This window comes from Drosophila eugracilis, unplaced genomic scaffold, assembly GCF_018153835.1.
Source record: "Drosophila eugracilis isolate 14026-0451.02 unplaced genomic scaffold, ASM1815383v1 contig_2154, whole genome shotgun sequence".
NCBI classification, from domain to species: domain Eukaryota; kingdom Metazoa; phylum Arthropoda; class Insecta; order Diptera; family Drosophilidae; genus Drosophila; species Drosophila eugracilis.
In genome coordinates this window covers 10,114,351-10,175,745 of record NW_024573038.1, presented here as the reverse complement: position 1 = coordinate 10,175,745, position 61,395 = coordinate 10,114,351, and the positions used below count along the sequence as shown (strand labels likewise).

The 61,395-nt window shown below is 39.1% G+C and overlaps 1 protein-coding gene across 1 annotated transcript; it reads right to left on the bottom strand.

Annotated features, from left to right (window-relative positions):
• Positions 1–26,940: 26,940 nt before the first annotated feature.
• Positions 26,941–58,425, bottom strand: LOC108114688 (prolactin-releasing peptide receptor). The gene is made up of 3 exons (XM_017225781.2): positions 58,090–58,425; positions 43,392–45,405; positions 26,941–29,156 (listed from the first exon to the last, which is right to left on the bottom strand). Exon 2 carries the CDS (start codon positions 45,192–45,194, stop codon positions 43,398–43,400), a length of 1,797 nt encoding a protein of 598 aa, XP_017081270.1. The 5' UTR covers positions 45,195–45,405; positions 58,090–58,425; the 3' UTR covers positions 26,941–29,156; positions 43,392–43,397.
• Between the last annotated feature and the right edge of the window lie 2,970 nt (positions 58,426–61,395).

Genomic DNA, 61,395 nt, shown 5'->3' with positions numbered 1-61,395 from the left:
TAATGTGTAGGTTAGGTCTAGTGTTAACAAAATCTTTAAAATGATTTAGTTTTGACCATAGGTTGCCCATAATTTACGGTGTTAGGTCTATAAAAAGAGCACTTAAAGTTCCACCATATGTTTTACTCACCCGTTTATTTATTTAATTTCATGGCTTTTCAAAGTTCAATTTCTGCTAGCTCAATTGGTCTGGATGGGTTTCCTCTACGGAACTCTAGGCGAAAAAACCTCAACCACATTAACGATTTAATGAACCCCCACGAAGCAGTTTGCCACTTGATTGCCTGCGGCTTGGCTCAAGTCCTGGCTGATTGGATTCAGCTGGTGTTTTATCTACGCCACCGACTTGCAGCCTTAACGCCCGCCCAATGGGTCACGCCCTTGGACCAGGTTCAGGATCCTACGGCTCATTGTTGCATCGACAAAGAAAACCCAATTTACATAGAATAACTGGGGGATTATCGGAGCAACACCCCCGAAACCCCTTCCGTCCAGCCGCAAAAGTGCGCCAGCAGCGTTTTTAATATGCAAAGCGGACAGCATCCGGATGCCACATCGTCCTCCGTCTACCTTCACTTCTCCGGATAAACAGTGCGGCGCAAACTTACAGCAGGAAGAACAACATTTTTATGCACAACACTTTGCCTTTTCACTTGGTGGCCTGCGCCTGCATTATGCAGAGAAAAAGTTCGTTTTTTATAGACTTTAAGATCGCAGATATTCTTTATTTTAATAGAATTTTAAAAGGATCGAAACTGCATTAGTGTTTAAGTAAAGAAGACGATGTGGGGGAGTTTTAAATTATGTATTGCTCTTATAATATGAAGTTTAACATTTTTTTCTGTGTAAATTGTGGTGCATCCTACAACTCCAGTAACTTTTCTGCCCTAGATTTTTTGTTGACTTGGTTAGCTCTTGGCCCGTCGGCGAGCCTTTGCATTTGGTCATAAATGTCGAGCGAGGCGATAAAGTTCAACCATATTTAAGGTGAACGATCAACTTGGAACGACCAGAAAAATAGAGTTAACGAGCTCTTGGAGTCATTGAATAAATGCATACAAATCTTTTAAGTACACAAAAAATAAGAAAATGCAGATAAGTTTATTTTTAGCTTATTTATGAGTAACAAGAAAACTTTTTCTTTAAAGTGAATTTTTTATGAACTTCACGCAATGTGAAAAACTGCTAACATTTTGTGATAATGGCCCAGCTAGTTGAATTGTAAAAATCTTTATTTCCAACTACTACTTCAATTTGTAAAAGGAAACGGATAAATATCGATTCCAACCAACTGTTATCCATGTGTGTTTTTCCCACTTTTCCCTTTTAAGCTGTCATAAATCGCTGGAAAATCCATAAACTTTCAGTTACACCGTTTCTAAGCTGCAGGTGAACTACGACATCTGCGAATGCGACAAATGCATTTGGAATGCAACTCAATTTCCTTTTTGGCCCACTCGCGTCCTTGCTGGTCCTCGAATGTTGTCGATTTTATTATCACCGGATTGTTGGCCTTAATTTACCAAAAACGTTTCGCCAAGCAATTTGCTCTATTTCTGTTCGACATTTCACTTAGCTGGGCTTAATTTTCAATTGACACCGGTGGATTATTATACCCGTTACTCGTAGAGTAAAAGGGTATACTAGATTCGTTGAAAAGTATGTAACAGATAGAAGGAAGCTTTTGCGACCCTATAAAGTATATATATTCTTGATCAGGATCAATAGCGAAGTCGATTGAGCCATGTCCGTCTGTCCGTCCGTCCGTCCGTCCGTATGAACGCTGAGATCTCAGGAACTATAGCAGATTCAACGTTGAGATTAAGCATGAAGATTCTTGAGGTCCCGGGACAGCGCAAGTTTATTACAGCATCCTGCCACGCCCACTCTAACGCCCACAAATCGCAAAAAACTAAAATTGCTGAAATCTCAGGAACTATTGCAGTTAGAAAGTTGAAATTCAAAAAGTATAATCTTTAGATGGCAGCGCGTCTTATAGTGGTACTACTATCCGGCCACACCCACCCATACGCCCACAAGGCTCAAAAGACGGTTTTCGGATTTTCTAGAAAAGCTGATATCTCGGTAACTATAAGAGATAGAAAGTTCGGATCAAGCATGTCTGTTTCTATAATGCTCCCAATGCGAATTGTTTTTTTCCAATCACGCCACGCCCACTCGAACGCCAACAAAACCCGAAAAACCAAAAAACCGAAAATCTCGAAAACTATAAAAGCTACACAATTTTGCTTAAGAACACGTATTTAGGAGATGCCTCTGCAACTTGCCACGAAGTTGCATCCGGCCACGCCCACTCTAACGCCCACAAACCGCGGAAAACTGTGGAGTCTATAATATTATTATGAATGCCTTCGTTTGACCTTGTGTAACTTATTTCTGTTAATATCTATCGATTTATCAAAGATTTTTCAAATCGGAACATTATTTCGCTGTTTATAAAGAAATTAAGGTTATAAGGCCTCACATGGGAAGTGACGTCACTATAAGCATACTCAACATACTTCCTCTGACAATAGGTGGCGCATTGTGAATTTCCACTAGCAAAATAATATTTTAAAATTTTGTAAAACAGTAACGGGTATCGTATAGTCGCGGCACCCGACTATAGCGTTTCCTCTTGTTTTGGCTTGCTGCAGTTCCCTAGCAAATCGATTTTTTTCTCTAGCTCAGGTTGAAAAGGAATCGAAGCTGCCGATTTTCCACCTGTCGGACCATTAGCAAATATGCTAAATTCTGTTTACACAGAGCTTGGGGGTAGGTTGCAGCACAGGATTACTCGCTGAGAAGGTAAATTAAATCAAATGGGATAAGATGCAAATAACAAAATGTTAAAGTATAAACTTTAAAGATATATTCAAAGCTCAAAATATCACAAAAAAAACCTTTAGTAGATTAATTTAAGTCTTAATTTTAGATTACTCTTCCCAACATCAAATGCTAGAAACCGCAAACTAAATCCACAAAAACAACTTAATAGCCGAGCTGTTTCTTGAAAACACAAGGACCAGATAAAATCGCTTAAAAACTGTGTAAGTAACAAAAAAAACTTTTGCCCACAACTGCTGAAGGATTCACTTTCACCCAAGGAATGGAAAACCACGTGTCAGGTTTTAGTCAAATTGCGAACTGTTTGTTTTTTTGGGAGGGCAGGTGAAAAGTAATTGAACTTGTTGCCAAACTTTGGCCATCAAACAAGCAGACAGCTGTTGTCGGCCGTCCTGTCTTCCGATCCGATCCCTCGGTGTCATCACACGCTTCGTTTGCGCTTTGATGTATGCTATGATTTGTTTTATTGCCCACCATCACTACCACCCATCTATTTTCCCTGACCTCGACTATTTGGGGAATTTTTGAACCAAAACTTTTTCAGAGAAAGTTTCTGTTGAGCTCCCAGTCCACTTGCATTATCTTTGCCGGCGGTTTGTCTGGTCTGTTTGTTCAGTTTGCCGCAAATTATTTGAATTTACCTCCCCTGATGATCCACTTGAATTCCCGCCGATTAATCTTCGGGGGCATCTGAGTTTGGGTCCTGTCCTTGCTTTGTTTGTTTTCAGTTTGAAAGTTGATATTCTGGCACTTACAAGCTTTTATAGTTCGGTTTGATAATGTGTCGGGATTTTCTACTCCAGCCGGTGCTGTTTGCTTTAGTTTTTGATTTGAGTTTTTCGCCCTGCGGTCAAATCAATGGGTTGAGTAAACATTACAGTACAGAATTTGCAACAGAAATCAGATTATCAAACGGAAGCTACTTTGAAGTAGATAAATCCTTAAATTATTATGAATTGCAAACTACAGTTACAGGATTTCCATGATTTTTATAAGATTTTCTTAGCTTAAAATTGTTGTTTTTTAGTAAATCCACAGTAAATCGACATTTAATTCCTCTAATGGCTATCCTACAGTAAAATCTGTGCAATAGTTTTGCCATCATATACCATCTGTGCTTTGGCTTTCACATCACGTCTTTCTGACCAGGTGATTAGGGCTATCAGCGCCTGGGGACAGGATGACTGAGTTCAGTTTGTAGTAACCACAACCCATCCTTCCTAAACCCACTCTGTTTGCGGAGTGTTCATGTTTATTAGAAGATTGTGAGAGGGCGTTGGGTGCTGGGTGGTGTATTGTTATCGAAGTTCGCCCCGAAATCAATGGAAGCCCCGCGTCCTGACCAGAAACATGGGCATGGCGTTGGTAGGCAACCGTGTAAATGCAATTTCCGTTCGGTGCAACCGGAATTTCGTGTGAGCCCCGTTCCGCCCACCTGGTATGCCTTTCCAGGTGGCGGATTGATGTACTGACTGACTGACTGAATGACTGGCTGGCTGACAGCCCCAATGTTTATAAAGTGAGCTCAACTAAAGTCCCGCTGATATGGTTGATGTATTTCCTACTTACTGACCCAGCAGCAGGTCTCGATTTCACACAGCACACAATAGTAAAAGCGAAATACCAGTTTCCGAAAATAATCTTTATTTATGTTTTTCATCTTTAAAATAGTAAATGTATAAAAAGTCTAAACTTTTCAACTTTTTAGCTTCGTATAATATTTTTATTACAACTAAATTTTCTTTTTATAATCTAACTATATTACATTTTAAATAACTTTCCTTAATAACTGCATCATAATCGCTCAATAAAACTTGTAAGTGATTTCAGTGATGTCTTCTCGTTTTTATACGGAAATCTCTGATGGTGCCCTTAACTTCTGGCAAGTGCAGCATTATTGCAGCACTCAGCCACTCCCCCACCGCCCATATGCCCCTCTCTAGAGTCGACTACTTCTGCACGCCTGCCCCTCCCCTTCACCCCGCCGCCACTGGCCATTTCACTTTATTGCTTTCTGTATATTGATGCTTCATATGGCTGCATGCCCTTGCGATCTCATTTTATGCGAATTTATTTTTATGGACCGTTGGCTTCTGAATCTTTTCTGTTGTGTGCTGAATATGTTTTATAATAATTTTATGAGCATTTATGCCATGCCAACGTTTTATTTGCTTTAACAAGAAATTGAATTGCAGTTTCCGAATGCAGTTGAATGGATTTACAAGGTGCGAATTCTTGAAATATTAAAATGCGAAATATGGCACTTATTACTGAACTACGTTTGGATTACTTGAATAATTTGATTTACTTTTTCGATTATAATTTCCAGATAATTACAATTTACATACTGATTAGAAAGTGATGCCTTAATCAAGTACAAATCCATATGCATATTTATCTAAGGTGAGTAAACAAATTGCATGCCCGCATACAGAATGCAAATTTCTCTGGCTTTCTCTTTCACCTTTAATCCTTTCATTTCTCTGAAATCGAATTTTCCATTTTACTTTGCATTTGAAGGTTTCATGAAAATAAAATTGTGCAATCATTGCATTTGTTAAAGGATTATAGCCTTTGAGCCTTAGGGCAAACTTTAAACATCGCCACAAAAGTCTTCCCCTTATGCCTTTACAATTTTGCTTTCTAGAAATAATTCAGAAAATTCCTTTTTTGCCGCCTCACATGGCAATAAGCAATTATAAAAATATGAAAGCTTCAGCCACTTGTACAGAAGTAATTTGTCTTGCAATTAACTGCCGGAGGAAGGAAGCATTTTGGGGTGGCAAAGTCGGCTTCCTCTTCAACTCTGAGTTAGGGAGGTAGAGGTTATACACCTGGAAAATGAGGGTCCTGGAGCTGAAATAGAGAAGGACATGTGTTAAGCTCACGCACGTATTAAATTCGTATAAAAATATAACATTCTTGTAAGCAAAAGATTGTTTTTATTCTGCTAAAATGATTATAAAAGTAAATTAGAAAATCTCTCACATATCCCAAAGAAATCACTTCGACTTCTAATTAAATATTTCCTTAAAGAAAACATTGTGCTGAGCTATGCTTTCTTCCTCTTTTCATTTATTTGAAAATTGGAATTCCTTGTTGATTTGAGTGGGATACTCTATCTTTAATCTCGCACCCTAATCAAATAAAAGCTGCTGTTCCCCATGACTGAATCGACAAATTCGAACTTATATTAATGACTTGGCAGTGCATCTCTGAAGTCCTACATGGTCTTACCTTTTATTGTTCGCCTTGCGGGTGCTTGAGCTTGAAATGTCGACGCGACATCGCTTGACACTCGAGCTATAACCCGAGGGGGGTGGTGGTTAAGAGAGCTGAGGGGGAGGTGAATGAAAGCAAACATCAGCAAACAATGCAGTATTCCAGTGGCGGCAGCAACAATACAAACCAGCTAAGAAAAAGCAGTGGAACTAAACAGGAACACTGAAGAGAAATTTCAAGTTAAAGAGAATATACATAAATATTAAAATATATAAAAAAAGATAAATAAGATTAAAATCATAGGTTAAGATTTGCAAAAAGTCACTTCTAGGTCTATTTTTCGCGTCTCTTTTATTTACTTCTCAACCAAGAATGAATACAATCGAAAAATCGTTCCCAACCAACGATCTTTTCCTAGATCGGCTTATCGGTTATCGGAATAATATCGATACTTAAGGTGACCGTTTAGGCAGCCTACTACAAATAGAAGATAGTTTTAAATAAAAGCCTAGTTTTATTGACTCCCAAAGTATTTCCTGTGTATAATCAAAGCTTTCAGATTGAATGAGCAGTTAAGGAAAGCACTTACTATAAAAAGCGCGAAGCGAGTCGTACAAGTAGTCATCTTCACTTGGTCATGTCACCTAACTGGCGTCAGCCCGTCCTCAACTAAAATTTCGCAGCACTGCTCCGGTTGTCTTGACAATGGCACATACATTGAAAGTTAAAGAGGAGGACAAGGAGGAGCATGAGGAGAAGGTGGTGTAGGACCTGGGCTAATGCTTCCGCTTCCTGGACGCCAATGGCAGCCAAATCGGAGGAGACCAGCAATGGCAATCGCCTGGTGTCCTTTTATTGCCCACTTCCTGCAGTTTGCCAGTCGCATCCGATTGTTGGGCTCCATTGCAATCATATTACAGGCCACATTTAATTTAATTTCTTGCGGAAATATAAAAGAAATCAAAATCAAACGAAACATGGCAAGTGACCAAGGCATAGCCAAGGGACTCCCATCCTTTGGTCAAGTTTTTGGCTCCACTTTGGGTTTTCAATAGGGTGGAAATCATTATCTATGCCAACATTGCAGCGAATCCTTAAACTCACTCATCAATGGAGTTGTGGCTCCAGATTTTGAGTGAGTTGCAAAGCGCATGCGTTTGATTTGACTCCATTTTTGGGCACTCATATCCTTGGGAATTCGTTGAGATTTTTCTTTATCTGGCGAACCTGTTGCATGTTCTTTTTGTCTTTTCGAATAACTGAAAAATGGTTGTGGTTTAAGTCTTAAAATGCAGACAGCATAAGCTTCTCTGTGAGTTCTTAATATTTGTTATATTTATCTTCAATTCTTTGTAAAACGAACATGGCCTCTAATTGTTCTGTCTTGGCATTGACTGTGGCTGGACATTTGCAAAGGATTTTGTTTGATCAGCTCTCTAGCCAAGGGCCATAAACTGGACCAAGTCGGAATTTTCCTCTGTCCGCCCACGCGGATTTATTTTTCCTTTTTTCCTGGCTTTTCCAGGGAAATAGCTTTGCTCAAGTGGCAAGCTGCCTCCGGGGGGCCTTTGCAACTTGTTGCTTTGATCAGCACTCGGCTTAAAGTCGAGTTTACCACGTTTCAATTTATTTTGCACTTCTGTGGAACTAACTTTTCTCTGTGGTCACTGTCTTTGTGGATAATTTGGCTTTAATTCAATAACTCATTGCTGCAGCTGTAAAAGGAACTATTTTATGAAAGCAATCTTAGTGCAGATGCGTCAAGTTCAGGCTAAGAAAAAATATATTTAAGTGTTTGCAACATTTGAATATGCTTTAATTTAACATGAATTTTTATACCCGTTACTCGTAGAGTAAAAGGGTATAGAAAAGTATGTAACAGATAGAAGGAAGCTTTTGCGACCCTATAAAGTATATATATTCTTGATCAGGATCGATAGCGAAGTCGATTGAGCCATGTCCGTCTGTCCGTCCGTCCGTCCGTCCGTCCGTCCGTATGAACGCTGAGATCTCAGGAACTATAGCAGATACAAAGTTGAGATTAAGCATGAAGATTCTCTCCTCTTGTTATTTATATAAATGTAGAAATGGCTTTGTTTTTGGCATAAATATAATTGTTTGTAAACCAAATTCCTTTTAAATATTATGATGGCTGTGGAATTTTGGTTTTCTTAGTAAATAATTATTAATTAGATATTTTTTGAGTTTTTGTTTTATTACTTATGAATTCTATAAAAACCTTTATTAAATTATTGTGAATTCAATCAGTACACACGAATCCTCAGAACAATGTTAAGTAATATCTTTTAAAATAGCCAAAAAAAAAGAAATACATTGGAAAAATATGAAAATTTTCATCCGGTTTAAGTGCGTCAGATTGCAGCTTTATATTCGATCCAAAATAGTTTTTATGAATCATAAAAAATACAAAAATATTTATCCAAATTGTGACCCGCTTTTATAGCCTTTGGCATTGCCTTGATCCAATTTTTATTCAAATTTGTTTGCATTAATTGTTTTTACGGATCTGCACGCGCATCAGCTTAAAAGGGACCCACAGCAAACACAATAGTCCGCCGGACTATTATTTCCCCATACATAATAACTGCTGGCATCGAGTGCTTTTTGTAATGAAGTGGAAAACTGTTGGGACAATGTGGAAATTCACGCAGTGCAAAGGCACAGCACGAACAAAAGCGAACCGTTTAATTTGCATTGCATTACCATGTGGAGGACCCTCCAGTTGGTCCTCATCCTGCAGAAAGGTCTCGTTCATCGATAGGTGCAATTATATTTGTGGGCAGCCGGCACGTGCACGCTGGCGGCAATTATCGCGGACTTTGGCTGATTAAAATGGGATTGCCGTGGATGAGAGCGGCTGACCGGGATCCTGTGATTCCATTTCCATTCGAGTACCAATCTGGTGGCATCTTATGTCAGCTTCGCCGTAGTTGCATAATAATGGCAAAAACGTAATTAATTTCCCACAGTCCCAAACATGATTAATTCTTGATTATTTCATTCTGCAAAAAGTGCCCGGAGCATTGGTTGTTTCCATGGTATTTGGTAATTGTATACGAAAATCTTATAAATAAATAAATAGTGGGAAAACAGAAAATCTCTGACATTTCGGATGTTAACTTTAAAATACAGTTTACCAATTAAAGAAATGTTTTTTTAATCTGAAGACAGACGATCTAAATTATATCACCTAAAACTTAAATTGAGGAACTTTAATTCGCAGCTGTTAATCCTTTAAAGGGAATTAAACTTTCGGCTTGGGTTTTTTTAACAGCTTGGCAGCTTAATTAAGCCAACTTGGCAGCCGAGGTGCATGGCGACCTGCAGTCCAGGGGTTTTCTTTTCCTTTATACCCTTTTTCCTTTGGCCTTTCCACTTCGCTTTCCTGTTTGGGGCGCTGCTCAACTTTTGTCGGACGCCTGTCAAAGTCAGGGGGAATTGAAACAAGGAAGGACCCAGATGGCCGTCAGGAAAAAAGGTGGCAAGGACCGGCAGCAGAAGTTTCTTCACTTTCCTCTCCGGCAGGCTCGTCTTTGTTTTCATTGCCAGACTGAGGGCACTCAGCGACTCCTTGTGTTACGGCGTCAGTGGTGACAACCAAAGGGGAGAAAAAAGTAGCTAAATTGGGTTTCGCAAAAAATGGTAAATAAGTAGTAAAAATGGGGAAATTCTAGTAAAATATTTACAACAACATTTTTATAGCTAAAATAATACAGAAAATAGCTAAGTGTGCATCACTATTGTGGATAGCTATTGTTGCTGTTGATGTTGTTTGTCACGTGCGGGTTGCAAATACACACTCACACAGAGATCCAGAACAGAGCACACACACCTCAGATAATGGTGCTGTCAAGAGCGCATTGAACAACATCAATCATACGCACCGTTGTACGACTCATACGTCGCGTCTTCCCTTCTTGCGAGTGACGTGACTTCAGGCGGGCCTTTCACTTCAATCTCTTTACTGTGGGCATGGTAGCTGGATCTGGATCCATGGATCCGTGGATCCATATACTAGTTGGGTTTGCTTTGGGGCGTGGATTCTGGCCATTTGCCTGTTGCCACTTTGTTTTTTTTATGCTTTGATTAATGGCATCCGAAGTGACCTTGATTTCAGAGAAAGCCACACCCGACCCACGCACCATATAGTAGTACAATTAATTACTTATTCTCCGGATGAACATATGACAAAGTTACTGGAGTTCTTTCTGCTCTAAGAAACTCTGTGTTTATGCGAAGGCAATATTGAGAAATCATTTCATGAATTCTCCTGTAAGCTGTAATTTAAATATTATAAACATATATTTTCTTGATCGCGTTTAAGAATATTGATTTATTACGTAATTTTATGTATTAAAAAAAAAACAAATTTTGTCTTAACTTCATGCCATAAACATAGTATTAGTATGCTTGCCTTTAATTAATGTAATACTTGAGCCTGAATAATGGATGCCAGCAATGGGCCCTTTTAGTATCTCTACTCGGACACCTCGACGTGTTTGTCCATCAGGTATTGCTCGCTTTCATCAAGTTAATAAGTCCCTGTAAGCTGATAGCCATCATCATCAGGCGTGTGTGGGCCGGGCCTTTGGTCACCATCATTCCGGGCAAATTGCGTCGACGTTTCTAATAATAACTGTGCGCACTTTCTAATTGCTTGCTGAAACGTCAGGACAGACAGACGGCTAAGGACATTGCCAACAAAGCAAATAGCCACATTATCGCAATTCGGACACGTCAACACGGCCAGTGGGATGTGACAAAGGCCACAAGCAAACAAATTATGTTGCTAATTATCAACAAGAGCACGAACACTGGAGTGAAAGTCAAAATGTTAAATGTCATCTGTTGTGATTTTTAACGAACAATTAGGAAAAAGTGAAAAAAACATTTAAGGTTTTATATAATTTAATTCATTTATTCAGAACTTTAGTTGTTATGCATTACTGCCTTGCATTACCATTCCAATTTCCCGCCACGCACTTAATATTATTCCATTGGTCTCTCCTCGAGATTCCAATCTGATCTGGTCCGGCCATTGTAATTAGAAATCCGTAGCATTTGCAGCCAGGGAGGACGAGCGTCCTGATTTAAGGGTTGATGTGCCAGGACGAGGAACGCGTGTTTAATATCCTGTCATTTGATTACTCAATGCGAGTCATAGGAGGAGTGAGGAGAGAAGAGTCAAGTAGGGCCTACGGCTCACCACTTCCGGATGTCTTGTTAGGCCGCCTCGCATCGCTTCGCATCCCGCCTACTAATTGAGTAATTTATGCGTGTTTGTCGTTACGCATCCGCCACCGTAGCCAAGTGGGGACCCTTTGCATTGCTGTCTTAGAGCCCCAAAGACAGCGACCCTGTTCTCCCGTACTCGTTCCTCTTACCAAATCCATTTAAGCCCGCCGGCGCGTTATCTATGCCGAATGCCGACGACATTTTCACCAGTCATCTGGATATTGTATACACACAGCATAAATAGCCGTGAAATCCGTAAAGTTTGGGAAAAATATGTGTGCTTAAAGTATAGCATAGCATCTAAACAGCATTAGCATTTTAGAAGCCTTTAGGTAAATTGGAATTTCCCATTTTGAAGTCTAGAAATAAAATTTGTTAGTTAGGAAGACTTTTTCCTCAGTGTAAGCACCTTGTTTGCTCGGCCTCAGCCACTTTCTCTGAGGATGGCACGCCGTTTGTGTGTCGCAGCAAATTCATAAAACGTGACAAGAAATGCAAAATGATTCCGCAGCGTCTACCTTGATTGAAAAAGGCAAAAGCGACGGGCTCGAGTGGCAAAGCTAAAGTTGGAGGCCTGCTAAATTAATTTGACATTTCTTGTGGCGGGTATCCGGTGACGGTATACCCTCCGGCCCAGATTCCAGGCCGTGATTTATGCGAAAAGAGTTCAGACCTAAAAGGCCAGAATGATTCCCGGCCAAGGATATTTCACACTCTTCGAGCTGATTAGCCCGAGGACTTTAAGCCAGTTGGGGATTTCCTGATTTGTCGTTTGCCAAAAAATATTTAAAGTAAATTTAAAGCGAAATGCCAACGGCTGATAATTTTATTTACACAGTAAATATAGTTATTAAAAAAAAAACTTTCTGACATATTTATTATTTATTGTTTGGATTGCCAACTCACAGTTTAATGCACATTCATAACTGCCCACTTGATTGTCTGCCCATTAAATTAATTAAATGTTTCCCTTTTTACCGATATATATATAGATTTTATCTTTTCCCATTACGTTTTTTCAGGGGCTCACATTAATTTATTGCATTTGTTTTGAGTGAGATATTTATATAAATATTTAAAAAACTTTGAGTGAGCCGTGGAAGTTTTTGTAAAGCCTTAATAGGAATAAATTACAAGCCAAACATAAATTATTATTGACAATCAATTGACAGATAATTGATCATTATGTCAAAGACAAAATACAAAACAATTCAAGAGGTTTCCATCATTATCTGGACATAGTTTTTTGGACATACTTGAAAACCAGAAAAAGAAAAAATCTCAAAACAAACACCATGGCAAGTTAAGCTTGAGAAATGCTTGTGGTCTTCTGCAGTCAAGTATCTTATAAAGTATCTGACTGAAAAACGGAAACGACGATGAATTGGCGGGGGTGTATCAAAAATCCTGTTGTTTTTGCTTCTTCGTCCTTAGGAACAACAGCTAAGTCGCCAGTTCTCAGCCATTAAGTTTTTTTTCAAAAGCAAGTTCTATTGTTCAATTGCTGCCTTTTTTCTTTTACTTTTTCTCTGCACCAGTTCTTTGGCTATAAAACTTGAATTCAGTATTTTAAGTGAGGAGAAGAGATGGTTTTCTCCTCAATAAATTGCCCATGTATTTGCGATGTTCTATGCAAAACTTTCAGCATCCTGTCGGTAATGTCCTGTCCAGCATTTGGCTTATTATTTTGCTGCCTCAGCTTTTTGTTTCTGCCACTTTTGTATAGGTTTGTTCGGGTCTTCCTTTTGCTTTACTATTTTTCTTCAATTTTGCAAAATGCTTTTTAGAGTTTTTATGCATTTTAAGCGTTTTTAGATGAACAAATAAAAAGTTGTCTGAAAGTGATTTCTAACTTATAATTTACTTAATTTATGTTTTTTTTTAGCGATCAAAACTATTCAATTAGTTACTTCTTCATGCCTCGTTATTTTCTTAACTTTTTCATGACTCTCTGATTTTTTTGTTACATTTTCGCGGGATGGCATGCTAATGACTCTTTGCTTTTTTTGGGATTTTTATTGGCAGCCAAGGACGTAATTTATTTAATGCAACTTTTTTTCCCGAATGGCCTTGGCAACTTCGTAATTAAAGCATTTTTAATTCAAGGCATTTGTAAGGCAAAGTTGCTGGTCGGAAAAAGAGCTGCAGGCTCATGACAAATCGTCAACATAAAAGGGCAAAAGAAAAAAGGTTTTTATATTATTTTTCACCCCTCTGTTGTTGTGTTATTCATAAGGAAGTAAGTCTCTTTGGGCATTTCTTTGACAAATTGGCTTAGACAGGTGATGTCCCTCCCTTTTAGTGGAATTTTGATATTTGCCTAATGAGTTCATTCTGTGTGAGTTCCAGCTTCTTAATTAAGTGGCTAGGTTGCATGGGTTAATAACTCATATTTATTATTAGATGTCATTACACTGTTTTGATACTTAATGAGCTCAGGTTTCATTCTATTTTTAAACCTATACCGAAATATTGCTTTTCATTAAAGATTATTATAGATTTTACCATTAGAACTATCATTTCTCTACTCATAACTTGTTTACAGTCCCATAATGAAAAATAAACCCCAATCAGCATCAGCAAATCATACAGGTTAAATACCTATCCCTTTGAATGCCTATTTCGCGCCCTGATTTTGATTATGAAATTTGTTTGAATAGGAATTGGATTGCCTACTCGTTTCGCTATGAAAATCTGCCGTTTCCACCGCTGAAAAGCAATTTTCAGTATCTAAAATCAAATTGCAATCAATCATTCGAAATGCAAAACACACACACACACGCAGACACACACCTACAGGTGCTTAATCAACAGACGGTGTTGGTGTATATGTCGAGTGAAAAAATTATTTGGTCATTTCCTCGAGAGTAGAGGGTGAAGTGTTACAGGAAAAGAGAGGGGGAAATGTGTTTTTGCACTCAACGTCCGACAGGTGGAGACGTCGGTGATGGTTGTATAATGAAGAAGCGAACTTTCTTAGCGATACCGAAGTACAATGGTGTGATTATATAGAAGAATGGGTCTTGTAAGTTAATCAACTGACATTATTTATAGTTTAAAAAATGAATTTTATTAATTGTTTGTTCTTAATTGCTAGAACAAGTATATAATCCTTTTTAATCAACAAGTTAACTTAACATTTTAAAGTTAAATAATTAAACAACTTCCGTTGGTCCACCAACATACGGTATCCTGTGTGAAATACCTTTTGTGGCTCACATTCCACTGCCTCTTTTCCATTCAAAGAACGTTGAAAATCTTTACCCAGTGCCATAAATAATTGGAAACACCTTGACAATGGCAGGACGGAAATGAAATTCGATTTCTTGACGACATTTCAGTTGCTTTTTTTTCAGAGTGGGCAGTGGCTGTACCCTAGGACTTTGTGTGCGTTGAACAAAGACGTTTTCAATTGAAGTTATTTTGGCTGGCAAATATTTCATTTCATACTTTGAAAACATTTTGGGCTTGTTAAAATGTTATCAGCACTTTGGCGGCCAGGGCAAAGCCAAAGCCATTTCCATCCAAAAACAGCACTTAGAGGGCAAATATTTGTTTGCAATTTAAATACGCCTTAAGCGACTTGTCAAGAAGCAGTCCAGATCTCAGGTCTCAGCTTCCAGCTCCCTACTCCTGGCCCTTTTTGACTCATTTGCATAGCTTACAAAACTCATGAGCACACGCCCCATTTCAACGTTAAGCCATAAATCCACGACACATGTCAGAAGCTGAGAAGCTGAGAATCGAAAAACCAAACAGCTGAAATAAAAATAAAGGACATATATCAGGGTTTTCATTTTTAAAATGAATTCTTACATAGAAGTAGATTTAGGCCATCTTAATCTTACCCCGATCGACCCTTGATAAAAGCATCCTTAAGTTCACGATGTCCTGCTCAGGTTTAGTAACTCTTCTGGCAATCTATTCCATGATTCAGAAGCAACTGGTTGTGCTCTGCAGCCCAGTGACGTGCCTCGAGGCAATCAAATTGAAATTTATCGGTTGACCTTATTTGGCTTCTTATTTATGCTGTAGAAAAACATAAGGACAAAGGACAGGATACGTGTGCAAGGATACGAGTATTTAATGCTGTCCGACAGCTTTACACTACTCCAATGGGTCCAGGGCCACGAAGCCAACATTTATAACCAGGACAAAGACAAAGGCAGTGGCAATGGCCACTTGGCCGATGGCACATCCCCGGACCGCGGGCCACAGCAATTTTTTCAATCTCCACTAATTTATGTCAATTTGGATATTTATGTGCCGCACTGCGGTCGCCGCCGAAACTCCATTAGCCCCAGAGACTCCACTCCATTCCATGGATCCCCTTCAATCCAATCCTGGTCGAGAATGGGGCGGGAAGTGTTTTCCGCGCTGCGCCACATGCTGGGTAATTACAATTTGTTATCGCTTTAATTTAATATTGACGCATGTCGCATGCGATATAGCAGACCAGGCATCTATATATATAGCTATGTTTATGACTAACAGGTTCCTTGAGGGAGATTTACCCCAAAAAGCAAAAAACATTCAACTTAAAACAAAAATTCCTAAGCTTATCTTTAAAGCAAAAGTAAAGTTTAAAGTAATGCAAAAATCTTTATGATATTAGTTACGAAAATGTTAATTCCATCTGACTGCATCAAGAGTTATGCACTTTGAATTTGAATATTTAATTCCTCTGATGGATTAGATGCCAATTAAGAGGCACGTGTTTCGAATTCCGAATGCATCGAGTGCATGTCTTACTAATTGTGAGAGGTAGGCTTGCCTCAAGTAGGATGCTTCAATGTAATATGCATTGGCTTAATAACATTTCGATGTCTATGTCGATATTGAAATGTTGTGCCCTTGCAAGGCCTTGTTCCACTGGCAATTAAGTGCAAGCTGCCATCCGGCCAAGGCCTCTTGACATTTGCTGGCACAGAGAGGCAAAGAGCCAAAAGCAGCCCACACCGCCCATATTGAATGTTAAGCCACAGCCAACGGCTCGGCAATATTAGCGGTATATGACAAACAGCCAGGACTGAGCCAACAAAGTCCCACGTTCATGTGGTGTTTGCCATAGCTACATACCATCATGCGATAGCAATTGGAGTCGCACTCCGTCCAAGAATGTTGAGGATGCACTGGGGAAAAAGTCTATTAAGTTGATTAAGAAATGAATAACCATTTAAAGGGACTTTAACCAAAGGCATGGGCTTGGCTTATCTTCAGAGATAACTATACAAATCCTATCTAAGATCTAAGATCTGCCGCCCTCTAAAAATCCTACACATACTTCTCTTTCTGTGTAATTATCTTCTTCCCAGAAGCATTATGTGCTTCTGTTGGCATTTAATTTTAATTACTCTCCGTGTATTGTGCGTGTAAAGACAAGGCATGTGTTAGACGTCGCGGGAATGCCTCTGAAGGTAAAGCAATTGAGTTCTCGATTCGGTTTTGCGGTTGTGACACCAAGCGATTATGATTGTACAAACGTAGCCAGGGCTTTCCAAGTCATTCGGAGGGAAAATTAGGGACTTACAGCGGCTGTGGATGAGCAGGCGAAAGCCTTTGACTTGAACGTCAAAGAGGCTGAGAGAAGAGAAGGATTTGTGTTTGTGGGATTTGGAAAAACCACCAAACTTTAATTTACTTTTGCTTAGAGTTGAGATGAGTTCTTCTTTTGAATTTAAGTAAATCTATCAAAAAACAAGGAAAACCTTTTAGGAACTGCAAAAAAGGGCAGAATATTTTCATTCATATCGCATAAATCCAAGTAAAATCTTCGGAAGGAGATAAACCTAATTTATAATACTCTTTAATTGCCATTGCGGATTGCGTACTTCAGACGGGCCACTGACATTCTCCTCAGAGACTGCGACTTCCCCTTGAAAATGCCAGGCTAAAATGCATTTATGACATTTTTCTTAGCTCCAGTGGCATTGATTGCACTTATGCAATTAATGTCGCCGCTCGACGCAGAAGCGGCGATGTGGATGTCACCCAGGAAATCCATTTAGATATATAGTCATGTCTTTCACTCCATGCCTTACGCCCCCACCATATCCAGACCGACAAAGCTGCACTCAAGGATGTTCTTGGTGTTTTTATGGCCAAATCGAGGAAGCTGCAAATGGTATATGTTTCTGCTTCTGGTGGTGTGGATGTACGTGTTTGTTGGCAGGCGGCGAAGCTTTGCGCCAAAATGGCGTCAGGGCTTCAGCTTTCGGCTTTCGTTTCCGTTTCCGGTTGCTCGGCAATCGGAATGCAGGCCATTAATGGCCAGGTGCAGATCATGCTACACTACCCCGCCTCCACTTTTAGCATCATCGTGCGTGCACATAAATATCGCAAACACCTTTTGCATTTATTTGTGCATTTCGCATGCAAAAAACATGGCAGCACAATAAAATATTAGTTACTCACCTGTCGGGCTTCCATGTTGATGTCCTAGTTAATGGATGCAGGGGGGGATTGGGGCGTGCTGACACCTGGCATTTTAATGGGCAAACAGAAGTTAGTTTAAGACTCTTTCAACTTCTTATTACTTTGGCGAGAATTATTCTTATTTATTATAGTTTTGGATTCATGAACGTAAACAGCGAAATTTCTTCATCAGATTGCAAAAAACTAATTTTAGTGGATCTTTTTCATTATTTTTTGTTTTTGCCATGTCAAACTTTTTTTTTAAGGGGTTTCGATATCAGTTGGTTTTTTACCCTGTTTTCCACCAGTCTTGATGAATTGCGGCGCTCTCTGTCAACTGTCGCCAACAAAACTATTAAACATTTTTAATTAAAAATTGTGTCAAAAGTTTTTAATGAAACATTTCAGTTTTATTCCGTTGTTGGCAGCCCTTTTATGGCTGTCTCTCCTCTGTCTGCTTCAATTGCTTAACTTTGGCTTTAACCTTGATGTCCTGTTTTTGCCGTTTCATTTTTATATTCGACACTTTATTTGCCGTGCTTTGTGCTGTGTTCATCAAGGATGTTAATAGAATTGTTCGAGTAATTAATAAGTCGGGCCTCGTTTCGTCCTTGGTCTAGTGTTAAATGGTAATCGCTTTGATTTACTTTTCCATTTGGCCAACGTACCCAACTGAGCGTAACAAACTTCAAATGAAACCGAACCGGAAGTTCAGTTAAGTATTGAACCATGTCGGGACCCAAAAGTTTGCCAAACTTTTCCACTTTCGATGTCCGAAAAAGGGGGAGATAATCCCTAACCCCAGCCATGAGTACTTTAATGAAAATGGTTTCGTAGTAAGATATTGAAACAACCTATAACTGAACTGAAATTAAAGTATGCTAATAACGAGTAAAACCCATTAAATTGATCAATTTCTTTATTTCCTTCGTGTTTCGGGTATTCCTCACTTGAGTTCTGAATTTTTGTTCATTTTAAGTAAATTTGGTCAGACCCAGACTTTCCTTTCCTTTTGCTTAATTAGCACAAAAAGGCTGCCAACTGCCAACAGCTTTTTGGCAAAAAAGGATGCAACTCAAACAAATTGGGTTTAAATTTCAACAAAATTCAAGACGGAAAATTTTGGTTGAGGAAAAAAAGTGAGTGGCTAACGTCCCTGAAGTAATTATGCGCAGAAAAGTAGGCAACTTTTTATTTTCCACTTTCTTCAAGTCATTTTCATCGTTTCTGCTTTGGTATTCGTGCATTGAAAAGTCAATTTTGAAAATTGAAATATAAATTATTGAAGCGTAAAACGAAGTGAAAGGAGCGGGAGTGAGGACCGGCGGGTCGAAGGTGACAGCCAATGGAGTGGGTCAATAGCCGATGTCCATGACAGACAGGTTGAGTTTGCCCGAATAATATTTATACAAAACGAAAATTGTAAATGGCAAATGCATTTACTGTTGACGCTTCGCTGCCAATATTGAATAACTTTGGTATCTCCAGGGAAAAGCTTAAAGTTCAAGGTAAAAGAAAATTTTCAGAATGCCGAATGTAGCCGCAAGTGTCAGATTAATATCACTGATGGAATGGAAAATCCTAGTTGAGTTTGTCTTGGCCAAGTTACATAACATCAGAACATCAACCAAACAGTACCCTTCAATCGCCTGATGGCATTCGGAATTAATATTATGTGAAATTTAATCGAATTCCGGCTTGTGCAATGAGGTGTTAATTTCATTTCGACAGGCAATCAGTTTCCCAAACCTCATTTTCATGCAGACGCATTCATTTTCACACTACTCAGTATCTTAAGTTTAATTAGTTTGTCTCAGTTCGTTATAATCTCAATTAAATTTCAACTATTCAAGCAGCTCAATCCAGCTTTCCGCAGTTCATAGTGCCAGTTTTTTCAATTTTATTGCTGCCTCAGCAGGGGAAAAATGTTTTTAAAATGCGGTCATCGTCTTTTGCGAAATTGAATTTGTAATTTATGCATTTTATGACACAATATTTTTTCAGACGGTAGCCAAGGGGTGATGGGGGTATTCGAGGTCCATAAATATTATGAAAGTTATATTTTTGTTAAGTTAATAAATTAAGTTCTGGCAAAGAGAAATATTAAATGTAAGGTCGGGATAAGGATATTGTAAAATATATTTATCAAAATATTTAAGAGGAGAATAATGTAGTTTCTGTTTGTCTTTTAAACTTTTAATTCAATTTCAGCTCTTAAAGTCAAAAATTAATTCAAATTAAAAGCCTGCTCAGTGATGTTTTGCTTGTTTGTCATTTTACTCCTTTAGCGAAAATCAGAAACCACGTTTACATCATTTCAAAAACATTTGCTTAGGTATCATAAAGTCTGAAGCTGGCGGCTGTAGTTTTGTTATTTGCCGCAGCACAAGCCGCAAAACAAGAGGCATCCGCAAAACCAACAACAATGACAGCGGCAGAGAAATGCGAAGGCCACGGCAACACCAGCGAAAGCACCCCACTACCCCCCCTCCCCCACCATCACATTTTGCACAAATATAAATATTTGCTTTTGCCACATGCGGGTGGGTGGTAACTCGTACCGCCGCCCACAAGCCCAGCAGACCGCCCAACCCAAGCCCAGGCAACAGCAAAAACTCAAACACAAACAGCCACAACGCTTATGAATATTGGAGAAGGGAACACGCATATTGAAAACGAGATGCCAAAGTGGGCCAGCCTTTGGCAAACGCCTTTCCTATAGACAGAAATCGTAAATAAATATTTTGATTTATTGTCTGCCCTGAAATTTCCGAACAATTTACAGCCAGCCAATGTCGAGGGCGTATAATTAATATGTTTACCCGGCGTATGCGTAATGTGTCCTATGTATTTTCTTACTCTCGAAAGATGTGGATGGACTTTGAGGCGAATGATTCGCCATCTAAGCTGTCACTAAACCGCATTTTAGCTTTTTTTGCTGAAAATTACATTTTCATTTCTTTTCGTTGGTTGAAAAATGTCAAGCTTCTCAGTGATCTGAAACCAAACATCGGGACTGACAGCCAGTGCCCGCAAGTGCAAAATGCAATCAATATCAGAAAATGCCAGTGACCATTGGCATTTTGGGACTTGCTCACTGCTGTCCATGTTCATTAGGGTTAGTTCACCAGCAAGACAAGAGCAAAAAGTTAGCTTGACTGCTGTGAAGCTTTATGCAAGGTCATGATCCAAAGGGATTTTTTAAATATTTTACATTTGGTCAGTGTTAAAAAATCACAGTTTTATACTATCCGAAATATGGGATATTGGACTTTATTATCTTCCCTACTATTCACCTCAGGTAGCCAATCGAAAACAGCCGTCTTGTCTATTATTTCAGCCAGCTTGACAGGCTGCTTTTTGAATTCAAAGTGAATCAGTCAAAACCAATGAAGCATACTCAATATAGACAACTTGGTTGATTGAGCAAGTGGAAGATGGCAGCATAAACCACCACAAGGAATCACCAGAGTTAAAGCCATCAATAGGTCAGGAGTTCAGTTCAACAGGCTTTAAGATTAGCCCAGATGTCTTCTGGCCTTATGCTTAGCCTTGATTTTGCTCTGTCTGTCTGTGTGTGAGTGGGTTACTGATGGAAAACTGGAAAAGTTAGGAAAAAAAAACAAGAACGCAAAACACAAACCGCAGAACCCGCAAATGTGAATGTAGATGGATGGACGGAAATCAATGGCAGTAGGGATTTGTTTTTAGCCTTTTTCCTTTTTTTTTTGGTGTAAAATCGGTAACCAAGTTAGCTGTTACACGTACAGAATACAAAAAAAAAAAAAAGAGGAGAAATCCTCTGCACGTTTTTCCTCCGTTTATCAAATCAGTTTTTTTTTTTTGGCAATGTCTTCCTTTTGTGACACTCGTCGCACCCAAAAATGTTTTGCACTTGATGAAGGGTTTCATTTGATTTGCTTGTTCTGCCATTTCTCTTGTTTCGCTGTCCCTGTCGCCGTTGCCTTTTCCATTGTCCTGCCCCATCCTCTAGCGCATTTCCCTCGGATTTCCCTCGGCTTTTCCATCCCTTCGCATATATCCTTTGCCTGGGCAAATGGCAAATGAAAAATCAACATTTAACATATGTTCGTGTTAAACAAATCGCTTAAATTTCCATATGGCAATGAGCTGGCACTTGTCGTTGGAAAAATGGCTACCATCTAAGCTCAGATTTTTAATCTGGCTCGGAGGAAACGAGGTTGTAGGTAAAGTTTGTTAGAGAAAAAAAAAATGATTCTTCATTTGTCTCTAATGTCTGGGTTGGGAATTCCGTAATGCAAGTCAAAGCAAAACTTTGCCCTCAACTTGAGTTTTAAGTTTCACTAATTAAACATCAGTTTATACAATTTAGAAAGCTGTTTATCTAAGTTACTTTTGCTTACGCTGCTTAGCTTTAAACGCAAACTAACCAAAGTTAGTTGAATCTTAAACTTCCGGCTACAATCGCCATCTCCTTCCGGCAAGTCCTTCACATTGTTTCTGAGTGTCTATGCAAATATTTACTGCAGTCGTTAAGGCCTTAAGTGTTTTCTCAAAAGTAATTGATGCGGCAAAAATAATAAAACAATGTTTAAGGGATTTAAATACGTATATAACTTGAGGCATCAGAAATAATGTAAAATATTTTAAGGGATTAAAATGAACTTAAATTAAGACTTAATATTAAGAATTTATGTAAATTATAGAAGACAGTTTAATTTTTATCTTTTTACCAAATTTTCCTACCTAGCAAAACAAAGTCCTTACAAAAACACAAAGTCAGCAGAGTTTGGGGTTAGAACTGGTCAAAATGTTTATGCATTTTCATTTGCCGGAAGACCATTGCCCGTCGCCTCGAGCCAGCCAGTTTAATGAACCGGAAGTGTCTTATACGGCAAAAATGCAATTACTTATGTGTGTTGGTTGCCGGCTGCCTCTGTCCACTGTCTTTGTCTAGCGCCTCTTTCCGTCTCTGTTTGGTTATGTACACAGCTTTTGGCACGGCCAAAACGTCAAATGTGAGTGCCATCTGCTGACCAAGTTCAGGCCGGCCAACTGAGCTACATCTTTTCATTCCTGGCTGGCTTTGATATACCCAATGTTTATTTAAATGGAAAGGGTCTGTTATGTAAGAGGAAAATTGGAAAAATATTGATATACGAAAAAAAACATCCTACAAAAATATGTTAAAATTATTTATGTCGCAAACAAAGTAAGTTCATTCTTTAATTATTAAATATGTATATCAATGTAATGTTTTTAAGCTTTTTGGGTATCGCCAAGTCGGGGTCAGAGAATCATATTTTTACTCCTAGTTTTTTGCGCTGTTTGTCTCGCCCTTTTGGGGACAGTCATTGCATTGCACTTAAGTGCTGGAACTCTTTGTTCCCTTGACAGAGACAGCGGCAGCCTCCAGCTAAAAGTCATTAGATACTGCAAATGTAAACACAATGCCTGGCCAGCAGACAGTGGAAAAGGAGGGGGGAAATCTGGCAGAGTTGTGGGTTCAGGCAAGGACTCCACGTGAGGGAAATATCCTCTGGCGGTTTTTGCTGAATGCGCTTCCTGTGGACACATTATGTGAATACACTGGCTGGACGTTGTCTTAGAAACTTTTGGTTTATTGGCATACTAAGTTATAAAAACTAAAAAAATAACAAAAAGTAAAATTATGCAGATTAAATTACAAAAATAATTCAATTTTTGATACACTTTTAACTTTAAAAGGCGCAAAGTGAAGGGTAAACTTAAAAGGCTTAAACCAAAGAGACTGATTTATTTTTCTGCTTTAGAAGTTATAATATTGTCCTTGCACTCCTGGAAACTGTGTTCCTTTCATTTCCTATTTAATTTACTAATGCATTTCGCATTTAAAGCATTTGAAAAATATGCGAGTATAACTTCATTTTCATTGCATAAGAAGAAAATAAACTATTAGTTAATTGATGGCAGGGAAAACAGAATTATCTTCTGCTTACCTTGGTAACTGTGCTTTGGAAATATAAGCAAACAAATGGTAGAAACTATTTTTAACAGGAACCGGAAGCCAGAGAATTTAATTCAATTGAGGGTGAACGTTTTTTTTGTAGCGCACTTTCCAGGGCAAACACCCACACATACGACATTGGCAATCCTCTATTGCAACGTTTAGTGAGCAGACCGTTGGCAGCTTTTGCCAGTTTAACTAGTTTGAAAGCCATTTGGGAATGCCAGGACCAAACTGTTCACAGGGACACAACCTCCAGCACGCTGGGCTGCATCTCAACAGTCAAACGGCTTGACTGGCATGCACTTGTCAGCCGTTTAGCATTGCTTTTTTCCCCTCAGTTTTCCAACGGTTTGGTAACAGGACTAGCAGCAGCAGCAGCAGTAGCAGCAGCAACAACCTGCCATGCTTGTAAGTGGAAACCATTTTCGAAACTTAATTTGCCATTTGTTTGGCGAATGTTTTCCAACCATGCCGGAGACAATTTCATTAGGTTTTTCCACCCCTTCTCTCGGCAGGCAGTTACATTTTCTCAAGGCGTCGGCAATTGGCTTGGAAGGTTGTTGAGCACGGAAGTTCAGTCGTACTACTTCGTAACTAGTTCAGCTACTTATTACCTGTATTCTAAGATGTGGAGTTCATAAAATCATAAAAAGGGTTTCTTGATGTTTGAAAATGTGATTTTATAATTGTAAAATGGCTTAAAAAATGGTCAAAGAGCTGAGTAGATGTAATAAATAACTAAAATAAATATAAAATTAATGTTAAGATGACTTTAATAATTTAACTATTAACTAGTAACTTTCATTTATTTCCGTTGATTATATTTCATCTAAGAACTCATCGCGGAACTCGACTGTTTGAGTTAGAAGAAGTTCTGCTGCTTTTGTGCTGCTGCTTTTGAGTGACACATTTCACGCCGAAAGTTTTCAAAAACCCACAGACACATTGACAAAGGAAACTTTCGGGGCTTTGCGTGTTGTTCCTGTTGTTTTCCGTGGTCGGAATGTGTTGGTAAAGTGGTTTAGGCACTCTTTGCCTTCTTAGATGAGGGTAGAAGTGGCTGCTTACATGTGTCAGAATGTCGCTCGATTTTAATTGAATTTAGTTGGTTACACTTTATTGAAGTTTTTCCTTCTCTGTGGAAGCTTTCTTCAAGAACTCTAAATAAACTTACTTTAGTGGTTGTCCCTCTAATGTCTGCTAACTAGTTCGCCATTCTATCATACTCAGTTTGTCATAAAACTGCAATTTGTAAGCTTTACTCTGCTGACGTCTCATTTGCTTTTGCTTTTGGTTGGTTTTCCCCTTTAGTCTCATGCAATTCATGTCACACACAAATTTTATTGCAGTAAAAAGAAAATAATAAAAAAAGAGGAAACCCCACAACAAATAACTTTTGCTTGCCAGTGGCCAAAACCACAAATAGTTGCCAGGACTTGACCATAACAAAAAAGACCAGGACAGTGCCAGAATTCGTGTGCAACCAAACCAGTGAACAGCATATAAGAGATCTTCTGTTTTATTTCTCGCAACGCAAATATATAATGACAATTTATGTAGTTGAAATTCTGGCACAGGTGGGAGATAAGAGGATTTGCCGAAAATTAGTTTACTAAAGTTAGTGCCTGTGAAACATAGATTTATATTTTTAATTCTCTGGAAATATGTTTTCCTTGATGGTAATAAAAATGCAAATATATATATTTCATTTTCATTTAATGGGTTTTTATTTAATACTTTAAATTTTCATTCCGCCAGAAAGATTTTATAAACATTTTTAAGAAACTTTGTAAATAATTACCTTCCTACAAGGCAAGAATCTCTTCCTAGCTTTATGCCTTATAAATCTATATTTTCTAGCCCTGGGATGAGTAACCGAATAATGTGACTTACCTCAATGCCGCTGCCCCGGGGGCCTTTTGGTTATGCGAGGAGGGAGATCGGATCCGGGGGACTTTGACTTACGACCGCACATTCGTAACGATTAAATTGCAGGCCAGGTAAGCACGACCTGACAGGGGCCTCCGGCTTGATGAAGTGCTCTGGTCCGGACAGTTTATTAGTTTGCTTCCTTAAAAGCTATTTTGAAATGGGTCCCAGAAAGACGGCACAGGATGTCACGAAAATGTAACAATCTTATACTGGACTATGACAGTTCGCAATCGGCATCGGATTGCCCTTAAGATTTATACGATTTTCAGAGTTTAAACTTAACAGAAATGTTATTTAATTTATAAATTTAAACAGCGCCATGGTCACTAATTCGATTAGCAACGTAAGGGAAATTTGGCCATTGATTATTTTATCAACGTTCGACACAGAAATATCGCAACGCTCGTTGAACCCTTGATTTATCAACCTGTCGTGATTATCATCCTGTTGCCATGGCGGCTGTGTGGTTAACCAGGGCTTTAAGTACAAATGCCAAACAGTAATCATCAAAATCAGAGGGCCATTCAGTTGATAATTGCGCAATAAATGCGCCAGCACGAGCATTAATGCAAATTAAACTTTAAATGGCTGTCGATGAGTTGTGCTTTTTGAATTGCAAATTCCCAATTAAAGTGAATGATGTGAGGGGAACTGTTCAGTAGATCCTTCTAAGTGGTTAATAATTAACTATACAGGGTTAGGTTTACCTCATATATGTTCAAGTTATTCTCTTACCATATCCTTGAGAATTTATATGGGAATTTATTCAATAAGCATTAGCAAAGTTATTTGATATACCTACCGTGTGCTGGCATAACTTTCATTGGCGATGGGAAAAAAAGTTCTGCCTCATATTGTCTTCATGTTCTGTAATGTTCGCTCCGGTTATGAACTTTCTCGTCGAACTTTTCGCATGCCAGCGTTTTAATTGAAGGAACCCGGCGAACACACCTCGCTGCTAACACTTATTGGCAAGTTGTAGATGCACTGACCTCCGGTGTGGGATGCATGCGCCCGTCTGTTGACCCAGTTGAGGGTTAATTCCACCCCACCCCCTACCAGCATACACACACACACAGACACACAAAGACGCTTGAATGGGCGGTACATAAATTACCTAGTGACAAATCGCCTGTCTGCACATTTGTCCCTATTTGTCATTTGTTTGTTTATTTGATCAAAGCATGCCAGCAGGACAGGCAACTTTGTACCACGCTGGGAAGATATAGCAATCCCCAGTTCTTGGGAATTAGTTTATTATGGAAATACCCAGAGATCCCATTCAGACACTCTCTTTCTTTGTTTCAACATTCATTATTTATTCGTGTGTCGGTAATCCGTATTTTAAAACATCTTTTTTTTTGGTTTCGGCTACATGCGTATAGTTTTTACTTTAAGATTAATACTCAGCTGTGTGTCTCATTGGTGAAATTTTTTTTATTTTTTAGCATGCAATTTAACTGTTGTTTTTTTAATTCTTCTCACATTGATATTTTTAATATTTTTTCTATCTTTTATTCCCAATTGTGCACTTTTTTCGTTTTAAACATTTACGTTCTACAAACACAACCCTTAACTAGTGGGTGTTGAATTAACAACATTTTCCTTATGTTAGCCTTACTTAACTTTATTTCATAATTTCCTTACCATTATCTTAGCTTGAGTTTCACTTTACTTTAATTAAGTTTTTGGGTTGATCTTAAATTTAAATTTCATAATTTATGTAGCCTACGGATATAATAACCTTTTCGTTATTTATAAAAATGCCTTTCCAAGTTTCCGCGACTTATTCGTTCGTAATACATTGATACAACAGCCAACATTTAATTGTAGCTAATAATTCATAAAATTTCTTCTATTTTAATTCATTTAAGTTTTATTGGTTGCTCCTAATTAAGTTCCTTAAGACTTTGCTGAGACCCATTTCGTACTTTAATGCCATTTTGAATTACCTTTAGTTTAGCCATCAATCAATGAGTATTCTCATACATCCTTAACCCTATTCAACGCTGACTTATATTAATTATAATTACGTATACGCAGTGGAAAGATGTGATCAAAGTTTGGAAAACCAAAAGTACACCAAAGCATGTGACATGCTTCCGAAAGTCGAATTCAAGCTGAACTTCAACTTTCAAAAGCGGGGCTCATGGTCAGCACGATTTCGCGTACTTTTGGTTTTGGATCTACACATATTTTTTTCACATCCCATTTCCGTACTCAGTTTAGTTTAAGCATTTGATGCGCTTAGCCGACAATCTTACACTTTAATACTTAGATTTATCTATATACTTTTTACTATAGCTATGCCCAAAAACACTTTACAAGCATGTCGAGCAGCTTACATATAAGAAATTGCCTTCGTCGGCTGTCTTAGACCTGACACATTTTATTAGCTATGAAATATTTCGTGATAAAACAGTTTTCTGCTGGCAGTCGTGCCAGCAGTTCAAGTTTCTTATTTTATTATGCACACTCACACACGCAAAATGCACTCTCACCTGATGCCCTTAAACTGCGCTGATATTGCGGGAATTTTAGTGAAAGTTGAAAATTTGAAGAAGAATAAAGCTTTCTCTCTCTTTAAGATAAGAAAGTGCTAATCCTTATTTCCTTGTGACAAATTCGGAAATAAATCTCAGCAGGAAAGGACTTTAAATTTTCTGTTAAATGTTTGCAAGGGAATTTTTTGGCCAATGCGAACTGTCAGTCAGGTTCAATACTCGTAAATTCAGCGATCCGGTTCTGTTGGCCCGTGCAAATCTCATCAATGTCAGCTTACTCTTGCCTGGTTTTTTTTTTTTGCCCCATAGTGCTCCATCAGCCGTGGAAATGTTTGCTTTTTTGAAGTCGAGCAAATTATTTTTCCTCTGTTCTGCAGAGCCAAAAAAGAAAAACAGAAACGAGTTAGAGGTGGGAGGCCTTGTGTTGACATATTTCCACACAATTGGGCCAAAAACCCAACGCTCGAAATTTAATTCCGTGTGACTGGCGAAAGCCAAACCAAAAACGACAAATGTCTGACAGTTGTTAGGTACAAATTGAAAGCGACAAAGGCAAACTGTTCTTCGGAGAGCGGCTGGAATCACCCTTCGAGGCATTGTAAATATGCGAAATGGCCCAGCAATTGTCGCGAGTTGAATGGCAACGGAAAATTCGGCAAAAAATAGCAGTATAAAGAGGCAGTTGTGCCCTCAGGCTCCACACATTCTCCATTACCCCACCCAATCACATCCATAAAATACATATATATATATCTATATATATATACATCTGATATCAATGACTTGTGTAGCTGTTTCAGCCAATTGCTAGACAACCACCATTCCCATTTTGTTGTCACTTGATTTGCCATTTATCAGCATTTTTCCCCTGCTCATCCATGTTGAGTGCGGTTTACAAAAGGACTTCCGAGATCCAGCTGACATTTCCCTGCATTATTTTGGCTTGAATTACAAAGTACAATTCAATAAAAGTCCATCCACGAAGATGCTTAGAAATGCGTTTCGAAAATCTGTAAAAAAAACACAAAGAAGAAAAGAGTTTAATTTGGTTTCGGATCTGACAGATTGATTGGCTGTTACAAATAAGTACAAATTATTTTGGCATTTCTATAGGTCTTTTTGGTTTTCTTAAATTGTCAGTTTGATGCTTTATTAATATCCCACCCACGTCCTTTATCAAACCCCAAAAAAGATGTCGTAATACCTCTTCGCATGCAAGCAGCTTATGCCAATTTGTTTGCCAACTTGCGTCTACAAATCGCAAATCGCCTTTGAATGAGCTTAATAGAGAAATTCTAGGCTCAGAGAGAGAGAATTTCTGTTTAATGGTTAGTACAGTAAATATCGATTATGGGGGAACCTTTAGCAACTGTATTTTTTATAGCTTAAAACTGAGGTTAAAAAACAGAGAATTTTCAGTAATTTAGCCAGAATTTTCACTAAATATCTATAATAAATATATTTTTCTAGACAAGTTGATGCTGAAATTGAAGTAGAAAACTTTGTTCAAGTAACCGCCATCCCCTGTATTGGACTAATGTTATGGCCATATGCCTGAAATCATCAGCAGGCTCCAGTAGTCTGCCTAATTAAAGGAGCATCGGATTGCAAGTTGGTCCTGGCAGCAGAGAATATTTGAGCCAGGCCCCAGCTTCCATTATTGTTTGCCCGGCCTTGTTGACATCGCACATCGACATCGACATCGACATCCTTATTGTTGTCGTCATCGTCATGTCCTTGTTATACCCCCACCCCGAGAGAGTCCTAATTAGCATTAACCACTTGTTGCATGACAGAGTTAACGCGCCCCATCATTTTTCTCACTTTTTCTCTTAACCGTAATATGCAGTTAAATTGCGTATACGCAGCGGTGACACGGTTGTGGCTTGCATGTCGGTTCACTTTAATCGTGCTTTTATTATTTAATCAATTTTATTATTCCATGTACTCTACTACAGTGTATGTAATTTGTGAGTTTAGCACTAATTGTTACCCAGGGAAATTTGTAACTAAATATTCCGTTTGGTTTTATTTTCCCAAAAAACGCATGCCATTTGGCCAAAAAAAAAAGTTGTTATTGTGTAATATGAAATATTAATAACAAGGCTTTTTGATTTCCGCTACTGAATCTATTGAATCCCACGAATCCCTGTGAAATTTGTAAAATTTAATTAAAATTACAATTTTAATTCTGGGAAATTGCCACAAAAATAATGTACGAACTGCGGTTGTCTGCCCACGTTGCCAGTGTATCGATTTATTATTGTGATGAAGCTATCAATTTTAGCTTTGTATTTCGTTAGAAATCTGCTTTGTGTTTCGATTAGAAGGAGAAATTGTGGGGATTTTTTAATAAATTTAACACAGGAATTTGTATGGGGGCGACGGTTTGCCATTGGCAAAACTCGTTACGCTTGCATTCCCTTCTAAAGGAAGTTAAAAATATTTAATGAAATATAAGGAGGTTGATTAAAGATAAATCAATAAATATTTTTGGGGGAAAAATAGCTTCGCTTAGCTTTGCCAATTTTTAAAAGTTTTTATTAGTTTGCAAGTTGGCTATGAAATCTACGACAAAAAACTTAAAAATAAATTCCTTCAATCACTGTTACGGGTTATCAACAAACCTCGTTTATTTTTATGATTTTAATCAATTCGAATTTCGGAATAAAAATCAATTAAACTATTCTCTTTTTATATAAAGCTTACAGCTGGGACCGTGTCCGAATCGAAAGCTAACAGAAAAACCCATCTGTTTTACGTGCCTTTAACGATAGGTTGCTGCTGACAAATTAAATCAACTTGAATGCTAAATGCCTTTCGCTTGGGTGTTGATAATTGAAATAAAATTTGCCGCCTAACAAGGAGAAAAAATAACAAAAAATAGCAGCGTGAAAGGAGCAGAACGAATCAGGGCTGAATGTATGGAGGTGGACAGGTAGATCCAAACAAAGGTAAACTTTGCCCGCAGCCTTAGCCATGGTCTTTGGCCTTTGTTTGTCCTCAACTGAAACTGAAAGTCCGACCGCCTTGAATGCCGCTTTATTAAGTATTCATTATTGTCGACTGTGATTGTGTGTGTCCTGTGGGCGTTCTTGTGGGCATCATTGTGTGCGTTTATGCACTGCGAGAAAAAATTTAAAGATTTTTTTTTTACAAAATTTCAACTCTACTAACTTTAGTATTCAAAAATATAAAATTATAAAGTTTAAAGTTTATATCTAGCATTGGCCGCATTTTCTTCGAGTGCTGTGGGTGCTTAAAGGAAAAACTTGGTTGTGGTCTGCGAATCGGGGCCCTTGACAGAAAGGCAGGCGGAAATTGTAGAATCTCTGGCTTGCGGAGGTTCACCTCTGTCGGTTTGGGCCCTAATTGCCAGCGGCACATTAATGTTTATGTAATTAATTTTAATGATTGTACTTTTGCGCTTGTTTCCCGTCCTCGATGCTCCCGAAATGTGTCCCCAAAAACAAAAGTTTTCTTTTATTGCCTTGCTATTGTTCTTATTGGTCTTGAGATGGGATTTTGTTATTTTTTTTCTTGCTTAGCCTAGTTTCGGAAACTTATTTAAGAAAAACAAATACGAAATGGCAATAAAATGTTTGGCAAAACAAAGCAATAAAAAGAAATCAATAAGGAACAAGAAGGAACTGCAAGTGCAGAAAGTAAAATAAAGGAATTTAATTCTGATGAAAATCATTATTATTTTATACTCGTTTTTCTCTGTCGAAGAAGCTGAAGTATAACAAAAATTGTTTTAATAGTTTTTTCAATTATTCATTTGTTAAAGTGTCTGTCATTAATTATTCATAATTTAATACGGTTATGACTACTGAAAGCCAGCAAAAAGCAAATAACAAATAATTTATGTACACCGTAAAAGGACTATAATTTTCCTTTTCCACTCTGTCATCATATCCTTTATTGATCAGAGTTGTCAATGGCAAAGTGTTTGTCATTTTGATTGCTCATATCTTGTAATGGCAGCCACATGCAGTTGTCCTTTACGAGTCCTTCTGGCTGGAGTGGATTTTAAGTTGGCCGCAATTAGATGGCGACATAGACAAACTCTGTGGTCCCAGTACATATGTCAAGTTGGTGGAGAGGATGCCACAGGCTTGACTGCCAGACAGCTACACAGATTCCGAGGACCTGAGTCCTCCTGAGTCCTTAGTCCTCGACAAGAGGTTGCTCTTTTGAATGAACTGCGATGTGGACTAAGTTTAGCCCATAGACATATATATATGCATTATATATATATACAGATATATAGACAAACTGTGAGACAGACGGCTGATTAGGGTGTCGGGGCATTTAATGAATTTTGCACAGGGCGTAATTAGGCAAAACAGGAAGTGAACGAAATGGAAATGGAGGAAAGGACTCCGAATGGGATCGGATGACAGTTCAATGACAGTCGCCGACACGTGTTGGTCTTTATGTAAATGAAGGTGTCGCACTGACATCACCGTTTAATGGAATGCCATCAACTCTCAGCCAATGCCTTTCGGCACTTCATTACATTTATTTGATGTTTAAATTATGCCGCGTCGAAGGAAGAACAGTTTAAATATTACTCAAAAAATTACATACTATATGCATGGGACTTGGGGACATTTAACGCAATGAAATTTAATGAGCCCAAAATGACGCATTAAATGACAGGACCAAGGCCCAGGAAGTGGATGCTGTCAAAGGGGCCACCCGAAAGTAAACTGATGTATTTTTAATTGCTGCATACATTAAAATAGATTTACATTACGAGAGTGGGTCGACAGCTTCTTTGCTTGGAAAGGGGATGGAAAATCTCTACTCATCCAAAAAAAAAAAAGGATGCCGAAGTCAACTCGCATGTAAATATTTGCTGGCAGCAGGAAGAGACCTTCATTTTTAGGCCGGGTCAACAGAGTTCAATACGGTTTAAGACCATGCAAATCTGCCTGGAAATTCTGCTTACTCAAATCAAAATCAAAATGGACAGTGACCTTATGCCAAAGTCTACAAGTCGCAGGGTTAAGTGAGGTCTGAGCACTTAAGCCATTAGCTTATTATAATATTCCACCTAGGGCAATGCACTTTAAATGTAATTCTATTTTCGGCTAATCCCGCTTATAAATTATGTCTGAATATTAAGTGCAGACGATGTGATAAAGGGATTAAATCTACACCGTTAATAAGTTCTAAAATATCTTAAATTATAATCAAAAACTATTTATTTACCCACAAAAAACCTTTTATTTTCGTGCTAACAAAGTTGTCAAACATCCATTTGTGACCCTGATTTTCCAACTTGTTTTCCGTTTATTTTTTCACGCCACATTGCCAACGAAAATGGACAAAAGGCGCGACTTAGGGCCAAGAGAAATGGCCCTGGAAAGTGTGCTACACTTTCTTTGAGCTCGTGAGTGTATCCCAACTGCTGTTGGCGCTGATGTATCTATAGTCATAAATATCCTGCGACGAGGGACTCACTTAGACGCCCAAACGATGTGGCATTATTCAAAATATTAACTTGAACTTAGACAACATTATGAGAGCAATAAGCGGGAGCCAGCAATTTGAAGGGGGCAGGACTTTCTTTTCACATTTGTTTTGTCTACTTGGCGCATTTTAGACAAAATTAAATTTTTCAAATATTTTTCCCCTCTCATACAATACCCACTGCGGTCTCCCGAGGGAATTTTGAAGGACTTTAGCCGCCTGCGGTTTGTCAGAGACTTTATAAAAGTAATTTGCCAGCGGCGGGACTTTCGGGGGGGATACACGTGATACACGAGCGGGGAAATAAACAGAAAATTTAATTTTAATTCACTTTCGCCGTTTAAATAAAATATAAGTTGAGCTGGTCGGAAATTGTCAAACGACAATCGCTTTCTGGTTTAGAAGAGCAATATTTATGTATATATATTATTGATATGCCAGGCACGTAGGGTGGTGATTGTTATGGTTGTTGGACACGCGAATCAAAACAAATCCGAATTCCGGTCAGGGTACACAGAGAAATAGGGCAAAGTCAAGCTCAGTAAACACCGAAAACAATAAAATAAATAGGAACCTCCAAAAAAGGAATTATGTTGAACTTGTCCGGGCAATTGTTTTATGTAAATTTAAGAAAAAAAAATATAGCTTTGTTTGTTTTACGCTTCTGGGAGAAATTATTCCTAGATTCTAGGGAAAGATACATGCAAATTTAGCTGACTGTTCTTTTTGCAATTTGCGTTCCCTTTTTAATGATTCATTTAAAAGAGTTTAAAGTACAGGTTTTGGTTTTCATTTTCTGGTAAAGCATATAGGAAATAGGTCTAATATAAACTCGGATTAAAGCCATACAGATTTCTACATTGACAGAGCTTTGATACATTGTCCAACTTCATTCAGCACCATTTGCTTTCAGTTCCTAATTAAATTCTAAGATAGACAATCCATCACAGCTGCCACACACGTCTCCTGTAATCCATCTCGCTTTAAGCTACTGAATTACTTCTGATTTAAAACTTAACCGATTGATTTGGATCGTAATGCAAGCTCGTCACCAACCCAATTTCACAACCCACTCAGCTTGATTGTCATTGACGGAAAACCCCGAAGAAAATGAATGATGATTCTCCCTGTCTGCTATAAGAATGAGATGCCTGTGGCTTAATGACGTGCAGGCCGTCTCGATGTTGTCTCAAAAAAGAACAAGAAGAAATCCCTGCTTTCTGTGCCGTGAATTGGAGTTTGTCTGTCTGCGATACCAATCTGAAACTCAACACAAGGTGCAGCTACCATGATTAAAATAATGTTAATGTGCAGGAGTTTTTCCTCCTCTTCTTATCTGGGTTCAGGTTTTTTTTCTCAGCCAGATTTGTTGGTTTAATGTGATTGATTTTGGCCGAGACTTTAATTAGAAATTTCAGTGGGAAAATGCCTCTAATGACCCGAAACACAGCTGCGTAGCACACAATTTTTGGTTGATTCTCTGGTCGTTGCTGAAATACAAAAAAAAAATCGATGAAAACCCAGAGAATTTTCCAAGCCAAGCTTTTCTGGTGACATGTTTCATTTTTTTTCTGGAATTTTCATGCCTTGTGGCAGATTTTTTGTTTTTACCTGTGCACCATGAATTATGAGGCAGAAATTTGTCAGGATTTTTGTCTCCTGTAGACAGGTTCTGGACCGTAACAAGCTGTGGAGCTGAAGCTTGAAGATGGGTCAAAAATATGCCGCAAATTGCAGGAAATGTGATAAGCACAAATTATATTTTTTCCAGAGTTATATATTTTGTGACATATTTTTTGCTATTTAAACTTCTCCTACTTAATCATAAGGATCTTATTTTTGCAGTTATTTTGCTGCTATTTTTATATAGCTTTTGTGTGCCATCAAACTACAAGCTTATAAGAGATTAAAAAATCATTATAACTTTTCATATTAATACTCTTTAAACTTACGTTTTTAATACTTCTCTTTTAATACTTCATAAAGGACATCAAAAAGTCGCTTGCTTTAACCCACTCAAAGAGAATAAAAACCCTTCCGCGTTCACATTTATGATAATATTTCAGTCGTCTTTTGTAATTCCCCTGCCAGGATCTTCTTTTCTTTACGGCTTTTTTTTTGTTTCGCTGCTTTTTCTCTCACATGCAAGTTTTTCGTGGCTTTCACTACTTTTTCCCAGCAGAGGAAACATTAAAGTGAAAACTCTTTAAAAGAAAAAAATTTCTCTAAGGCCCACCTACATTATGTTATTTTTTAACATACAGATTTTGTTTGCCTTTGCTCGCACATAAATTAAGAAATGGCTTGAAAAAATTCCCCTGTCCATTCTTCGCTGATGACAGGCTCTCAAGCCAAGCAAACTTTTTCTTGACGCCCTTTAAGTCCCTGGCAACGCCACCTGCTGACAGGAGGAGTACTCCGCCTAGACACTCCCAGGTATGCCTGGTTACTAGTCCTAGCCCAAGTATTCCCAGGATCTCCCCAGGAACTCGCCCCAACTCCGACCCAATTACCACGCCTGGTTGCCTCTGCTCAGTTTGTTTGCCTGTCCTGTTTTTCCTTGTGTTTTTCATTTTTTTTTTTCCCCCTTAGAGTTCCATGTTTTTGTACGGTTGTCATTCGAGATTCTGAGCTGCATAATTATGTATTTCAGCCTTTTGAAAAAGCATAAGCCCTCATCTGGCACTCCTTGAGAGGGGAATGAAAGAGTGAATTCCAATCCGGGAGCATGCGAGAAATTCTGTGCAGAATGTGTAATTAGATTTCAGTTATTTTGAAAGGGATTTTCGGGCTATGTCATATACGTTGGCGTCTTGACAGTCTTAACCAGAAAACCCAACGGGTCAGCTGAGGCCCATCAAAACAAATTTCCCCTCCTACTGTATTATCCCGAAAATTACTCGTGCTGAAAGTGTTTGTTGTTGGCTTGCGTTTTTGGTATTTTTGCTTGGCCAATTATTATAAAAGGCATTTCTCGTTTCATTAAACTTGTAATTGCTGGCTTGGCAGCGTTGCTTGGGCAACGCCTAGCCGAAATTGCCTTTTTGGGAACTTTACTTTAATAAATGCCAAGCCGCAAGCATTTTTAATATTAGCTTTAGAACCCGCCCTCTTGACTTTTGTCTCGCCAATCATTAAACACAAAATTTAATTAACTGTTAATAAAGTAGCTAATGAAGACAGCTCCAGAGGCCACACCCCGACGCCCTAACACCCGTATTTCCCAGTTTCCCAGTTGGATGAGCCACTGTCAAGTTAATATTGCCTTTGGCTCATATTAAGTGGCGCTAAGCTCTGCTGTCAACACGGGTGAATAAAGAGGATGCGGCAGGAGCAGGAATTTCCCCTATTCCCGCAAAGAGTCAGGGATCAAAAGGAAAACTTCAAGCATAAATTAGATATATATATGTACGAGCATATTTATATATATACAGCTGGCTCTGTTAAAGGCTGTCCAACCTGACCTGACCAGTGGCTGCCACGTCCCTCACATATAAGTCATGGCAAACGCCTTTTATGGCATTTAATGGAGCATAAACTTGGCTCGCTTTTATAGACAATTTTCATCAATAACAAAGACAGAATGCTGCCAGACATTAAGCCATCACACTCTGACGTACTTTCCTTCTATTAAGCAGGGCACTGCGAGAAATCCAATTGTTTGATTTCATTTGGTAAAAAACTTCAAGATATTTCCAAAGAAATCAATTTGCAGGCTATAAATCTAAACTTTCACCCTGTTAAAGAAATCTTTCAATAAAATTTGTTTTCCTTTTCACTTGCTCGGCAATCATTTCCCCCGGCGGCTCGCTGCGTCCAAATTGAAATATGAATATTGGAAATCTTTTAATTTGATCAAAAACCCGCTCCAGTCAGTGTAAATCGAATGGCTGCCAAGTGGGTTAGAAATTCCAGCGGTTGCTTCGCCCGCAAGAACTCTACGTGCCGGACATGCCAATATATATATAAGTTATATACACAACCCCTTTTGGCCAGACTCAAGCCAAGAACCGCCGTAATTGTCGTAGGGCACTTTGGATGAGTGAGTTAAACGCTGGGACTGTTTAACTAAGCCTAGTCCAACATGTCTGGGTGCCTCATAATCGCTTGCCACATAAAAAGAGGCAACAAAGTGATGGCAATACGCCTTTACATATAGAATATATGTACTTTACTGTAGGAGCCCGACAACAAGTCAATAAAATTTATGACCATCAATTTCAATGTGTCGAAAGTTTTCCTTCTTTTCTTATTTTCCTCTCTGCGGACAGGCAACTCCTTGGGGTGTCCAACGGAAGGTCCCTTGTTTTCTATAATTTATGCCGACGGGCGAACAGGAAAAATAAACTTTTCGCTCATAAATTTCTCGCAGGCTGTCCTTAGCACCTAATCTGGCCCACTTTAAATTCGCTTGAGATGGCCAAGTTGTCTTAGAGTCAGCCAAGACTCCTCCAGACCAACGGAATTGGAACGCCATCCTTCTGCTGTCCTTTCCGTTTTCCGTTTTAATTGTTTGCTCAACACCTTGGCTAGTTTCCTGGGCGGGTCGCCATTGTTGGTTTCAGCCTTGCTTACCCAGCATAATAAAGCTTGTTAGCGTAATTGCTTAATTGGCCAAGTCCAGGGCTCTTCCTCTGTAGATATTCGCAGGACTCTAATGGCCATGTTTGTTGTTTGTTCTGACCCGATGACCATGTGGGCATCAACACTCCAACAGACTTATATATATAGGGTTGGCTTTCCGCCCAAACACTTTGAATTGAGTGTGAAAGTAGGAACGTAATTGCATTGGTTAGATTGGTTTCATTATGGGATCGGTCAAATGAGGGTTTACAGTACGAAAAATATGTTTCCTGTATGTTAAAAAATAATTTTAAAACTTATTTTAAGGCAAAATATCTTCAAGGCAAAGGTAAGTGCAACTTTTACAGAAAAAGTATTCATATTTCTGGTATTATTCCTAAAAGGAAAAAGTTTTCTTTGTTACATTAGTTACCTCAGTAAAACATAGATAAATGCATCTCCCTATTATATAAATTTCTAACTAAACTGCAGTAAAGCATTTTAAACGCATTACAAGATTAAGAATACTTAAATTTTCTCTTTGTAGCCTTTATGATTTTCCAGTTTGAACAACACGTGCTGGAAATCTAAGGAAATCTCTCTCAGTTGCATTTGCCTTATTTTTCTGCAACCCAAACCAATCAGATAAATGGAAAATCTGTGGTAAATCTGTGAGGCAGCTGCCACACTATCCATTGCCACATGAAGAGCAGCCGAACATGGAACGTATTCAGGCATCAATTAGAGACTTCCTGTTGTGCCATTTGGCCAAAAGGGAACTTCATTAAATGCGTTTATTTCCCCACACAGGCAGGCATTCCCATCAAATATCTGTCTGTCATTCAAGTTGGCTTATTCAGCATCTGCCGACAGCATAAATGCGATTTGATATACCTATCTTTAAGTGCCAAAGCTTTCAGGCTTAAGATACTTTCTTAGCCAGGCAGAGGCGTAGTTAAAAGAGGGTTAGAATTTGTTCTAAAAATAAACATATAAGAGAAGATAGAGTCTAATCAGAATAAATTTTTCATTTTATATTTTTTTACTTTAATAATTTCTATATTTAATATTTGAATGGAATGTAAATTTATGTATATATCTTAAGATAAGTTTCAAATCTCTAAGCCACTGTATTCTTCATGTTCTTAACTTATATTATATGCTCTGGGAATCAAGTCCCCGTGGAATTGGCAAAGGGAACACATGTATCATAACACTTAAAAGCCCCGATTTCGAGGACTGCGACGATCGCGTGAACAAGTAAATGCGAGGCAATAATTTTTTTATTGCCAGCCAATGCCAAAAACATTTCGCATCGAGTGTAAATACATATTGAAATAATGTTATTCCTCTTTAAGCGACAGTGTGGGTGGGTGTCTGTCTGATAAGCAGCCAAAGTCCTTGTTATTGTTGCCGTTAAATCCGCACATATATAAACACACACACACACGCACACATTTATACGCCTCCATTGAATGGTTAAGGGCGTGGCATGTTTGCCGAACTCTCGATATTTATGCCCTTGGTATCGCTTTAGTATCGGTTTAATCAGACTCTTTGATTTTACAACACCATTATGCACTTTTAGTGTGATTGATTGGGGGGCCTGGAAAATGGCAAATGCATTGCCATTCGGTCTAAATGCGGATTCCGAATTCAAATTCGATTGGAGGATAAAACAAAGTTCGTAAAAGGTTAACGAGTAGCAATAGAAACACCCAAGGGCAAACGGCATTCACAAAATAGAGAAATTTAATTATATTTCGTTTGCCATTTAGAGAAAAATCTGCAGATACTTGCAAAAAACGTAAAAACCAGTTATCAATTGAAAAGATTGGCCAACAATGTTTCAATATTCAGATTTAAATCTCTTTATAGCCAAAAATGTTAAGCCATTTAAATGTTTTCTCACTTTTGCTGGCTGGCCTTTCATATAGACACACACTTTTCAATTTGTATGGAAATTGTAGTTGACAATAATGGAATTTTTAAGTCGTGAAATTCATGAATTTATACATTTATTTAACTGCCTGACTAAAACGTCCGAAAAATGGTTTCAAATTTAACAATTCGTTCTGGTCCTGTGGCTTTCACCGAAAAATTTCAATTGCAACTGTGCGGTCGCAGCAGAATACTTATTGCGGTGAGTGTTTCAAATTGCTGCAAATGTAGTCTAAATAAAAGCAGAAAAGCAGAAAACTTTCTGCCTAACACTTTAGGTCTGGAAACTTTCCAGCTGTTATCAGTTGCAGTCCGGCTTACATTGTTCTCAATCGAAGTCACGAGAACTTTTTCCAACCATTTGCCATTAGCAGACATGCAGCTTTCTGCACTGAAAAAAGTTGGAGAAAGAAAGTTTCGGTTAAAAAGTCGAACTATTGTCAATTAATTTAATTTTATAAATAAAAACCTGTATAAATCCTACTAAAAATGCTGTTATTTTCGGTGGTCAAAAAAAGTCCTTTATCTGCTAGTCTTACGAACGGAACACACATAGTCTTCGTTGGCACGATCTTTATGCAGGAGTAAGGGAGAGGAAAAGATTGCGTTAGTAAATTTAGTTTAACTGTTTGTTACCAATGTTAGTGTGACCGCTTACTACAAAATGCCAGAATGCTGTCTAGAAATGCTCTTAGACTTGCTAAAGAAATTCAAACCCTTAATTCTAATTGGTATTTTTTTTCAGTGCAGCATCAAACGGCAAAAAAAAAAAAAACAAATTGTTAAATAAAAGTTTCTCACTTGCTTACAGAACGATTCTCGGTGTCCGGAGGAGCAGACTGTTCTAAATGCGGAGCACTGAACCTCATGCATAATGCAGATGGTCGGACATGCAACTATCTCGGCGAAGAGATTACAGTCGGTCTCAGTTTGCCGAGATACGCATTTGAGATATGCGGGGCATTCTTCATTCATTCGTTCATTTAGACCCCATCCCGACACTCGATCCCTGGCTCCGCCGCAGAAGTCCTGGCCACAGGAGCTGCGTTTATTTACTGTCCAGCCTCTCAGCCCGGCAGGGTAATTAGGCAGAGTCGTGTGGGATTGTGCTCTGCTAACGACCCGCCTGAATAATTCATTAGCCGGAGGTCCTCCGCCTCTATATCCTCTATACACCATCTTCCACCATCAACTCACCCACATCCTGGTCTCTTGTTGGGCATCTGTCTGTGCTTTCAAAAACCCACCGCAAACATAACCCAAATGCAAACAAGAACATCCTCTGGCTAGTTGATATTTCACTGAGTGTATACTTTGTCCCAGAAAGCCACTAACATATACACGAATTCTATAATGCTGTTGGTATGATGTGATATCTCGTACGTACATATACTATAGTTTTCCACTTCATTTATTTCGGAAAATAACTATTTTTCAGAGTGTTTCAAATTGCATTAAAAGTGTGCAGGAAATTGCTTTACTCTTGCAGGCTATTCCGGAATAATATGTAATATGGGAATTTGATATTTATATCACAGAAAACATATTGTAGTTAAGTAGAACTAGGACTTATCTTTAAAATCTATTTTCTCTGCCTTTAGCTCTTTTCTTTTAATCGAATTAAAAGTATTTATAAACTTTACGACCCATTCTGTACACTCTGGCTAGACATCTGTATGTCATAACACTTGAAGATTATATACAAGAATGGGCAATGGAATAATGTAAATTTTCCTTGGCATTTATTGGCCAAATTTAGTTGGTAATTTGTGTACATATATTAGGTATATTTATGTTCTGCACCTGCCCAATCTCTGGCCAAGGAAAAGAGAAACGTTAAAGGGTCGCTTTATTGTCGGCACGTTTTTCATATTTCTGTAATCCATTACCAAGTCTTGGCCATCCGTCACGGACACACTGCCTCCGGCGGACTTCAAAAGTTCTCCGGCTGGCCATTTAAAGAAGAAACTTTATGCGTTACGATTTTCTTATGCTTTCTAAGCAGCTTATGTCGAAGATGTTATGCCCTTGAATATTATTTGTGTAAGTTTACGCAATACGGATGAGAGGCTCAACTTGAATTTGAATAAATGTAAAATCAGCAAGAGGATGTTTTGCAAACTAATGATGAAAAACGAGGAAATATTTTCGATATGATTTATGATAGAAACTTCATCATAATGGCTTGTATTACATCCCTGATTGATGCTGACTAAACAGACAAAATTAAATATATATTTTTAAATATAAACAAGAGGAAAGACGACTCTTTCTATATTTTGTTTTCCTGTCCAGCACACACACAAGGTATTAAAATTAGAAATCATGTTGAATATTATATTAGCCAGCTTGGATGATGCTGCTTAAAATGCAATTATCGTGTTCTTTTTCCCATAAATTTCAATAGAGTATCAAAGCTGTCAGAAATGTTGGACTGGTAACCAAGTTACAGCAGTTGGTTCCCCCGAAAAACACATACTTTTTATTACCTTCTCGAAGAGCGGAACTTTTTGGAGGTAGGAGGGCTGCTAGGAGGTCGAGATTTGTGCGCTGACAGGAAGCAACTTTTGGCTGACTCATGGCAGTCGCTACTGCCGTCAGTTGATTTACTGCTCACCGGGGTACAGGGGTAATACCATGTACTATGCAGGTAAGTGTTTTTCCCAGACTGCAGCTCGGAAAATGAAAATTTTTGGCCCAAAAAACACTGGGAAAATCTGCTGCCAGATGACGGCCTTTGTGGCTGGGGGAGAGGAAAATTTGTAAGTTCGCATTGCTTTTACTGCACATTTTATAAAATTCATGCAGGTTTGCTCTGATTTCGCTCCCACTAATGGGCTGCTCTTTGTCCGGAAAAGAAAAGGGATGATTCCTTCATCAGAATCCTCTGTGATTCGGTAAGCAATTTTCGTTCCAGCACAATCGTAATCAAGCGATGAGCTTGCAATCCACTTGACTATCTCCTTGTGACTGAAAGGATGTGGAATATTGATGGGATTCCTTTGTGATATTGATAAATGTAACTGCTGTTGTTGGCTTCATACGAGCAAACATTCACTTAACTTTCAACGGATGTTATTAAACTTGTAAGTGGTCTAGAAAGTTTTTACTTTTAAATATGACGACTCTTGAATATGGATCTCAAGGGAGTGGAAAAATTTAAATTCGTATTTAAGTATTTCCACATTCTACATTAATTTAATTTTTAAAGATGCTTTCTTTTCGTAACCTTTATATAATATAATCCCAAAGTTACTTACCCTATCTCAGTTGAATCGTCTCCCGTGTTCTCCTCTGCCTCCTGCACCGATTCCTTCACCCAGCTCGACCATCACATCCGAGTCATGGCAGTGACTCGTGCTGGTCTCCAGGATACTGATTCCGGTGGTATTATCCGTGCTGACGAACGGCGTCTCACTGAAGCGCACCTCAACGGTCTGCTCATCGCCAGAGTCTAGATAATCCCCATCCGTTTCATCTGTTCCTCTGCGTATCCTCCTCGCCAACTCCACCTGCTGATGATGTGATGGCTGAAGCTGATGCATCTGGTGGTCACCTCCGTGGACCAAGGCCGCATTAATACCCCGGCCACTGAGAATGGGTGACACGGCACCAGTGCCATTGCCGTAGGTTGGCTCCCTTGGGATAATCAGCAGCTTTTCTTTGGGCAAACATGTTTCCTGGGTGATGCCGTTCTCGTCCTGGTCGTCGGCATCCAAACTGCCACCTCCCAATCTACCATCTCCCTTGCCATGATGCAATCTCGGTCCACACGTATTCCGATCACTTCGATTATAGCCTCTGGTGATGTTGATGATGTTATTGTTTGACGGATTAAAGCATGGGAGGACGTGCTTGAACTCCTTCCGGAAGTTCTCATTCAACCAGGCATACAGGAATGGATTGTAGCAGGTGGAGCTCATAGCAATTGAATGGGCCACGAAGAAGAACAGGATGTAGAAGCGCCACTCATTGGACTTGTCATCGAAATCATCGAATATGTTGACCACATTGATGGGCAGCCAGCTGAGTCCAAAAACTCCCACCATGGCGATGAGCATGCGATTGGTGCGCTTTTTGCGATCCCGATCCGCCTCCTCCCTTCTCGATGATTTTGATCCAGGTTTGGCCCTGGCTCGCTGGTTTAGCTTTACAGAGATCCAAACATAGCAAATGGAGATGATGAAGAAGGGCAACACGAACTGCAGTGTGGTGGTGATGGCTCCAAACACCTTCCTGTACTGCTCCGATGGCCAGTTCTCCTCGCAGTACACCCGCACATAGGGCATCTCCGGACCCGTTGATCCGGCTGTCATCACTTGCATATAAGCCTGGGCCGCTGAAGTGGCATCTGGAGCATCAATGAGACCGGATCCCTGGGACACAAAACTACCGTTCAGCATGAGAGTGGCCTCGACTAGGGTCTCATTGCCAACTTGCGTTCCATTTACCAGCTCATTGGTCATCTTCATGTACATCCCATAAGGAACGGTGGCTAGCAGGGCTATCAACCAGATGCTCACTATGATCCCTATGCAGGTGGATAGCTTCATGCGTGGATGGAACGGATAGATGATCACGAAGTATCGATCTATGGCAATCGATGTGAGGGTCAACGTGGATATGTAGATGCTGCAACCCTGGGCAAAGGACACCAAATGACACAAACTCCTGCCAAAGGCCCAGCGACCCATAAACGTGTAAAGTGGAGTAAATGGCACCGCCAGGACGCAGAGTAATATATCCGATAGAGCCAGATTCGTGATGAAAATATTCGTTACCGTCTGCATGGCTCGATTCCTCAAAACCACATAGCAAACCAGGACATTTCCAAAGACTCCCAGGACAAAGACCGTGGCGTACAATACGTAAAAGAAGATCTGCACGAACTGATTGTGGATGATCCCACCACTTCTGTCGTCATCTACCACAGCCATATCCGCCAGGCTCATGCTCGTTGTCCCTGGCGAGGTCAGGCTCCAGTTGGTAGTGCTGACCAACGGCAACTGCGTGGTGGTGGTGGTGGTGCTGCTGCTGCTGCTCATCCAGCTCAAGTTGCCCATCTTTACGGCTCGGCGGCTAATGAGTTGAGTGGTAGTTGTGTGCTCGACTTGCTGTCGGTGGTTCCGGTTCGGATGCGAACCACTTAAGCAGCCATTTCCGTCGCCGCCGGAATTGAGCTCCTTACCCGATGGCCAGGCCAAAAACCTCTTGGCAGCTCAGAAAGCCTTGTGCAATATTTCGCTCATTCTTAATTGACTGAGCCTTTGAGTTCTGAAAGCAAACAGAAATGGAGGATTTTAATTGGAATTTAAGGAAATTTTGATAAAGATGTTTTACCATATTCCTGTTTTCATATCTTTTTAAGTGTAAATGCTAGAAAAGTATTTTAGTTGCATCATTGCCTTTTCAATTTGGTTGCAAAAGTTCATTGAAATCGATAATAATGGAAGCCCTATAGTCATGTAACATCATCTGTGGAATCCCCATAAAATTGACTATTAAAACTCAACTAACTTCAAAGTTCTCTGCTGGGAATTCCTCTTAAACGGACTTAAAAACTAAGTTTTCTGCCAGTACATCCAGTTCCTCCCATCGACCTTGTTCCCACCCCCCCAAAAACTTGGTTTCACTTTTTCTGTTCTGCCCTTTGTTTGTCTGCTTTTTGGCCAAAAGGGATTAAGCTGTTGCCCTGACTGGCTTTTATTTTCTAGTTGCTGTCAGACACGCTTCCCCGGACTCAAGCTACGAGCTGAGCTCCCAGTTCTCCCTTCACAACTCAGAGGAGCATCGAGTTTATTAAAAACAATGCCAAAGTGACAGTTGCTGTCTGTAACTGGGCATCTAGACGAAATTCATCAGAAACTTTGAGACAAGAAGCTCTCCGGACAGCTTTGAGCCAGAGTTGAGTTGTATACGAAAGCCGCAGAAATTTCTCTTTTGTGCTGAGAAAATAAATTCATTGGTTAAATTTACAAATTCCACAGGACAATATTGGTGTGCTAAAGAAATGACTAGGGTCTTAAAATGAACTCACAAAGGTGTCCAAAGGCATGCAGTGAAAACTAATATAGTTCGTTTGCAAAATATATGTTTGCATAGTTTTATAACCATTGATTGTCTAAGAAACATAATGCTCTTAAAGTAGCTTTAAACTTTAAGGATTATAAACCCCTTTAAGCCAGAAGAAATGTATTCCCATGTCGTGGCCCATCAAGAACAGATTCTGGCCAGAAGTTGAAAGTAATTAGCAGCAACCAAATGGCCATTACCAAAGAAGTCCATTGTCCACGAAGGCCTGCAATTAGGTGCTGCAACCAATCGGAACAATTGTTAATTGCCAGATACCAGTGGACCAAAACAATTGGTAATCCTTCCATTGTATAAGGCTTTCGGTAGATTGGCGCCGAGCGGCATTTAATCTCATGCTTACAATGATAGGATGTTCTGGGAATTTTATTGTTTCCCCTTGAAGTTTGAAAGTTTGGCCCAGCAAAGGAGCAACCAGAAACCAAGGATTCCATTATGCCGATGGCTGATGGCTTCTGATCACGTACAGCAACTAAATGCAAAATTTAATTGGATGCATCTAACAACGGCCTGGAAAAGTTTTGCCAAATATTCAGGTGCATGTCAGAATGCCCAAAAAAGCTGTTAGTTAAACTGCAGAATACTTGGCCCAATGTTGGATAATGCAAGGGGAGGGGGCAAAATCATAGACTCCTGAAGAGATTGAGGCTTAACCTAACAAGGTTGCAAATTGAATTCCTGCGCTTAATGAACTCATGCCGAACACTCCGGGTCACAGTTAACAAGGTCAATATACACGAGAGGGCGCATACTTTGCAGATGGCAAAACTTAATTAGAACTTGAGACCATTGTGTCATTAGAAGTAAGAAAAAGTTTGTGCCGTATGCCTCAGAGCTCCTTTTGAGAGCCAATGGAATAAAAGCAAGTTGGCATCAAGTTCTTATAAGAAAGTTTGCTAAATTAATTGAAAATTCCTACTACGATATTCAGCACCATTTGTATTAATTTTAAAAATAAGAAAAAGTCCTGCCCGAAGAATGCCAAAAGAAAGATGTTAAAAACTAATCAATCATTTAAATTTTATGGAAAAAAGGAAACACTTAATCAGGCACGTGGTTTGCTTTATTTATTATCAAAGGGAAGGAATACCAGAAGAAATTGTTAAAAATTACTCAAGATATTACGGAAAGTTTGGCCGCGCCTGGAGGTTAAGCAATCCGGTTAACAGGAAGAATGCCAAAAGAATTTAACGACGCGGGGCCGGAGGCAAGAATATAATCATTTTGATAAATTAATAGAACTCTGGACCAGGTTAGGGCAAAGGAAAAAATAAGTCCTGGAATCCGGATATTATGTAAGGAGAGAACAACAACGTGGGAAACAAGAAAGATTGCCAGTTAACAATTTTTTTTGTTTTTCTTTTTATTCTTTTTTTATGAACGAAGTTATCCATTGCCTGGGTGTCGGTAACCATAAACTCCATCAAAATCATCATCACCAGCCGGCATTGGCAAGCCCTGAGTGTCGTCAACATCATCATCGCTAACATCCGCATCTTCCTGGATTCTGGCTGCTGGTCCTTTTCCTTTTTGTCGACTCCATTGTCCTTCTGCGAGGCTCACGCACCGCACTCCCATTATCATTACTAACAAGCAGCACAAAGCAGCTTGAGTATGTCATCCTGCTGCTCCTATCCCCTTAAACTCCCGATCTGCGGCACTTCGAAATTTTAATTTTGATGCATTTGTCACCATTTTTTGTTCTCCTTTGTGTCCTACACTGAGAGAAAGAATACTTCTTGATATGAAGTTCTGTTCAAAATTGTTTCTTCCTGTTTTTAAAACTTTCTTATTTTTATAGGATTAGGTTTTTATATTTGTAATACGTTAAATAGTAATAACTTCAGGTCTTAGTCATTTCTCTCTGTGCACTGACTCCCTGTCGCTTCAGCATCTTCTGCGGCAACGATTTATCTTTGAGCCCGTGACATAATGAAACAAGGCGATATGGCCAGGGCGAGAACAAACGTTCACTTTAATGGGATTTCATTTTGTCCCCCGCAATATCAAGAGCAACAACATCCGCATCCACATCGACTCCTCCTATAAGTGCTAGTATATGGCCTACTTATAGGCGCTTGGGGAATTTTATGGCGACAAGGTGCATGCAACCGTCCAGAGGGCAGAAACCATTAATGAATTTCTCATCGCTTCAGGCTTAAAGATGCAGTTAAAGCGTATCTCAATGGACTGACAGGAAGTTTATGGGTGCGCACAGGATAGTCAAAGACAGTGCTAAAAAAAAGTGAGTGAATAAAAAGGACAACCTCTTGGTCCTTTTATTCGCCCAAAAGCCTTTTTGATTTCCCATTTACGGCAGATGAAGGCCATAGGGAATTAAATAAAAAACAAATTGAATGTGCTGTGGGTGATTACGTTTAAGGAAATTCACGAATGACTTAGCAAGCTAAGTGGAAATGTAAATAAATTTGTCTAATATTTATTTTTATAAATTTCTATGCTGTTTAGTATTTAATTTAACACTAATATAGAACGGAATTTTTTACCTAAGGTAGCTGATAACCATTTGTTATACAAACTTCAATAAACAAACCAATAGAAAATAAATTAAACAGTGATAATAGCCAGATAATAATCGGAAAACATTCAAATACCATTTGCATAATTGCTTGCAAGCGCCTATCTAGATACAAATATTTGAATAGCAATCGTATAACAATATAGCAACATTCGATTAAAATTGAAAACATCGATGACATCCATTTTAGTTGACTCAAATCCCAGGCAACCTGCAAATTTAACTTATTCAATGAATACTTTAAAAGCATCTGCATTTGAGTTATTTCATTGATTTAATCCAATATAAGAAGTTATTTCCAGACAAAAATGTGTATTTTTGTGTGTATTTTTCCAACAGCTTCAGTCAAGAATAAAGTTGGTTAAACTCGTTTGCGTGACGGTAGCCGGCATTAACTACTTTTTAAACAATTTTTTTCTTTCAGAAACTTTTGGGAAAACCCTCGAAGGCCCGCCACTTTGGAAAACAGATGGAAATCTATGCCATTAGCAGGGCACGAGATTTTCCTCCACTAATGATGTGGCCAGTGATCAATGCCACAGAGCTCCTCAGCCAGCTTTTTCCACTAATTAACATGGCTATTTTTATGATAATCAATTACGAAGTTCGCGCACAACTTTGACGTTAGTTTCGACTTAAAAAAAAAGCCAAAAAGAAAAACAAAGCAGCGAGTAGAAGAAAGTTTTATTCGCCGCCAAGGAAATTACTCAACAGATTAGATGCTCCGACAGATGAACGGACACAATCCGTTCTGGCCGCGCGTTGGGAACATGTGTTCAGTGTCTGTGTCAGTGTCAGTGTCGTGGATCGATTGATGACGCTGAATTTAATTAAAATTTTGCTCGAATTTTTCTGATATTTCTGTTTTACTTTTTTGTTTTTTTTTTGCCTTTTATTCCGTTGCCATAGCTGGCACTTTAAATTGTTGCCCCACTCGTAAGCAGCCACTTTGCATATCGTTGAAATGTTGGCTTCACAATTATTCATAAGCACATGACTATCGGGCAAATTTATACGTGTATATATATTCATTCGAATAAGAGCTGCGGCAAATAATTTATTTGTTGATTTATATGCCCGGCAACTAATTAGAGAGTTATTTCCATTTAGGCTCACAATGCACTCGAAGCGAAGGCAAGTCATACAGTAACTGACTCACTCAATGCCGGTATTTGCCACATTTACGACGGACACATACGTAAATATCGAATCTATATATGTGCACAGCCCAAATCGCATATATCAAAGTCCACATATTATATATCTGCATCGAAGTAATAGTCGTAAATGGTTAAAAATAAAAGGAGAGATTTAAATACACTTTGCTTTGAGATTTATTATGATTTTTACTTTTTGTAAAGTTAAGTTAAGGCTCCTTTACATTTTATTTAATAAAGCATAAGACTATGAAAAGGAATTGAGTTATTTCCCCTGAACGCGGCTCCCTCAAACTTAATCTATGCTCCGCAAATACCCTGACTAAATTATAATGCTAAATAAAAACGGCAAAAATAGCAAATTGCTTGGGTTTTGGCAGGGGCTCCATCCCCATTCGACCCGGCTAAGCCCATTAAGGTCTGTGTGGACAAAACCGGCGATAAGCGTCAGCGGCATTCGCATAAAGATAACACAGAAATCAAACTAAATGGCTAAAATTGGCAAGCAACAACAAACCAGCAACGGCAACAGGAAATCCAGGCGGTAATATTTTATCAAAATCAAAAACAAAACCAAAAAAAAATGGACGAAAAATAGACAAAAACAGAAATCGCATATAAAAATCGCAGTTAAACATTATTAGAAAGATTCAGGGCAGGAAGGGCCCTTATGGCCATTAATGAGATTGTTTTAGCATGAATTTACGGCCAAGGGCGGGTCAGTCCCTCCTGCCTTTTTGGCCAACTCCTCTCTGATCCGAAGGCAAACACAGCCAGTCGAGCCAAAATGTAAACAAGTCAGCCTACCTACCTACCGATGGCCCCGTTTCGATGGATTTGCCTCTAGTTGGGCGTGTTACCCCCCAACTGCCGCGTTTTTTTTTCTATAGCAAGCTGACAGTCTATTCGAAAATTGAAATGTTTGCTAACACGAGCCACTTAAAGTAGAGAACCGAAATGGGGAAAAAAATCGTAGAAAAACCAAAACGAATTTCATACAAATTACACGGCCACTTTTGGCTAAAGTTCAACGAGGCGTGCAGCCAAAGAGCCATCAGATCCAGAGACCAAAGGTCTCTCACAACGTTTTTGAGCTCCAGAACTGTGTGTGTGTGTGTGGTAAGTGGTTTCCTCAACGAGCTTTAAAATCCCTCGAAAAAATACAATTTGAATATGGCCAGCAATTACAATTGCCACGAGTCAGCCACTGGCAAATAACAACAAAAAGTGGTCGGCCAATTATTATCCGTGGAAAATGGTGCTCGACAATGAAAGCAACAATAAGAGGCGATTTCTTTTGATTGCCAGCAATCTAAGCTTTTTGAGTGCAATATGCCCCGGATTATTGTTTATTAATTTTAAAAGTCAGAAAAGTGCTTAAAAAATATTTTAAGGGGTCTCCTGGGATAATCCTGGCATATAAATATGGCTTTTGCTAAGTCTAATTAATTGGTTTAGAAAAATAAAAAATGAACTTCAATGTAACCAAAACTTATTTACTCGTATTTTGTATATCCTTTCAAAGCCAAAACTACCCTGTCTGACGACACTTGTAACAGGCAAAAGACATGGGTTCCAGAGAACTAACGAAGCAATTTTCCTGTTTGGCCTGCAACCTTAAGATAAGGATAACTGGACCAGTTAAACGTGGCTGTACAACGCCAGGATATTTTCTGGTCATTTCCTTCAGCTGGGAGGAATGTGTACTGAATGTTTAATAATTTTCCATAAGCTTTTTGGCAGCCAAGGGCCGTGCTGAAACAGCTGAAACTTCTGAGAATTATATGCACCCGCAGTTGTCATGAGCTGGCACTCCGCCCACACCCAGACTGACTCCCCCAACAGATTTCACAACCCCATCCCAGTAGTAATAACCGAAACGCAAGCCGAGGCTGAAATAAAAATGCAAATGCCAAGGACACTGAGCAGCGTTGAACTTTCGAGTGAGCGACATATGGGGGCGTTTTGGCCAGAGGGCGTGCCGACCGCAGCCTTAGTTTACAGTACTAAAACCAATGACAGGAGGTGTGCCTAACGAGGACACTCGTACCTATCCCCTTTCAGCATTCGTAGTCCTCGCAGTCTGTTTGCCCCACTGTCTGGCTGTCCTGTCAGCTTTTCTATTTCTTCGGCTTGTTTACTCACAATTTTCATTTGGCATATGCAAGGACAATAATTTCATTTGCCACTCGCTGTTCGAGTCCATAAAGACTATTCGCTTTTTCTTAGATTATCTTTCGGGCCTTGAAGAGAGCTTCCTTACTTAGGCATTGATGTTGAAATCAACTACATATTTGGGCAAAGTACTTTCTTAACAGCTTTGCATGAGAAATCATTTTAAAAACAACTTAACTTATTCAATTCCTTGAATAAAAAGTAATATATTCATTGAAAGGCTGACATAAATATAAAGACAAAGGAATATTATATTTCTATTCATGTTCCAACTGCCTCTTACTTATTTATTTAATTAACATGCTGAAAAGTTCAAAAGAAAAGTCTAGTAGAGTGGCATGCCTAAGCTTTTGTTTTCGTTATTTATTCTTAAATCTTTTCAATCCTTGCGACCTTGCGAATACAAATGTAAAAGCAAAGTTTCTTACGAAATTGAAAGGTAGAGTATCTTTTGCGAATCTCTAAGTTCCCTGATGGACTTTCATATTCCACTTCAAGGATAATCAGTAGATTTCAAAGTTTTACCCCCACTCCAAAGACCGTTCAACCCTTTTTAGGCCAAATTCCGTTATCGTTGTTTGTATGGCTCATTTTGTGCCTTTTCCTTGTTTGGCATTGCTCACTTGTTTAGGCGTTTAACCTTTTTCAGGCAGCCGCAGCAACAATAACAAAACCAATTTCCCTTGTCTTTTGACGCCATTTGTTTGCACAACCTTGGTCCCGGCCGTGTCCTGTGCTCCTCCATCCTTTTGCCGACTCGGATGTCCTTGCATAACACGCGGCGACGTCGGCGGCTCGCACACACACACACACACACACACATATGCCATGTGGCATATGGCAAGCCCAACCAATATTCGAACCGAATAAAAATCAATGAATTTTATTGCGACTATACATGGAGCTCCCGTCTTGTCCCGTCGCCTCCTTAAGTTCTGGTCTCTGGTTTCTATTGCATACTTTGCTGCACTTCAGGGATGGCACAAAGATATGATTTTAAAATTGTATTATCTTGGAAGCCTTTTAGTTAAGAAACTTTTGCTTTGATATATGTATTTGTGATCTTTTGATATATCTTTATTTATAAAAGAATCTTAAATCTTTATTAAACTGCAAGAGTCCCTCAATGTAATTTATTAACTATATTCTTTATTGCCAATAAATAAATATTAAATCTTATATTTATACTTTCATTATAATATATCACATAACCAATGCACTTTGTCAGCATGTGTTCCACGAATGGTTCAAGGGGCACTGACCATAATTAATTGACCATTTACTGCAGCTTCCCTGCAAGTCGTTTGCGGTTAAGCAGGAGACAATGGCTTCATAAATTCAGCTCTAGGAGAGCAATCTCAGCCGGCTAAGTGCCGCTCCACGGGTTTGTTGTCCTGCCCCGCCCGCCGAGATGGGCAATCCACTTTCGCCTTTGTTTTTATCACTGTCCTTATCAGAAGGCAGTGCACTGGAAAATGTCCTTACCCGTCGTCAGTCATAATGAGGGATCCACGACCATTTGGCAGACAACGCTCCCGAGACCCAAAACAATTGGCTGCCATTTTGGTCAGCTGAAGCCTGACTAAATGCCTTAATATGACCAAGCTGGGCAACCGGAAAATTGTCCAGAAGTACAGGGTATCCTTTCTAAGACACATCCTTAAACTGGACCAGCTTTAAAGTCTTAAAAAATAAAAATGGGAGGTGAAAGTAAGGCGGAAATCATCTACGTTATAAATCCATACCAAAGCGTTGGGGCGTAAATTTTTTATAGCGACTGGGGAAAACACGAGAGCCTAAGAAGTTCGAGAGTTTTATGTTCGTTGAATTCTAAATAAGGGGGAAATATTGTTTACTTTCTTGGTATACACATACTCTTAAAATTGCATATTTATAATGTTTTTATTATGCCATTCTTTATGGCATTTTTTAATCTTTTCAAATAATTAAAATATAATTCACTCGGATTACTTCTACATTACTTTCAAGTTAAAGAGCACAATTACCAAACCAACTAATCTGTTAGCTAAACCCTCAATAATCTCAAACGAAAAGAAACTCTTACAAATTGAGAACTCGACCTTTTGCGTGGCAGCTGTTTTAGAGCGATTAAGATATCCAGGGGTTGCCATGATACACCCCAGCTGCTGGCCTTCATCGGGATTATACCGCGGCTCGTCTCAATTTCCATTTATCATTATGCAGATTCATGTCTACAATATGTTCATTTATAAATATATTATACGAGTATATGTATCCAAGAAAAAAGGGCAGTGCTGTTGAGGAGAGGGGAAGCTCTTTGGCATGGTCTATGCAAATTAATAAGCAACTCACTTAGCGCTGACTTAAATGCAGGCAAACTGTTGTAAATGGCGTTTTAATCAACGTTCCAAGACAACAAACGAAATTAATTAAATGTTCACTTCATGGCCAGGATCAACGCTAAACCAAAATGAAGAGAGAGAGAGAGCCATCCCCAGTCCCAGTTCCGCCCACTTATTATCTCGGGTTTTGTGGGCCCAGAGCATAACCCTCCCTTGCTTCAAATCTCCTCCACGTAGCACGTCAATTTTTGCATTTTAATGATATTTGAACCGCGGTATGGCCGCGTGGTCTATTCGACCCACGATATGGGGTTGCATCAGTATCCGTGGATCCAGAGAGAACCAGAGGGTTCGGGAGTGGGGATAGGTTTCACGTTGCCAACATAGCCATGATGATGACGATGACGATGACGAAGACCCTGGCCAGTTGTTAGCGATATGATAATGAATCGATAAATACTCTTCCAGTGAAACGCCAGAGAAAAACTTTGGCGTCGAATAGATTATTCTAAATAGGTTATGTTTTGGGGAAATGACAAAGCGAAAAGTTCTTTTGGAACTTTGAAAGGGAATTTCCCGCTTTTTCTTTTCTTCTTTCTACATTTATATTTAAATGAGGTCTTTTTCATGAATTATTTAGACAAAAGTGTACGAGGATAACTTTACACTCTATTAACTTGCAAAATAACAAATTCACTTTGCTGGGGATCAAAGGTCATTTTATGTTAAGAAAGTTTTTTAAAAGACTTCAAGTTTTTACATGAGCTTTGGAACTTATTTTATCCTTATCAAATCAGTTGGATTTAATTGGATCAGTAGAACTTATCTGGGGATTACCAAATCAGTTTTTGGGAATCTTCCATTGCTAAAATCAAATAGCCCAAAGGACTCCATTATGAATAGAGAATTAATTACGTTGCTGGCCTCTACGCTTCGGCCCAAATCCCCGGGCCCCCAATTGCGGTTTCTGAATCCGTGTAGCTCCAACGAACTGATTTTTCTTTTCGGTTTGGCCTCCCTATTCCGTCCGTCGTTTAATTGAAAAGCAATTAATTTTTTGGCCTGCATTAGGATGCCTTCTAACCAGCTTGTTTCCCCGGTCGTCTCCCAGTGGGCCCTGAATTATTGACAAAAGCTAAGTGAGCAACTGCACGGACCGAAATCATAACCAGACATCGGGGTAAATTGAAAGGCAACATCGAGTGGGGCCCCGTCGGTTGGTTGTTGGTTGGTTGTTGGTCTCTAGAGAAATTTGTAAATCCTAGCCACAATCGTCTGACTGACTGTCAATGGGAGGTTACTCCGAGCACTGGCAACCACTCGAAAAACCAGATTACAGTGCGGCAATGGGATCCCAGACCAAATGCCAAGTCAAAGGCAATTCCATAGGCAACGGCTGTTGGCCTTGGGAATGGCAATCGTTTTATGGTCGTGTCGTGGTCTATGTGTTTTTCCTTGGTTTCTCAGCTGTCCGGAATTGTTGTTGTTGTTATTCTGGGAGTTAGGGAGTCCTCCTGCCCAGGTCCGCCATCGCTCAGATTGGCCGTAAAAATGTCACCTGTGACTTGCGACTGTGAGAAATCAAATAAATTCAAGCAGCTGGCCGACGTTCCCTGCCTTTACGCATTTCTTATCAAGCCATTTCGCTCATAAGCACACGAACATATAATATATATATATATATATCTGAGTACACGCCCATGCACCTTTAGCCTTTTGCATAATTTATGCAAAACTTAGTAGCCAATAAAAATGGCAAGCTGTATAAAAAAGACACAAAACAAGTACTTTTAGGGAAAACATGCAGAGACAGGGCAACATTTTGAATAAGAAGTGCTTTTAAATATATTTTTCAGCTTGAAACTTGTTCAGAACTTTATTTTCTATATCAAAAAATAGTTAAATTAATATCAGTTGCAATCAAAAACCAGTTGGGTCAGTAAATACGGATTAATTTTCAACCCATCGCTACCATATCACTTTGGAAATAAATATTATTTTTATCTGAAAGTAACCATACCATAAATAACACTTTTTTTTCAAACGAAAAGTCAATGTTTGCCCTTGACTTTTCACTGCAAATATGTAAATATATCCATTCGGATATTGCGATTGGGAAAAAAAAGGTTTTTCAACAATTTCTACCAAAAATTACAAGAAATCGTAAAATATATTTTTCTTTATATTAAAAAATTCCAATAAACCTGATAGAAATGCGAAAATATTTGATAGGCAAATATAAATCTAAGTTAAATTAGTAGCCTCTATGGCTTAGAAGTGGTAAAATAAAATGTTTGCCACTTGACTTTTAGCCTTAAACTACGGCAATTCGTAACTACTTCCTAGCCCAAAGATGATTTAAATGCAAATGGCAAGAAAGGCAGGCAAAAGCTGCGAGAGAGAGAATCTTAATCGAGCAAGGACATCCGTGGCGGCATCTCAGCAGTTTTCGCCTCAATTGCGAAATTTCGGCGACCTGAAAATTGCCACGAAGACCAGTTTCACTGGCCATCAGCGAACGTTGGCGCGGTCTGATATGCAAATTGAAATGCGTTTTCCTTTTTACGCAGCTGTATTGCCTCCCACCTCCTATGAGGTCTTCTTTGGATTTCGGTGGAACCAACCAGCTGGTGTTAGGATTCCAAACAGCTTCAGTCTTATCGTATCCCTGAAATGTGCACGCATATCACGTATACGCAGTGTGCATCTCAAAAGGAGAAAGATTTTGGGATTGAGCGGATTAAGTTAGATAAGTTAAAGCTTAATACTTGAGAAGTTGCAAATGAGTTTCATGAGAAATCAAAGTCTCGCTAATAATTGAATCTGGCCATCAATCAACTCTCAACTAGTTGCCACACTCACGACGCACATACACACACGCACACACCCGATTATCACTTATGGAGACGGCGTCCCCAGGCAATAATGATTAACATTACGTATACGACGGCTAAACTTGACCAATTCCCACCTGAACAACATGGTCATTAGCATTTCGCCCTAGTTGGTCCCAGCAATCAATGCATTTGTTTATCGAATCAACAATTGATGGATGACGGAATGACTGAGCGACCGAATGACTGGCATCCATGTCAGAGGGGATCAATTAGAATCAATCGAAAGTTGTTAGGACTGTCTTCTGGTCTTCTGTTCTTCTGCCCTTTGTGTCTTCCTTGACTCGACTCGACAACCCATTAAAATTAAAGGGAAATTTGCATTTTTAATTAAGGAACAGTCACGGCCAAGCCATTTGATTTGGCCATAAAAAGTAAACAGAGTACGTGCTGCCCCCACCGCTTACGTTTCTTTCCTTTTTAAATGCAATTGGGTTTTCGTTTTCCCCTAATGTTATCTCTTTTGCCCCGCTCTTTCCTTCTGCTTAGCATTCTTTTGCTGTGTTTTTTTTACTGCTAACTTATTTGTTTTGTCGCAAAACAAAATAAAAGTTGAATGCTTTTTTCGGGACTCCGGCCTCTGCCGGTCTCTTTTGGCAGCGGAATAAAACTTTTCTTTTGTCGGAGCCGAGGAAAAGGCCGCAAGAAAAGTTGACTGGAATTCAATTTGTTCGGATCGTAATGAATATACTCGTGGATATACTTTGGCTTGCCCCAGCAACAAACATGTCAAACTTATTAACAAATACATTTTTTTTTTTGGTTCCGCCCAGACTCACCTCCCCACTCCAGATGCAGATGCTTTGGCAAATTGATTTAATTTCAAGTTGGTTTGCAGTCAGTTAAACTTTAACTCTCACTCTGGCCGTTAAATATTATTGTTGGGGCGGAGACAAAAGGCGGAAAGCTAAAAGTTTTTTTGCCCGGCTAACCGCGGAAAAAAGTACAGACAAGAGTATAAATAAAAACCGAAAACTGGCGACCGCCAACGTGTCAACACGGCGTATACGGGATATATTTATCTATATGTGTATAAATACGGGGGGCGGGGGAGGGAGTGGCTCGAGACACAAAAACCAAAAACCACAAGGATGGAGGCACTCGAGCACGTTCCGGCACTTGTTTGGTCTCCTTTTCACTCCCTCGCACTCACTTTCGCTATCAGTTCTAATACCGCACAATGAAAATATATTTCAGTCATCCGTCGAAGACAGTTTTTCCTCTTTTAAGAAAATCTCTTCTAAGAATTCTTCTCCGGTTTTTCTGCCGATTTTCGCGTCCGCCGTCAACGAAGAATCACAGGCAACTGAACGCTCCAACTTCGTGTGGCTGAGTGGCCGACCAACAGGTTAGCTGCTGATAAGACCTCGTGAAATGCCGAGGAACTCGAGTCGTGTTGCATTGGCGTCGGCATATTACGTATACGCAGCGTTTCACTCACTCAATTGCAGGGGTGTTGAGTTGGTTTTTCCATTGTCTCAAGGGCTGAGTGATTCCTGTCAATTATCTGCGAGCAAGGGAAATGAGTGGAATGCAGTTTTTGTCCTTTAATGAGCCGTGAAACCAAGGAATTTTGTAAAGGGAACTTTAAGAATCTACCGCGAAAAAATCTGATGACATGTTGAAGTTTTAAAAGTCGAAAGTTTTTACTTTGGTTCTTGGCTCTGGTCGTTAAGTGGTCATGGCCTTTATAAAGGATTAAATTACTATGGTTTCCTTACAGGGAAAATTATACAACTACCTATTTATATTTTTATCAGCATTTTTCATTGGCAGTTGGAATTAATTAAATTTCTAAAGAACACAAAGCGTTATTTTTCTTTTTCCTGATTGCTGTAATTGAGGTTTGTCATATCCTCAACCAATTAGCTAATCAAGCTCTAAGTTTCTTTTCTCCGCCACACAACCAGACGAACCATAAATTTATCTCATCCAATCATCGCCATCAGCCTGTGCTTACCTTACTTAACTTCCTCATATATGTATTCACCACTTACGCTTGCCACCTCATTCCGACACTTTTCGCAATTTAATACCCTAAACTTGAAAGTAGTACAAAGGTATCAGCAATGCTAATCAGAATTAATCAATTACTTAATTTGTGAATATTTAATCATAAAATTTGATTCAAAAGTGTTATTTTAAAGGTTAAAGGTTATTGTTAATGAACAATATTTGTGTATCTTTGATAAACGACAACCCCCGGTAGTGGGTATCCCCAAGTCTAAATCCCACCTCGCATGTCCTTATTTGTTTTGTTATCTGTCGGCGGAAAGTTCCACAGGAAATCACAAGCAGTCAAGGGCATTCTGGAAGGACTACAAGGGATGTGCCAACTGATGCAGCTGCGATTTATTTATTAAAGCCAAGTCGACAAACAGTTTCCACTTTGGGGCGAGACTCCTTCAGACTCGTTGACTGTCGTCCTTTTTTCCCCACCGCCTTCGGAATTACGCTTCATATTTTTTAAGTACCTCGCCTGACACATTTATGCTCTGGCAGAAGTAAAGCTGAATAGTGGCCGCTTTCGCAGAATCCAACCAGCCGACAACGCTCCACTTTTTCGCCCCTTTAGCCGATTACCATAAACAATGGCAACTTTCTACCTGAGACGACTCATCCTTATATTTAGTCTGGGCCTCATCCTCTTACGGAAATTTGTGTAACATATTCAAGCGCTGCTTTCATGAATTTTTATTTACTCGGCAGGCATCTTCACCTAATCGCACACCATATGTACTTGTATGTGTATGAGAATATATATGCAGGCCAGACGAACGAACGCTCTGTTGACATTGTGAAGTAAATCTGTGTTGCGCATACGCCGCATATGCCAGGCAGCAATTTAAAGAAAAAATGACAACGTACGCCAAAATCACAGCATCAATTTAAAGTGTAAGCTGCTTCATCGTGGGCTCTTAACTCTTTGCCTTAGTGAATAAGACAGCATATTGCTATTTCCCTAAGATTCTAACATATCTATCTGTCTCCCAGCTGCTCAGTTGTCGCTGACCTTAGCCGTGATTCTATATTTATAGGTACATATATCTACATATCTGTATATATACTCTTGTTTTCTCTCATCTGTTGATTGTATTTTTAGCATTTAATTTAAAATTTTGGGCCATCTTTTAATAAGATGATGCCTAAGATGCCAGAAGGGAAAAATGTGGTTAATTCATTTTCTTAAATATTTTAAGGAAAAAAGTATCTGATTCTACTTTTTCAATGCACAGTTATTGTTTCTTACTTTTTGATTTATCTGCTTATTCATTAATTGTGCATCTGATTGCTTTTTAGCTTACAGATAATTAAATTAAAGACTTGACAGACCAAAAGTCAACCCGAAATTGAGTTTAATTGAAGATAATAAATTCAGTTTGGACTTATTAATATTAACTTACTGAATATACTCATTTCAACTTGCAGTTTATTTAAAGCTCTCATCGACGTCGAAGGAAGATATTGCTTCAAGACACTTTTTGCTTTTAATTCTTTGCCAAAAAGATTAATGACTCTTTTGGACATTTTAGTTTGATTCAAATGAAAGTGAATGGATTTACCACAAAACAGTCTTTGACTTGGATCAAGGACTTGTTTTGCCTGAACTATGGCATAAAAATCAAGAAAAAGAAGCATTACCCATTTTTACAAAAACTGATGACCTCCGACCTGTGAAAAAAACGAAAATTTGGCCAAAAATTAAATTTCCGAATTTGGCCATAAAAGTTTATGGGATATGAGTTGCGGGGGAAAGCTGCACAAAACAGTCTTTGACTTAGCTCTAGCTTTGGCTGAATATGGGACGTGGCAACTACTACAATTGTTCGAAGTTCGAGAGGTTCCCGCACAGCACGAACAATACTTGGCACTTATATTGGCAACTTTTCTATTGAAATTATATTTATGGCAGCAGCTGCTGCTGCTGCTGCTAGAGGAGTTCGATACGACCAAATTATAGTCCAGACTACCTGAGTTGTGCATTCCGGATGGAATGGGATACGTGCTTGTGGTGGGGTCCCCATCTCTCCGGCTTATTAGAAGCCGACATATTGTGGAGCCATGGTTATGCTTTGCATATAAAT

Coding starts and splice junctions, on each gene's coding strand:
- LOC108114688 (XM_017225781.2), bottom strand. CDS start 45,194: ATGGGCAACTTGAGCTGGATGAGCAGCAGCAGCAGCACCACCACCACC.